This window comes from Papaver somniferum, unplaced genomic scaffold, assembly GCF_003573695.1.
Source record: "Papaver somniferum cultivar HN1 unplaced genomic scaffold, ASM357369v1 unplaced-scaffold_117, whole genome shotgun sequence".
NCBI classification, from domain to species: Eukaryota; Viridiplantae; Streptophyta; class Magnoliopsida; order Ranunculales; family Papaveraceae; genus Papaver; species Papaver somniferum.
In genome coordinates this window covers 4,825,263-4,896,435 of record NW_020620714.1, presented here as the reverse complement: position 1 = coordinate 4,896,435, position 71,173 = coordinate 4,825,263, and the positions used below count along the sequence as shown (strand labels likewise).

Here is a 71,173-nt window from a genome sequence, read left to right as displayed (position 1 = left end):
AATTGCTCATATTAAAGAAAAGGTCGTTAAGGAAAACTTCAAATTATCCAAGGATGGATCCGAGACAAAAGGCCCCACTATTGTACTCAACTACCGCCCAACTCCGACGATTGATGTTGGGAACAACCTCCATCAATAAAAATACCAACTCGAAGTGGGAGAGGAAACGGCTTGTAACAACATAAAGAAGCCGTTGATGATTACATAGATTGGTATTATCATTTTGGTCATCCACATGTGATTAATAATGATCCGGAGACCCATCCACTTATTCAAAAGGCAATAGAAAAAAGGAAGGCTGCCGAGGAGAGCAAAGAGACAAAGGGACTATTTGGTATGACTTGGAAGAAACTATATTTCATGTCGGTACGTAACTTTGTTATCCTTATGATTTGGAATTTAGTTCTAATTTATATTATGTATTATGGAATAATCTCTTAAGACTCTTTTCTATGTGTGAATAGAAAGAGCGAGGAAAAAGGTTGGCTAATAGTATAACTTCATGCATCCGTGCTAATGGTGTGATTGAAGCTCCTCAACAAAGGACCTTACAAGAGAAAATAAAGAACATGAATGATCCAACCAGGAAAGAATTGTACTAGGGGTTGGTCACGGAAGAACGATGCTTAAAGAGGGGCAGAAAATCCATTGGAGGTGCGAGTACTAGCCACAGTAAAACGTCATCTAGAAGCGAAGAGACGCCTTTGGAAGAGGATGTGCATGGTGTGGGTACTATCCAAAGAGGTGGTCACGGTGGTCGTAGTGGCGGTGGTCGTCGTGATGGTCCTCGCACTCGTGGTGGTGGTACCACCAACAAAATAGGTCGTGGTCGTCGTCCTTAATTATGGTTGTGTGACATTTGATAGCAGGACAACTTTTTCTTTCTTAGCTTTGTGTGGTTTGTTTTTAGTTTATGGATATTATCAAGAACTAATGGTTGTGTGGTTAGTTTTTAGCTTATGGATATTATCAAGAACATGTTATAAACTGTTTGGTTAGTTACTGATTGACTGATAAAATTGAGATAACTCTCAAGTCACCAACCGTAACTAGTTTAGCCAACAAAATGTTAGGTTTTAAGGTAGCTACGGTTGGTAATAAAATACACTTATAAACCGTAGACAACTTACGGTTTTTAACGACAATAAAGGCCAAACCGTAGTGAAGTTACGATGTGTATTTTTTTTTGCATTATCATCCGTAAATTATCCTGGAATTTTTGAGATTTGGATAGGTTACACTTACGGTTGGTAAAGAAACAACCTAATTAAACGTAACCCTGGTATAACAAAATTTTGCAGAGTTACGGTTGTAAATGTAACTGAGCAGTGAACCGTATCCCTGACAATTAATTTTTCATCAGAGTTACAGTGTGTATAATTCTAGGACATACCAATAGTAACTTTGATGAAAAGTCAATTTTCAGGGTTACGGTTTTTTACTATATTTTAGTTACCAACTGTAACATATTTATTTCCTGGATATTCATGAGCTTATCTACCGAGTTATCATTGTTTGATTTGAAAATATAGCCGTTGAAACCTTCGACGACTATATTTTCAAAAAATAGATCTGTTACATAATACAAAAAACCAATTTATATATATAGCCATTGTTTGTTATATATATATATGCTTATCCTCCTTACTAGAAGTTACACCTCCACGTGAATCATCTCCTACCTTACCTTAAATTATTATGGCTCCAAACCCTGAATTTACATTGGAATAAGATTTATGTATTTTCCACAACTATGTTCTATGCTGTCCAAAAAGAGGAGAAGAACGACATCGATGTGGTTTTGTGAGTACAAGTTATTTGAGAACTCTTTTTGAAAACTTTTGTTCCGAAACAGGTAACCCTAATCACCGCGGTGGAATTATGTTAATGTTCTATATGGAACTATTCGGGATAACGTTCAAGAATTTATGGCATTAGTTCATATTATGGATCAAATACGATTGAGGGGTGAAACTGACGCTGAAGTTTTAGAGAGATCTATTCAAGAATGGAGGCGATGGAAAAGGTCGAGCTTTCAATACTTACCTCATTTCAACATCCTTAAATACTTATATCGCACTCGTATACCGGGATATTAGTATCATTTTAAGTCGCACGAATGAATGAGTTGTAATATCATTTATATTTGTAATCGATTAATGGTTGTAATGTTTATTTATTAATGAAGATGGTCTAATAGTTTTAAATGGTAGTTATAGTGTGTTTGTGTATCTTGTTACTGAGTGTATCTTCATTATCGTGACCAACCGTAAATGACAAGGGCAGTTATAATTGGTTTGTGGAGGTAGTTACAGTTGGTAACTATATTATCGTTACCAACCGTACTTAACTACGGTTCGTAATTGAACTATTTTACAAACCGTAAATAACCCTGAAACTTGAATTCTACCCAAATTTAATTTAACAAAATACTTGATTCATAACGTGAATCAAATAGATATGATATTGTCACTTTTAATCACATCAAATTTAGTCAAAATACCAAAACACAAAATATAAAATGTTTTTCAACACCCTTCACAACATTTAAGCATCTTCATCGTTGGTCATAACTATGAATTGGGATGGAAAGGAATGTATAATGGCCTTCCATAATTCAATCATAGCCTCAAATAGATTGCACCAAGACTTGGGGAGTTCACCGTTACAATCAAATTCCATCCTCAAAGGAGGTAATGGGCTTCCTTCTTGCAATTGGAGGCCGATATAATGATTTCCATGCACGTGCCCCATGACAACTTTTTTTGTTGTTGAAAAATCTTCGTCAAACGGTATTATTGTTGATGTAAATGTATAACTCATGTATCTAGAGATTAAATGAATGACGCAATCGAATGCATTGGCGAGAAGTTGGCCACATATAGGCGTGTGCATCCAATATTCTCCAGTCAAACATACATTTTCGATTAACCGCCTTTCCCATTCCGCGAATCTCTCATTTAACATCTCATCATTCTCATCTCTTTCAACTCTCGTCATTGGCTTATAGAAGTCGCGGTGACCACGTAGTTCCATTAAGCATTTTGTCCTTACGTAAGTAACTTGGTCACAACCCCACTCTTTCGCGTCTTCAAAGAGTCCAAGTTGATCCATGAAGATGTGGTAACCACAATTCCCATCACCATGAACATCATCCGTGGCCTTGATATAATCATGAATATAGTCGGGGAAAAAAAAAGGTATCTTTCATAGAGAATGTAATAGTTCCAGATATATCGACCATTCTCATCTCTAGGTGGTGGTTTAGGCACTCCTTTTGTACGAAGCGTCTCCTTCTCCTTCTCACCACTTGATGGAATGTTTTCAACCATCAGACTATTTCCATTGTTCCTTGCTGATTTTTTAAGACCAAATTTACCAACAGGTTTTTTTATTGAACTAGCTTGGGAGGAAACCTCGGAAACGACAAAAGAACCTTTACCTTTAAATCCATCATCGTTTTTTGCACTTTCTTTGCAACCATTTCTTTTAACAACAACTTTTCTTCTTTGAAGTTGTTTGGAGCGAAATACCGGACCTTTTCCTTTAACATCAATTTTGCTTGTTGAACTTTATTGAGTAGGAAGCTCGATACATTTTTCTTGTACATTTCGACGGCTTGGTTCCGCACCCCTATTCCGTTTGTTTCTACCTTGAATATCATCCTCTTCCATCTCATCCTCCGCTTCATATTCCTTTCTCAACCATTCATAACCCGAAGGATCTCTTTTCTTTGATTCTTCCGCCAATTCCCTTGCGGTTTTATTTCGTACGTAACTCTTTTTTTTGGTAGGAGGCCTCCCCTTAATCTTCCCCTTTGGTGGTTCCTTGATATCAAACCTAAATTGTGGATATACGAAATCTCTCAAGTTACGTACTCAACCATATTTTTCTTTATCCCCGGCTTAGTGTAGCATATTTCTCGGCTAGATCTCTTCCAATCTCGGTATCTCCAAACGTTCCTCCAAAATATCGATCAATTATTGTTTCATGGAATGATAATTGTTGCCAAAAGGGAGCAAAATCTTGAATCGGGATCACTTTGTCTTGGTATGTGGCTATAACATGCCGACATGGGAGTCCCAAACTTGTCATGTTTGGACAGACACACTCTTCTTCATAATCCCCCAATTCAAAATGGTGTACTTCATACATTATCTTATCAATTGCGTGGTGCGAAACTTGAAATGTAAATCCCTTTATCCACGAATTGTCTAACCATTTGGTGTGTAGTTTACTTTTGATTTTTTCAAAAGACTCTGTAATTCTATCATGATCACGGACAAAATAAGCATTCATGGCTTCGAATAACGTAACTAACCCACCAGTACAACTATGAAGTTTCTTCTTCAACCGGTTGTGAGATGACTCCGCCGTGCTTGTAGCTTAGTTTTCAAAGTGCCTATATTGGTTAGTGAACACCGCTACAAACTTCTCTTTGTGTGGATCCAACCAATTATCCAACAAATACTTCACAACACTTGGATAACTTCTTTTCCAATGAGCCACTAACATACGAGCTCTATCCTCATATTCATCCACGGTGATAGAATGTATCAAGGCTCTCCACTCCATTTTGAAACTATCCCATTTTAGTTCCGCCAACTTTTCATCCTTCTTATGTTTCTCCTTGGATTCCTCTTGTTGATGTAATGGCAGCTTATTTATTCTATTCATTTTGCTTATTTTTGTTGGACGAACAATGCACATGCACTTAGTTTCAATACTATTCCACAAGTGGAACGTGCAAAGAAGGTTATGAGCTTCCGGGAAAACCCTCTTTATTGCATTTAACAAAGCTTGTTCCTTGTCGGTAATAATCACCTTTGGAGTGAATATCTTCATTTGGTTTAATGCCCACACATATCCCTCTTCAAGCTCATTCTTCAAGAAGCAAAAATCAACACTAAAAGGAGCATTTGTAGAAGTTTGCCTGACAATGTTAAACAACGGCATTTATAACTTGCTGGTTTTGTATGTGCAAACCATTAGAAGCACTTGATGAGAGCACCTGCCAACTTTACAAACTCAGGATGAGCCAATAAAAGATGTTTTATTCGTCCTTTCTCATCTTCATCGTGGAAAATCGAGTAATTGTCTGCCTCCCCCAAATGCCTTAATTGTTTTCGTTCCTTTGTTCCCATTTCTTATTCTTCAATTTTGTTCTTGCGTTGTACATGTTAGGAAAAGTAGAAGCATTTTGTGGATTTATTTCCTTTGAGTAAGCGAGGATATCAATGGGTTCATACGAATTTCTGTCAATGACTCTAAGATCTTCTCTTCTTCTTCAGTAAGGCGTCCAGCATAAAAGTGTGTTAGCAAACTATCCGGTATAGGGTGGTTATGACAACCGCATACAACTTTCTCCAAAAACCACTTTTTTCCGCGTTCCTTTTAAATTGAAGCTTGAAGGGGCATCGGGTCTTCTTAGAGAAAGTAGTCATCTTACTCTTTGTCTTTGCTTCGTGTACGACACCTTTTTTTGCGTGACTTCAATGTTTTCCACTATACTCACAAACCATTTGAAAGGCGATGTCACTAGTGGTACCATTACAAACTATGATACACTTTATCAACTTTCCTCGTTCTCTAGCCCACTTCTTTGCATCTTCTTTCTCATCCCATGTCTCCTCGGTTAAATAGTGAAAGTTAGAATCTTCGGTGAGAATTTCATTTGCTAAAGGTTGTTTATCCATTAGGGGAGGTACATCCACGACCTGGACAAAAATATACCAACATTAATATAAACGAGGCAACAAAATGAAAACATATACAAAGGTACGGTTGGTAACGAAAGAGTATAAACAAATCGAAAGAGTGTTACGGTTTGTAACTTTAATATACGGTTGATAATTGTCATATTATAACAAACCGTAATTTCATCAAAAGAAAACTAAAACACACAGTGTAACTTACGGTTGGTCTCGATTTACATCTTATTAACCGTAAATAGTGCAGTAAATACTCCCATGCATATGATGAGTTACGGTTGGTAACTACTGCAGGACATTAGCAACCGTAAGTATCCTACGTTCGTAATGAAACAAATTATACCAACCGTAACTGGTATTATTTTTGGGTTTTCCTCAAAATTCAACCAATTACGGTTGGTATTTGAAACTTTACGTACCATAACATAGAGTTACGGTTGGTCACAAGCTTAATTCCAACAGTCTGTTGTTCTAAAATTTTAAAAAATTTGATCTTTTTACGTACTTTAGAGAATTTTGAGCAACAAAAAGCTAATGGGAACTAGTTTAGAAGTATACTTGGTCAATTCAGTGTTGGGTTGTTCACTTTGTTGGTTAACTTCTTCAATTGGTTGAGATTGACCTTCACTTTGGGTTAAAACATTTACACCATCTAACAAATACTCCATATCAGGATCTCCATCAAGAGGTATGTATTACTTGTTTTCTCTATCATATAGAGATTCACCCACCTCAAATTTTTAACTGGAATTACTCATTTTGGTTGAGTGAATCAAAATCTAGGGTTTCACAAATATCACATAAGTTTTTCTTTTTCTTCTCCTCTGAACTTTTTTTGTTTTTTAACTCTAAAAATCTGATTTTGGTTTTGATTTTGAGTTAATATAAGTGAAACAAATCATTAACACTAAACTTGATTATCATCACTAAACAAGGTTATCAATTATGAGGGCTAATTTGTCATTTCCAGTTTTTTTGATAAGGGACACCTTGAATGATCATGTAATGACCATTTTTGTCCTATTAGAATGCCGCCCCTCTAATAAACCATGCCGCTTCTATAATAAGCTTGAAAAAAATAGCAAGGATGAAACTGGATTCATCTTGGCTTAAACTTAAAAAATAGCAAGGATGGAACTGGATGCATCCTGATGTAAATTAAAAATAAAAAAAAATATTTGAAAATGGGTAGGATGAAACGGTTTACATCTTGGTTATTTTTACATTTTTGTCCATTTAAACAATATCAAAATCTAGATGTCTTTTTCACCCAGGAATTGTTGATTTTGGTCTTTTTAACCAATTTTGTGCATTTTAAATTATGTTCCTGGACCAAATTCTGATTTATTTGTTTCTGGAAATCCAAACTAATTTCTCAGAGAGACTGTACGGAATGTAAATTCGGTGTCGATAGCGAGTCCTTTGAAGAATTTACTTTTTCTCCCTTGCCCTAAAAATATCATGCCTATACATGAATACCAAAACAATCAAAAAAGAAAAACTCACATAATATCTAGTGAAAAGAGAGAAATTATTGTACCCATAAAAGAAAATTGTTACTTCTTCTTTTCAAAGAAATTTATTGAGATCCAAAAATAATTACAGAAATTTTTATAGAGAAGTGAACCGTAAGATGCCTGTAAAATAAAACTATCATAAATTGAGAAATCAGCTGGCGGAGCTAGTCATACTCAGGTTGGGAGCCAACAGCAAAGGTAGACACTTTCTTTTTGTCCTTGAACGCTAGGTGTAGTGGTCGTACAGGGTCCATAGACTGTCCAGTTGCCCGCACCCACACTCTAAACTCAAGTCCAAATACCAAGCATCATTACTGGATGTACTTAGGTCAATATGAGATGATCGAGTCAAATTACCCTTTAACATAAAATACGAAAACACAAATTGATACTTCAAACACTCTTAGTACGTACTATCTGTTTTCAACACTTTCCTCTTTGCAAATCTCTTCCAAAACCAATAATCATGAAGCAATAACAAAAATAATCGCCGGTTAGGGTGTAAAATTTCTGAACTCAATTTCCTATCCGCATAACATGCATATACTAAATGTCCGAGCAGCCTACACATACTAACATACATGAACTGAGAGAAACCACAGTCACGACCAAATTTGGGTACTAAACCCAAATGTGGTCCTAGAGAGTGCCGCAGTGGTGAGGAGTAAACCCAAATTTGGTCCCCAAATTTAGGGTTTGAGACTAAATGTGGCCGTCTGTCCAGACTAAAGAAGATATAGTGGGACGGAAGTATTAGGAGCGTATGAAACCAGGCGTAAGTTTAATCACCGTATGCAATCAGGCGAGCATATAAACACCGTATGAGTCAGGCGCATGTATAAACTCCGCCCCTTCAAACGCATCTAATACATCCGCCCAATATCAGGCGTAGTTTTATTGTGCGTCTGGATGAAACGTAACTTTAAGTTACGTATGAGATGGGCGTTGATTATACGTGCGTCTGGATGAAACGCAACTTTAAGTTACGTATGAGATGGGCAGAAGAATAGTGTGCGCCTGATACCAGTTTTAATTTTCGTTGATTATATGCACCCAGTTAACTTCCTCTTTCACCATGGCTGTGGTTGCTCTAATCAGTTACGCCCCCATCCATATCAACATCATAAACTACCCGCTTTGAGGAGGAAGCAAGAAACGAATGTGCAGTGCTCAAATCATTTACTTATCACGGACATTTTTGATTTTTTTCTTTGGCTACCCAGACGCATCTTCTATGTCCGCCCGAGTCATACACACTTTCTATCTCCGTATGTATCAGACACACATAACATCTACGTCCCAGTAGACGCACTTTCCATCGTCGTCCCATGTTAGGCGTGAACTATACCTGCGCCTCAATCAGGCGCACGTAATGCCTCCGTTTCGTTCAGACGCATATTATAAAGACGCTCGGTCAAGAAACGTGAGTATAAGTTCCGTCTCGCACCAAGCGTTCGTATAAGTTACGCTTCACCAAATTTTGGTCGTCCCCCATTGCGCTTGAACACCCAGAATACCAAATTTTTTTGACTTTTAGTCTGGCTTTTGGTATTTGGTCCGTCTCATGACTGTGATTTCTCTAACTTGTACTTTTATATTCATGACGGGTTTTCTTTCGTGTATATTAACCACTTTTCCATACAATATATTTTGAAATAATGAGAGATTGGATATCCAAACATAGTTATATATGAGTGAAATTAAAATTGGCTATAAAGAAGTTGAGATGGTGGAGTAAACTGTAAATTTTGTTTTACTCCTAAGGAAATCCAAAAGTTCCATTCGCATCTCATTCCGGACTGGACTAGACACATCACTCGTACCTTTGTTTTGTACATACATACACGAGTGGATTAACGAAGTAATGCATAAAAATTTATTTGTAACATATCTATTTTATATGACAATACTACTTTTTATATAAGCATATGACAATTCTATTGATAGTCCTATTACACATCAAAGATTCAGGGAAGCATATTGGTCAGCAGAACTCGGCATATTGTGCATTTAAGACTTTGTTTCACGTCCAAACATTTCCCTGTCTTTTCTTACCTAAATACAAAGGCATATTACGGTATAACTGGAGGTGTAAAACGTGATGGCTAGGCAAAGCCCAATCCACGAAATCATGTGTTTAGCGTGCCGTGTGCTGGGCTGGACTGTGCCAGAGATTCATATGTGCTGGGCCGTACCGTGCTAAATAGCGTGCCGTGATGGGCTGTGCCAGAAAAATAAACGTGTTGTGCCGTGCTAGCACGCATATTTTATGTTTTCCAAAATAAATATTTTTGAGATATTTTAGTTAGTACATGTATTATTACAGAAATAAATTAACATAACGAAAATAAAATGTCAGAAATTGGCTAAAACAAAGATTCTTTTGTGAAATATGCATCAAATGTGATGTATTGTGTAGTATTTTCGCATGACGTGGCGTGCTTTCTTCGCGTGCCGTGTTGTGCCTCGTGCTATGCTGTGCCGCTGTGCTTATTTGTCAGGCACAACACATCACATTAAACAAACATGTTGTTGCTGTGCTAGGCCGTTCACGTGTTGTGCTCGAATTTTAACGTGTTGTGCTGTGCCATAAACGTGTTGGCCCGTCCCAATTTACACTGTATAACAATGATTTATGAACAATTAAAACAACCTCATGTTCCCTCTGGTTACCAATTGAACTGTGCAAAAAGAAGTTTAGATTAAAGAGTCAATTTTTACAAAGCTTATTAATTGATTTTGTACATTACCGAGCAGGGCTGTCAATGGGTACCCATTATCCGGAACCTGACCTGCTAGATTCGGGTCCGGTTTTGGGTCCTAAAATTGGACCCATTAGCAACTTAGGACCCAACGGGTAATTACCTGATTGGACCCGAATGTTAACGGGTCCAAACGGGTGATATCCGTGGATAATCGGTATCCGGTTGGTTAACCATTTTTCATCATTTTAGCAAAATTATAGGTATTTCACTAGTTTCAACTTTGATTTTTTTTTAATTTTTCATTTTTTTCTTACATTTAATCTTTATTTAATACGTTAATAAAGAAATAATAATAAATTTTTATAAAAATAATTTAGATTCAAGTAAAAAGAGAAAGAAATTAAATTTTAAAGATTTTTTACATAATTAATTTTCTTAATACCCAACGGGTACCGGAATCGATGGATACCTGGGACTTTAAATGGGTCCGGTTCTGGATCCACATATCTAGGAACCGGACCCGGAACCGTTAGGAATCGGACCCAACCTTTATAAGTAGGGTCCGGGATCGGATCTAGTGATACCCGGAAAGACCCGGACCTATTGACAGCCCTAACATTACGAATGTAATAGGCGATCACAGTGGAAGAGGATCGAAAATAAATACCCATAAGAATGATTCATTTGTTCCATTGTTTGCCTTCAGAGTTCCCACATGAGAATTGATTTTTTTCTTTTCCTTCTTTAATTCTAAACATAGACAAATAAACTTTGGGGGATGGAAAAACCGCCACACTTGCCCATACTTTGCTTCTCTTTTGCTTGGACTTAACAAGCTTATTCGGATTTAGTTAGGTTAATTTGACATTACAGAGTCAAAATATTCCTTAACATAAACCAAGAAAAACAAACTGATATTTCTACTTCAAACACCATGAGAATATTCTATGATTGGTTTCAACAATTTCCAGGGACGGAGCTTAGTGAGGACTAGGGAGGGCAGTTGTCCTCCCTAGAATTTACAAAATTATTATTTTAGGCTTAGAAATTTAAAGTTTTCCGTAATTGTCCCCCTGTGTTTTACAAAATTGTTATAATATACTTCGTTTGTTTAACTTTTTACATATATTTTAATATTTTCTGTAACAAATTCTAGCACTAGCTATAATGTTCTATGAAATATTGATATTTTGTGGAGTCTTTGAGGCATGTTATGTATTTTTTTGTCCGGAAAGATCCTAAAAAATTTCGGCCTCCGTCCCCTAATAGTGCTACCTTTCGCTATATATATTTGTCCCCCGAGTTGGAAAGTCTGGCTCCACCCCTGGCAATTTCTATACCTCCCCTGCAAATCTCTTCCAAAACCAACCACTTAAATTAAAGTGTTTCATTTGATTTTCATCCTCAAATCTCAAAATTATATATTAGTTGTATGATCAGCGACAGATACATGAACTTAGCTTAACTTTTTGTTTTTCACGACAGTCACGGGATCTCTGAATTATATATAAACCACAAGTTCTATAAACCCGTCCAAATGGACGGGCTAGTTCATTAGCCGAATTAAAAAAAATAGTTAATCAACTGAACAAAAAGAAGAGTACATCTAAATTTTTGAGCGAACCTCACAAAAATTTAATATTTCACGGAACGGTTCTTTCACAGTTGGACTTGCTCAAAACCTATCAACCATGTGCGCTTCCAACTCATCCATTGATTCGTTCCAGTTCCTACCTTATCTACCCTTCCCTATTCAGTTAGTTACAGTAGTTGGGTTAGGTTAGTTTAAATGGGATGAGTTCCAGTTTCTATCGTAGCTTCCCTATAATCCCAATCTCAGTTTCAGTTTCTCAGCTTTAGTTTCTCCTCTTCTCCCTCTTATGTAACTTTGCATAGAATCAGAGACGGATGGATATGAATCCAGACGGTATACATATGTACTTCTATTTAATTTTTCATTTATATAGGATGATTGTAACTGGAATTTTTGTGTGTTTGAAACCTTAATCCTCTTTTTACTGTCAAAAACCTAAATTCCTGTGGTTCTCCTATAAAATTCATTGGGTTCATTATTGGATTAATTTCAACATAGAAGTCATTAACAAGCTGGTTAGGACAAGATTAGGAAATTGATGTAATCCTAAGGGAATTAGAAGTCATCTAGTTCTAAGAAAAGGAAAGACATGTAATAAGGTAATAGGACTAGGAAAAGGAATTCATAGTTCTATATATATATGATCACCAAAGTTGTGGTTGATCATATGAGCAAGATTAGAGCTTGTGTTTAGTTTTGAGAGATTTTCTATACATCAATAAAGAGAGTTGTCTTTATATAAGCTAAGTTTCATCTTGCAGTTGCCATTATTCATATCCTCGTAATAGTTGAAGGTAAAGGAACTGAATTTTATATTGGAGTTGTAGGAAAGCAAACACTAACTCGTGTGTAGAAATACTACTCAAATTCGAAAAGAGCTAGAAGGTTCTGATTTTGCTTAGGAAATCAAAAATCACATACGAGGGGTCATACCAAGATTCTGTAGACTGTAGATGCCAATGCCTTCAGGGTTTGGGATATCAGCTAAAAGTACTCAAGATTGTAGGAAGTTAGACTCTAATGGTATCGCTGTTCTTCATCAGAGTGATATTGATGAGTATTTGAGAATGGAACATGATCTTTGAATTAATTTTAGCGAGGAATCATGTGTATTTCTTGTTTTGGGTTTTGGGGGTTTTGAGAACTGTAATATGGGTTATTAATGGATTATCCTATTTTTCACATTTGAATTGTATTGCCAGTTTCATGTTAACAATGAAGTAAACTTTGAATTTGTGTTTAAATTTGATGATATTTGAGTATTTTCAGTTCATATTTTTTTGTATTATTTCCTTTCAATTTGTTCAGTATGTTCAGTTCTGTGAGCTACTGTGAGCCAAAGAATTGTGTGTCAATAGCTGTATGCCAAAGCAGTAACCGAAGGTATGTATTCTAAACTCCAACTCTAATGTTTTCTGCACATATTTCAGCTCTCAACCCTTTGTCAGATCTAATCTTCTCTTTGGTTTCACTTCACAGGGTTGGATGCTGGTGGAAAGAAGCAAATGGCAAGGCATGGAAAACGTTTTTTTGGATTTTGATTTCGAGGTTATTACTACTAGCTTAATCTTTTCTTTTGATAATCAGGTTATGTTCACTGATTTTTTTATTCTTCGTAAGGTGTTCAACAGGGCCGGCCCTCCCATTAAAGCAAGGAAATCCTTGCTTGGGGCCACAGATACTAATGTGTGTTTGGTTGTTATTTTGTAGGTACCCAGCTAACGTTTTACTATGGTTTTCATTTCACTAATGTTGCTCAGCTATCGACACTCAGACATCGTGCAAAGAGGTAGGTACACAACAATCGATACACTGGCAAACATAGTGGCCCGAAATGCTGTGAGGCCAAACGCTGATCCGAAAGGCTGTGAGCTGAAACCAAAGAATTGTGTAGTGGTGAGCCTAAGGTATGCATATTAAACTCGAACTCTTAAGGTTCACTAAATTTTGCATGGAATCCTTTCTTAGTAGAAACTCCGAATATGTATTTTTTATGCAGGTTTATCTGGTATTCCAAGGATCGACTCCATAACGAGAATGTTTGATGCAGAACATCACTTGAATTGAACAGCCTTCCACTAGGGTAAGTTAGAACTGAAATAACCCTTTTTAAATAGTTGCTAAAGAGATTGTTATGTGAAGCGTCATGCAATTATGCAAGGGAAAATATGTTTCAAATCCAAAGGTACGTACTCTAAACTCTTAACTCTACATTTGTTTTATTTTGCATAAGATCCTTCCTAACTTGAGGGTCGGAGTTTTTTGTTTTTGTTTTGCAAGTACCACCTTATTCCCATGACTGATTCAGTAATAAAAGTTGTTGATACTGAATGCTTGTGCCTTCTTAGTATTTCACATTACTGAGTAACATAAGCGTAGAAGGTACAGCTTTCTTCTTCAAGAGTTGACAAAATGGATCAAATCAGGATACTTTCAGTATGTGGGAGGTGACGAATTTTCCTTTTCTGGTCTTTGATATATATTATTTTAGTTTTCGGTACTAAAGTTTTATAAGTGCTTATGAAATTCTTACCCGTAAAATGTATTGTTCATGTATGTGTTTTAGGTTTATGCTATATGGGTGTCAGTAATACATGATGTATTTTGGCGTGTTTGAGGAGCATGGTCCGCGGTGGTGTTTTTTAACTAGACATGTCATGGAATCGATGGTGTCATTATGGTGAGTATCCTAGCCTTAACATTCAAATTAGTTGTACGATTTGTTTGATTTAAATGAACCTAATCAATGAAAATTTGTTTTTTTACGCATTTTGGAGAATCAATGAAAAATGAAACTATGTTTGATTCAAATGAACCTAGTAAATAACTATGTGTAAAACAAGGGTGAAGTCGTATTATCGTTGAAGGTTTCGATTGATATCTAGATTTGTTTATTAAAACAAGCTTGACCATTGGAAGGTATACTAAACCTTTTCCTCAATTCATATCATTATTTACAGTTTGCTGTGATTTATTGCGAAGAAAAGAGATTGAGATTGTCCAAGCTTGATGGATCTCTTGCTTGCTTTTTTGAAAAGAACTGGAATACTGTTAAAAAGGATATCATTGAGATTGTCCAAGCTTTATTTAATAGTGGTCACATGTTATCTCAATTAAATCAGACTCATATCTCCCTTATCCTCCAAATCCATCATCCTCAGGGCCCAAATGACTACGAACCTATTAGCTTGTGTAACATTGTTTATAAAATTATCTCTAAAGTGATTGCCAATATGATTAAGCCCCTCCTGGATAGACTGATTTCACCCTATCAATATGCTTTTGTCAAGCATTGACTTATCTCAGACAACATTCTTGTTGCTCATGAGATAATTCATGCTATGAGAAAGAAAAGAAAAGGCCTGAAGGATTTTATGGGTCTAAAAATAGACATGTCAAAAGCATTTGATAGGTTAAATGAGAATTCATCATTGTCGTTCTTCGTAAAATGGGTTTCTGTGAATCTTGGTGTTCACTAATATACCAATGTATAAGTACTAGTCATTCCTCCATTCTTGTGAATGGGGTCCCTTGTAAATCTTTTAAACCTACTAGAGGGTTAAGACAAGGAAACCCTCTGTCTCCCTATTTATTCATTTTATGTATGGAATCTTTCTCGAGAACTCTGTCCAATGCTGAACAGAAAGGTCTTATTACGGGTTTCAAGATCAACAAAAACTCTCCTTCTATCAGTCACCTCCTTTTTGCAGATGACTGTCTCATCTTTGCGAAAGCTACCATAAACAATAGTAGAAATATGTTGACTATGTTAGAAGACTATGGGCAAACTTCTGGTCAAATGATTAATTATTTTAAGTCTGGTATTTTCTTTACTCCCCATATACAAAACATCTTAGGCAAAGATATCATAGACATCCTTAAAGTAAAAAAAAATAGATTGAATGATAGATGCTTAGGAGGTCCTCTCTTCACCAATAAATCTAAAATTCAATGCTTTAATAATCTGTCTGAGAATATGGGAAATATACTCAAAGGTTGGAAGTGTGAATCTATGTCACCTCCTGGTAGAGAAGTCATGGCTAAATCTGTGCTAGAATCCCTTCCTGTATACACCATGTCAACTTTCATTCTTCCTAAAACCACCATAAACAGAATCATTAGCACCATAAGTTACTTCTGCTGGGGGAAACCTGGTCCTAAGAAAGGCTTATACCCTAGAGGTTGGAGAGGTCTTTGTAAGAGTAAAGAAAAAGGTGGAAATAGTTTAAAAAAACTTGACTAAATGAATCTTTCTCCGATTGCTAGAAATGGCTGGAGTTTATTCCACCAGCCTAATTCTATTTTACTAAAACCATGAAAGGGAAGTACTTTCCTAATACTAACCCTTTCCATGCTACTTGTAATGATGGTTCTTTTTGGGCATGGAAAGGTGTCCACCAGGGTTTGATGATTCTTAAAGATTATAGTGTCTGGCAGATATATAGGTAATGGTAACTCTGTTCATATTTGGAAGGATAGGTGGATCATAGACAACTCAGGGAAACCTTTACAATTAGAAAATTCTGATAGGGAGAATAACCTTCGTATGGTGAGTGATTTAATGACAAAAACAGGTTGGAATATTGATGTGCTAAATGATCTATTTGATTGGGATATTGTCTGCCAAATTCTTATGATAACTCCTAACAGAGATGCCGAAGACACTCTGAGATGGATTGATACTCCCCAAGGAAACTTTACTAGCAAATCCCTATATGATTTGTTGGATAAGAAAAGTTCTCAGCTGACTAACTAGTTAGCTGGGAAAATTTGGGATCTGAACGCCATCCATAAAGTCAAGTTTTTCATCCGGAAGATGAAAAACAACATTCTGCCTTATAGTGCTCATCAGGCCAAGTATGCCGGACATATTGATCCAATATGTCTGTCATGAGATGTAATTTTTTCAGAGATGTTTGGACCCGCTACAAAACTGAGGGCCATTTATGAGGGGTCATTTTTCCTAGCCGTACGTGATAGGAAGTATTTCCTACGGTTGTTGACCAACCCTCGCAAATATTCCGGCAGAAAACCGAAACCATGTTCAGCCCTATTCTTTTTTCAGATCTATTTTTTCTTTTCTTCTTCTATTCTCTCGCTGAATTTTTTTTTCTACATTGATGTTTTCATACAAACTCACCCATAGATTCTCACCTTACATCTTCCCTTCTCTCGCTGAAGAAAAAATTTCTACATAAATGTTTTCATACAAACTCCCCCATAGATTCTCACCTTACAACAAAGAGAGCAAGACCTTAACCCTAGCCCAAAATCCCTCCTCCTCCACTGATACTGTCTCAATTCTAAAACCTAACCCCTAGATAAAGAGGATCTCACTCGTCGTCTTCTTCGACTTCAATCTAATAAGGTAAAATAAGATTTATTCACCCTTTCGTTTAGGTTGTTTCTTTAGTTATTTCGATATGAAAAAATAGATTATGTTTTGATTGAATTTGTGTATTAAGATTTGATTTCTGTAACAATGAAGTATTTGACTGTGATTTTGGGAAATCAAAAGTTTCTGATGAGTTTTGTGATGATAAGATAATACTGTTGATTAGGTTTTTATATTTCTAGGGTTTTGTTGAATTTGGGAGATTTCAAGTTCAATTAGTTCTGATTTAGGTTTTTATTTACAGGGTTTTGTTTAATTTACAGAAATTTATGTGTTTTATGATTAAAGGTTGGATTTTTAATCACAGTAGTAAGGCTGTATGCAGATATTTGTTGCTTTTCTTTTTTGGATTCCCTTAATATTTCTTAGTTTTGTTCTGTTGCCTTGTCTCGAATTCGCAGGGTACAAATTATGAAATTAGGCTTGTAGCTGCACAATCATCACTTGTATTTCCACATTCTTTCTTGGTTTTTCTCTTCTAATCAGTATTTCAGTTCTCATGTCAGGAGAGTTCCACCGACGAGATGGAGATTGGAAACTTTGACACTGGTATACAGCCAAACAATAACAACCTGCAATGTAGCCTGTCTCCAGGATGTTTGGTATTGTTGTTTGCATACCTTTGGTGAACTTTGCATCTCCTGGTGAGTGTCTTGGTGCTGCTTTGGTTAGGTAAGCTTTCCCTGGTGATTTATGTTCCATGTAACTTCAATTCTAGTGTTTGCAAATAACTTCTTCTTGCTACGATCCTTTGAATTACCTTGTGTGTGCTCTTGTCGTATCATGCAATAATTGCATCTTGTATGCAGGATCTTAGTAGTGTGGAAACCCTTCCAAGGAGAGGATGTGCTGAAACTACATGGATGCAGTTTCATGGTTAGGGAAAAGGGTAAGTAAAACCACCTTCACTATTTGCAACTGAGTATTATTTCAAATATTTTAGTGTATGTTTTCTTATTGAAATTGTGTTTTGCAGGATCAAATGTTCATCATGGGGTTGGGATTCTTCAGTAGTTAGATTTTGTTTCTTCACCTTAATTCAATATTTTGCAGCTGCAGTCGATTTCATAATGATGAGCTTTGAATTTTATAGAAATAGCTTATTTCAATTTACGGTACTGAAGTTTATGTTCCTTTTTCTACATAGGTGACTCTACAGCTAATGAATTATCTGTAATCCCTTTGTAGTGCTAAGACTGGCGATGCCAACCGTGCCACTGAATTGAAAAATGGAGCATTTGTTGGTGGTAAGAAAATTGCAGTAAAACTTGCCTAGTCTCGTGTGCCCCTCGAGCAACGGCGGTTGAAGAAAAATCAAGGTTTCACCTTCTTGTATTGTTAATTGCTATCTTAATAGATTGACAAGCAAAATGTTGGACTTCTTCTCACACTCTTAGTGTTCGTGCTGTATTGTAGTTAATGCAGATGACTCTAAGAAAAAAGATGACCAGGGAACCGGTAAAGCTCTTGTTCCTCTCGATATTATTGCTACCAAAGGGGTACCATCAGAAAAACAGAGGTAATTATTTGCTTTCCATGCCTCTACCGATTTATTTACTTGGAATTTGGAGGCAATAAAGATTGTCATCCAGTTATTAGGCAACTACTTTGTCGATGCACAGATTACTCGAATACAGCTTTTCATTTCTGCCTACCAGTTTTCTAAATGGTAAATGCCTTGAGAGTTTTTATAAACACTTGAGGGTTAAATTTTGTGATTAGCTAGCTTTGTTAACCATGTCGTTCTAGAAATTGAGCTATACATGATTTTGAACCAGTGGTGCCGAGTGGGTAAATCTTTTTGGGTCCAGTACGCTATATTCATTTATGCATAGTACACCACACTATGTGTAAATTTATTTGAATTTAAGCATGCTCGAAACATGACTAGGAAGGGGACTCGGCATGAATTTCACATTATTATTTGCCACTGAATTTAAGCCGTATATGTTTTATTACACAGCGCTCGCTCGGGATGGATGCAAGATGGATGCTGCAGCTGTACTTTACACGGGTGTTGGATCAGCTCGTTCTAAGTTGCATCAACAAGAGATAAAGGGTGCATCTGTTTGGGCACGCCAGTTGGGTGGTGAGGTATAATATTTTTTAAGATGGGGGTGCCTAATTTGAAATGTCTATAACATTTTTATTAGTCTTTACCAGGATGTCATATTTCTGAATGCTGCATATATAGGTCCTTCTAAAACATTTTGAGTACTTGAATTTCTCCTCCATACTTTAGATCATCTACATTTTGTTGCATTTGTCACGATTTAGCTGCGATGTTATGGTTAACTGGGTATATTACAAGGTTGATTATGCATCTGCATCTGCTATGTTCAAAACAAGATAGATTAGATCTCTATATTGCTTCTCGTGGGTAGTCTCTAAGTGCTCTTCTGAATATGTGGTTCTGTTACTATTTGGGCTTATGAAACGAACTTGGAACTTGTAGCTCTTATTGGGAAGTCCTGTGCATCTTTCTCTGACCTGGTGTTTTAGTGAACTAATGAGAAAACAATTCTCGGTGCTTGGTTTCATTGATACTTTAGACATTTATAAGTATATTACAGGTAAGTGAAAGATCTTATACTTTAGTGACGGTTCAAAAACCGTCACAAATAGGAAAAAACCGCCACTAAGAGCCAAAAGACCGTCACAAATACACATTTGGGACGGGCGATTGTCCATCGTTACTACTGGGGTCACAAATGTTATTTGAATCTTGACAACTCAAGCTCTAGTTACAATAGGTTAGCTGACTGGTGCTCTAGCTGGTTCTCTACAGACAATAATAGGACTCAATGGGGAAATTGGGATGACCTCTGTGCTACCATCTGCTGGTTTATTTCGAAAGCCAGGTGTGATATGGTCTTCAAAAACATTGTCCCTTGTCCTAGGCAAACCGGCAACCTAATAATAAGTCACTTAACTGAAACCAAGAGTCTCTTTCAAATTGAAAGAAATAGAAAGAATGTTGGTAGTTCTGAAGCTATTGAACAAACACTAATAGGGAAAGTTTCCTTTGCTTTCTTGTCCTTGTATAATAATATTACAGGTCTAACAGGAATGGGTGTATGTATTCTTGGTCCAACAGGAGAAACCATTGGCAGAAGAGTCAGAGGAACTAGACTGGGCTTCCCAACTACACTGCAAGTCATTCAATCTCTTGGGAAGCAATCAAGCTATCATTAAGACCCTGCAGGGTAGAACTAGAAGCACCAGCTGGAGGACCAATGCTCAAATGGACAAGCTTATTTTGTGTTTAAACAACTTTGAAATAGTATGTTGTAAAACTTTTAAAAAAGGCTCTATGCCTGACCTCCTAAGACTATCTACTATTGGAGGAAGTGCTCAAAGTCCTCAATTGTGGGAGGCACCCTATCTTTCACAACTTTGTCAGTAATCCTTTACTTTTATAATAAGAAAAAAGGTACAATGCATGTGAACCGCATAATCTAGCTACCAATGACCAATTGCAAGGACCTGGTCCTATATGCCCATGCACCCACCCCACCCAGTGAAAATGCAATCATCTGGGATTTGTGGTAAGCAAATGAGAAGTAGTTCCACTGTAAGAAAATCTACCTATTGCTACACCACATATTGCCAAACCTTGAATATAGGTGTTGCAAAATCAAATTTCTAGTCACAATGCTTTTCAGCTGCAGTTAAATGCAAAATGAAGCTTTTGCCACAAAATTGTAGCAACATCATAAAAAGAGTGGCAAAAAAAACATAGTCTCTTGTTGCAACAATAAAGATCGGGTGCAGCAATAGACTTCTTGCTACATATGTTATCACGGCACTAGTAGCGGTTTATGCCATAACCCAGTGGTGGACTTGTATGGGGTCAAGTGGGGTCACTTGACCCCTCCGGATTTTGTTTGCTAGAGTATTTGGTAGTGAAAATTATAGGTGTCGACCCCTCTCCAACTTCTTTAAAAGCTCAACTGGCCCCTTAAATTTCTCTAGAAACTATTAACTTCCGCTGAATTTTTAGAATTTTGTTTGTAAAAGTCATTAGAAGGATTATGCATCAGACTTTGCGACTTATGTACAGTGTATATATTTGGAATTGGTAAAATTTGTAACGGTCCTAAAATTTCTGTTGGCCTTCGGCCGCTACTATGCTATTGCCTCGACCCCATTGAAAAATATTTCTAGGTCCGTCGCTACTATAACCATTGGGTGCCGCAACATATTAAGTTTCTTGTAGTGTTTTGAAGAACATTCTATTGGAGTATCTTGCTTTTTTGGTCGGATAGCTACACTAGCAAGTCAAGTGAGCAAAAAGTACTGCTGCTGGGTTATTAACTCAGTTGAAAAAAGAATGAAAAACGCTAGAAACGGTTGAAAAAAGAATGAAACAAAAAAAGAATTAAAAAGTCGCTAGAAACAGGGATTGAACCTGTGACCTTGTGGTTAACAGCCACACGCTCTAACCAGCTGAGCTATTCCAGCTTTGTTGTTCGGTAGCAAGATTTCTATATGTTTTTACTTTCTAAAGGGTACGTCGCTGTTAGTGCTGTTTTTTTTCCTTCTTCCTAGTGTTAAAGATGAAGTCAGGGATGGCCTCCGCACTTATTAGCCACCACAAAAAACTTATGTAGAAATTTACGATTTTTTTGAGGAAAAGTGGAGTACTACTAATTCTAACTTGAGCACATAGCTACAAAGAAAAATGTTGCATTTTCTGACGTTGACAAGATATTTATTATCTCTATTCATGTCCTTATTTGCGCATATACATTTCGTCACATAATCAAAAGGTTGGTACCGGGGAACTAACTCTGCCCACGGGTAAGCTACCTAATCTTATTTAAGACGAAGTGGTAAGCAGTATATAGTTGCAGCACTTAAGGCATGCATTACAGAAGCAGTATAGGAAGAAGAGAAATAAAATCAGGTACTTCTCTCGATTTTTTATACGTTCAGTTGGATTAGGATGATTTATGTTTAATTTTACTGTCATTGTATTTCTCTTTGTATTTTGAATATCCGTATGTGAAACTTGTTGACAGGAAAAAAATGAGACGAGAATTGTTATTCGGAGTACTGTTGTTGCTTATTGTATCAGTTCAAAATTCGGAATCTGTGTTCAGTGAAGTGAATGGGGAGAAATCTGCCGTCTTCTTGACTCCCAAGTTTGTGTTGGGAGCAGGATCTGTCTGTAATAAGTATTATCACAATGTCGATTTTCCAAGAGGTCATATTGTGCTTAAAGACTTCAATGGTGAGATAGTTGACGAGGATGGGAATTCTGTTCCGTTGTATGAAACTTATATTCATCATTGGGTCATCCTAAGATACTATGCTCCCAAAGACACAGATACGAATGAAGAGAGGGACTCCGGAAAGATGATTATGGTGAGAAACAGTGGTGTTTGTAAGAACCTTGCCCAGTACTTTGGGTTTGGATCTGAAACACGACGAACCATAACACATGTGCCAGATCCTTACGGGATAGAGGTTGGAAATCCTGCAGAAATTCCAGATGGATATGAGGAGAGATGGTTAATTAATTTGCATGCAATTGATTTGCGTGGCGTGGAAGATCAATTTGGATGCACTGAGTGCAAGTGTGATCTGTATAATGTTACGAAGGATGAGTATGGTACACCATTAAGGCTGGGTTACACTGGAGGCTTGAAATGCTGCTACGATAAGACCGAGTGCAGGATAAGAGAAGGTTTCAGAAGCAGCAAAAGAGGTGTCTACCTTAAATATACAGTGAAGTGGGTAGACTGGGAAGAAACTATATTGCCTGTCAAAATTTACGTTTTTGATGTCACCTATACTGCGAAAACAGGGAGTGGTTCGGAATCACCCTGCAAGGTAATACATACACTCTTATTTGTTACTTCAGAACATTTTGGTTATGCGGGTACTAATTGCAATTGTAAAAACAGATTGAATACGACGTCGAGGCATGTGATAAGACTAGTGCAGGTAGAGATACTATTTGTGTGGATAACAAAAGGACAAGTCTCGTTCTGCCAAAAGGTGGTTACGTTATCTATGGTGTTGCTCATCAGCATTCTGCTGGAATCGGATCGGCGCTTTATGGAGAGGTAATTCTGGACATTTAGAACTCCGTTGATTATCGGCCAGTTTCTGCGCCATGCTAACTATGTTGTCTATATGGTGTTGTTCGAGTGACTAACATCATTTTTTCTGTGTACACTTATGATTTGATTAGGATGGACGCCTCATATGCACTTCTTTACCAGTTTATGGAGATGGAAATGGAGCAGGCAATGAAGATGGCAACATAGTAGGGATGTCAACTTGTTATCCCCAGCCTGGCTCTGTCAAGATATCTGATGGAGAGACTTTAGTATTGGAATCTAATTACAGCAGCATTGAAAAACATACTGGAGTGATGGGTTATTTCTACGTCTTGGTTGCAGATCAATTGCCAAATCCATCGCGCAGGCAAATTTATGTATGATTCAAATTGTCCTGAAACAAACAAACTAACCTTTGCTTAGATTAAAAAAAAAATACTCCGTTTGTGACATCATGTGTTTTTGACTTCGTTTGTGCAGAAGCTGGATATCTTGAAGTACACATGGTTCTTGGTTTTGATGGGAGTTGTAGGTGTGACTGGCGCTGTTTTTAGTTTTCTTAGGAAAGAAGAAAAATATGGTGCCTATCAGCTATTAGGCATCTAAGCATGTCTCTCTAATCTTGAAACTCCTCAGGCTTTTTCTGATTAATTGTAATCCTATGTAAAAGATAGCAGGCTAACTAGATATATTGGCGTGGGTTTCCTGCGGCAGGTTGTCTTTAGTGCGATGGGCAATTCACCTTTGGTTGTGTATTACGTTTGAAGCTACCCCCAAAATTTGAAATCTAATGCCACCAAAACTCTGCCTTGTGACACAAAATCTTAACCAAGGAAAAATCGAATTATGATATGAAGTAAATCTCCCGCACTGCTAAATATTTGTACTTCGCAACCAAAAATTTACAACTATGACCCAAAAATTTGGTTAATGGGCTAAAATCATTATAATGTGCCACCATGACCCAAAACATGTGATGTGCCAAAAAAAAAAATCTAAGTAATCCAAAATTTACCACTACAATCAAATATCTAATTCATGATTGCTTAGTTACCTAAAATCAATTTTTCCGTCTAAACTCATAAGGTAAGAGTTTTCTTCTCTACACTGGTTCACTTGGTTATATTCCACTTCAAGCTACAATAGCTTAGGTTCTTAATAGACGTACCGGAAAACAGTTTAAATTTTTCTTTTAGTTTACTTTCAAACATTGAATAAAATTCACATTTCATTTATGTGAAGTGTGAATGACTTAGTACCTGTAAAGAATCACCAACATTAATTCAGAGTGAATACTACTGTGAGACCCAGTTCCCCAGATTTTTCCACAGAGAAATCCACGGGAGCAAAATTTCATGCGCGCCCCCATTTTCAGAAAGAAAATTAATCTAAAACCCATAATTTATAAAACTTCTTCTTCCCAACTGTAAATCTTCATCAAGACCTGAATCAGATCGAGAAGAACGATTATGTGAGGTCGATAGAGTTATAAGAAGAGATTGATGTTGGTTTCCGGGAGATCTTATTTCTTTCAACGGAGAAAAATACATTTTCTTTCCAAAATAAGAATATCGAGAGTTGAAGAAGAGATCTCGAACTAAGAAATCGAGATCGAGATCGAGAACTATATCTATTTTCTTTTCAATTCTCGTTTGGTAAGTTTCTTCTTTTTGTTGCTTTGATTTCAGGGGTTTTATTTGATTACGGCTGAGACTGTGTTGGAAGAGAGATTAGAAATCGGGTTCCTGTTGCTGGATAGGTTACTAATGAGTTAGGCTTTGAGATTGTTTCTGAAATAGAAGAAGAAATTGGTGGAGTTACAAGTTAAAGATGGTGATGGTGCCGAGGGATTGATGTTCGTTTCATTCGGAATGCTTGGTGTTTTATGATTTTTTTTGTCTTGAGATAGTAGGTTAAATTATTTAGTTAAGATAGCAATGTTCGGATCTCCAGTGAAGAGTGCTTGGTTCGGATTTTTGTTTCTTTTTAATGAAAATAACGCAGGTTTGTAGAATCACAGTCGTTTTATGTCTTTTGTTGATTATTGTGTTTGATATAATTGTGTTTATTTTGAATTTTGCAGTATTTTTATGCTCGATTTCTGTAAATTTTTGAGAAATTATCAACTGCATTATAATTGGTAAGAGGAGATCCAGCTCCTAGAGAAGTTTGTCATGAAGAAATTTTGTCCTCTTTTAACACTAAGAGGTAATTTTCTTAGCTCAATCTGGGCATAAATGGGGCTGAGAAGACTAGGATATGAGGGTTGATTTGTTGGATGGGGTCTGGTGATGAAATGGGAGGAAGCCAAACTAGTGGTAGTATTGAGTCTGTAGAAGATGAGAAGGATGTTCTTATGGTGGGTGTAATTTTGGATGTAAAGAATATTAGAGATAAGTAGGAATGATGGTGTTGCTGTTGGTATTTTTGTTTGTTTTTCATGGTGTAACTGAAATAGGAATGGTTTGTATTTGTCTTTGTTGTTGGTATTTGTTGCTGTATTGAAGTAGGTGAAAGCTGGTAGTGGTGGATTGGGAGCTACGGATGGAGGATAATGGTTTGCGTGGGAGTTATTGAAACATGAAAGAAGATGATGATGTGGTTATGACTGCATAACATGTCATGCAGTCGTGAAAACGGATGCATAACCTGTTATGCATCTACAAAATTTGTTGCTGCATAACACGTTATGCAGTAACGTTTTCGTTACTATTGAAACCAACAACAACAAAGACTGCATAACTTTTCATGCACCTACAATAATATATGCATAACATGCTATGCAGTCGTGAAAATGGATGTATAAACTCTTAGGGCCTGTTTGGTACAGTTTTGAAAAACAGTTTTCAAAAATAGTTTTCCACTGTTTTAAAAACATACCCTTTTTTCCTTGTTTTCATTTTCTAAAAATTGTTTGGTAAACTGTTTTTGAAAACAAGGAAGACCAACTAAATCGGATCAAATGTAAAGATTCGTCTAAGAGATAGTGATATTAGCCATGACTCACTTGCAGTCATTCCCCATCTCTTACTTTGTTCTGAAAAGAAGAAAAGAATAAAAAAAAGAAAAAAAGAGAAAACACAGAAAACAATAATTTGTTGTTTTCATTTTTTTGTTTTTAAAAACAGAAAACAGATATAAAACATTTTCTGAAAATGTCCTTACCAAACGCGTTTTCTCTTGTTTTCTGTTTTCTCTGTTTTTAAAAACAGAAAACTGTTTTTGAAAACTATACCAAACAGGACCTTATGCGTCCGAAAATATGGCTAGATAATGCATTATACATCGAGAAAATAGATGCATAACCTGATATGCATCCGTAAATATGGATGCATACTGCATTATGCATCAATTGTTTTTATGTACGCTCTAAAATCAACCAAAACAATGGTTACATAACTTGTTATAGATGCATAACTTTGTTATCCAAATGCATAATTTGTTATGCAATGGAGAAAATGGTTGCATAATTCGTTACGTGTCTGCAGAATGTGTTATGCATCTTTTTTGTTGGCTGCATAATGGTTATGTATCAAGTTTTCGAAAATTTTGCCTAAAATGATGATCACCTCCGATTTTTTTCGTGAAAAACAAAAATTTGATATTCTTGTTTGTACTCACTGCGTAGCTCTCTTAAAAAGATTTCCAATGATATAAAATTTGTAAAATTCCAAGGCGCGTATTTTTAGATATAGTATATCCAAGTTGCATTACCAATTATACCCCTGATGCATAACCTGTCATGCGGATGCATAATCAGTCATGCATACATTTTTAATAATTTCATATAATTATGGGTGTCACGGTCCTAAAATTAATTGTGGGCCTGACAATGAAAATATTATTTTTTTAGGGCCAGCGCCTAATTTTCTCTAACAGAGAAGGAGTTTTGATAGGAGGGAACAGGAATCCAGGACCCATCTTTATTTAGAACCCTGATTTTGGGCATACCAAAATCTTTCGAGGCATACCACATGAAGACAAAAAAGGTTGTGAAATAGCAAAATCAGATTACCCCTTAACCCAAAAAAATTTTAGTGGCAAATTTGCCCTTTACGATTAGTGTTAGTAATATTGATTAGTGATTAAATATTTTGTTTAGTGATTAAGATAATTTTCAGAATTATAAAAGGTTGTTTAGATGATTTTTTGATCATGGTTCGGCGAAAAATGTTGTGTTTCGGCTCACATCTATGAGCCGAATCTACCAATTGATGAATGGTTCGGCTCACATCTATGAGCCGAACAACATCCTGAATAGCCCAGAAAAATAATAATTACTGGTTCGGCTTATATTTCGAAAATCGTATGAGCCGAACATCAATTTGTTATTTTTGGGTTAAAATATTGTTATTGGTTCGGCACATATTGAGAATATCGTAATAGCCGAACCTCATAAATCTGCTAGGTTCGGCACATATTATGATTATCGAATATGCCGAACCCCTATGCATCTCTATCTGTGACTAGGTTCAGCTTGAAATTTCATGAAATTTTAAGCCGAATTGTTCATATACACTTACAGGAAGCTTTTGTGATGAACAATTCGGCTAAAAATGCAACTCAATTTTGAGCCGAACCCAACACTGTAACCGTCATTTAATCGATGAAAAACAACAAATAGGAGATTGGGTTTGTAAAACTTACTTTCTTATCCTTATTTCCGGAGTTGGAGATGTTGTTGGTTCAGTTTCTGGTTCAATTGGTGGTTGATTTTCAGTTTCTACACCTTCATCTTCAATTGTTTCTTCTTCTTCAATTGATGGATTAGAAGACGATTTGGTTTGCCTAGTCCCTAGTTTTCTTTGTACGAGTCATTATGTGGTTGAGTTTAATCGACGATCAAATTTTTACGAATCGAAAATTAATCACGATGATGATTTTTTTTTTCGCAGGAGGGGGAAGAGTTCGGCTAGAGGAGGAAGAAGAAGAAGAGATGTTAAGCGAAACTGATTTTGATTAGAAAACTGATTTTAAATTTTTATATTAAGGGTATATAGGTAATTAAACTACCCATAGGGTACCCCTTATAAGGTCATCCAAGATGGGACTATTGTTTTGTATGCCTTGAAAGATTTTGGTATGCCCAAAATCAGGGTTCTTTATTTACTCAACTGAGGAGAATCCAAAAATACGGGCCCAGTAAATGGTTTTTGGGTTGTTTATTTATGGGCTTTGTTGATTTCCAATGTTCATGGGCCACATTAAACAGAAAATCAACAGCCCCATTTAATTTTCATTCTCATTTTCTCCAAAATGCATGATCAGCTATGCTTTTATTTTTCTTGAAACTCTTTGATATATATACATTACTACTTTTCTTATTAAGAATGCTTAAAAAAAGAACGTTTGTTTTTAATCATATTTTGGAAACATATGCGTAAAAATAAAACCAAGACTGTGAGATATTGGAGTAAATTGCAAATTGTGTTTTAGTTCAGACAAACACTTAAAATTTCGCTAATATGTCATGGTTCAACCAGAGTCCCGAAGGAAAATTTACAATTTATATGATGTGACAAAGTTTGATATTGAATCATCCAAAACATATCTACTTTATACGAACATGTAATTTCATGAAGATGGTCCTACATAAGTTGTGCGAAAGACAAAAATCTGGATACAGTGATGAGATTTCATTTGAATAAGTAAGAAGTGCGAAAGACAAAAACGGGAGCGCGTTGCGACACAAAAACTGACTTAGTGATGCGTAGTGGTATGCTTCAAATACCACTTTTGCCCTTGTTTTTTTTATTCTCTCTTTTGCCCTTTCTTTGGATTGTTTTTGTTTATCTTTGTTATGTGTTTTCAAGCCCTATTTCGACTCTTTCAAGTTTTGTTTTAAGAAACACTAGGTCAAAACCCTTATTTTCCTTTTTTCTTCGATCTTTCTCTTCGAGGGTAGTTGATGTGAGGAGATACTTCAATAAGCTTGTAACTTCCATTTATTTTGGGTAGAATTTCTAAGTAAGAACTTTAATGTTTTTTTCTTCCTTATTCTAAGGATATGAGATACTTAAATTGACAGGTTAGTAATTCTATTTCATAGTGCTTTTGTTTCAGTTTCTACGTTATTATTGTAAGCAGCACTATCACTTTACATTAGTTGGTAAGGATAATTGGAGTTTGGTACTCGAGTTTAGACCAACACTAGGCTTTGGTCTAACATTTGTCCAACGTTAGGGCTTGGGACCTGGACCCGACGTTGACTGTTGTTGACATTGTTTGACCAAACTTTAATTAATTTTATAAAATAACAATACTGAGTTTACTAAGACACCCTCGAAGTATCCTCGGATCCACCAGCATTAATAACAACACTTAGCCTACGGTGCCCCAGTTTCTGCATAAAGAAAACGAAAACAGAAAAAGAAAAAAAAAATACCTAATTTCTCTGCTTCTTCCTCCTCCTCCGTCTCTGCATAAGAAAACCACATGGATGTAACTTAAACATCATGACCTTCACATCATCCTTCTCCACCACTACGATAACCCTATTGATTCCATTAAACTAGTGTTGATCGAACAGTATATGAAGAACGTAAAGTGAACCCTAATTACTCAAAAGATTAAAATTAGGTTCAATTTTGTTAGTAGATCAAAAGGATTTTTTTCTAAATTATCATTTTTGAAAAAATTTGTGTGATTGAGATGAATTTCATTGTTAAAATCCCATTATGAAGAAAATGGCGAAGAACACAAACTTTTTGCTAGGTTTTGTGAAAAAGATGATTTCGAGAAGCGCAGAAGTGGGTGTTTGATTATTTGTCTTGCTATACATTCTCTACATCTTTGATTTCGGTTTCTTCCAATTTTAACAGATTTAAATTTGGTTGAAGGATTGAAATTAAGCATTGTAGGGTGCAATTTTAGATTGAAATTTGTCAATTTTTGGATAAAGATGAAGATATAGCATTGCTCAATTAGGTGCTGGTTGTTTCCGGTGTTGAAATTAAGGTCTTGAATTCGCTCAATATGGAGCTGATTCGATTTGGTGATTTGGGGGTTTTAATTTGAGCATAATATAGAGAGGGTTTAGGGTATTTCAATTAAAATTAAAATAGAGAGGGCTAAGTTCAGTGGTTAAATGACATGATGGTAATATGAATCGTTGCTGTGAAGAATAAGGAAAAGAATGATTCTGGTATGATGAGAATAAGTGGATGCTTGCTAATTGGCTGATTTCAGAAAGGTTTGTGATTGATTTTTTATGGCAATGAGTAAGTATATGGGTTAGATTTGATAGAAGAATTGAATATTGCAGTCCGTTGAATATTGCAGTCCGAAATTGGGTTTGATTTCAGTATGAAATTGGTAGCAAATCAAGAAAATTGGTGAGGGTTACTGTGATGGTAGTAAGGTAAAATGGTGGTTGTGGCGGTGTTGCAGAGGTAGTGACAAGGTAGCAGAAATAGTGATGATACTGGTGGCGGCGATTTGCATAAAGAGGAGGGTCAATATTGAATCTGTAAATATCAATAAAGTGAAGGGTGTATTTGTAAATTCGTTTAATAATTTAATTTAATATCATTTTTTTAATAATTACTAAACAGAAATTCGGACTTATCCTAATCAACAAAGGTCAACGTCGGGTCCAAGTACCAAGCCCTAATGTTGGACAAATGTTAGACCAAAGCCTAGTGTTGGTCTAAACCTGAGTATCAAACTCTAATTATCCCTAGTTGGTATCAAGAGCTTTGGTTAATTTTTGGGGGAAGGTTGTGGCGAAGATATTAATTACTAGAGGATATTACTTCTTTATTTGTCAAGTAATTAGGGTTTTTGAATCTTTTTGCGTAATATTGTCAAATTGGGTTCATTCTCCTTGTGGTTTTATTATGGCTCCAAGAAAAAGAGTTAATCAAGGTGAAACTTCTTTGAAATAAGAATTATAAGTCTTTAAGCATGAAGCATTTGATGAAATGCAACAAAGAATTGATGCAAATTTCGAAGAATATTTTTTAAGACTTGGAAACTCAAATATTCATCAAGATCAATCTATAAATCAACATCATAATTATGAAGAAGATGCATATAACACTTCCGATATTGAGTTTTATGCTATTGTCCAAGCACTCAAACATAGCGGCACTATCTTATTCACGATGAGTTCATCTTATTTTTGGACCACATAGCATTAAAGGGCATCAATTCTCAAGACAAACTTTCCACTAAGCATGGTAAATGGGATTCTTATTTGCAACAATTTACTTTTTCCATCAAGCACAAGTCGGTTGTACAAAACAAGGTAGCGGATACCTTGAGTCGACGAACGTCCTTTCTTTCACAAACGTGGGCTCATATTTTGGGATTCAATGACATTCGAGAACTTTTAAAAGATGATACTTAATTTGATCCTCTTATGATTTATGAAAAGTCTCTCTACAATGGTGATTATGTTATTTTCGATGGGTACCTTTATCGGAAAAATGATCTTTGCATTTCGTAGTCAAGCTTGCGAATGAAAATTATTAAGGAGCTTCATGGTGGGGTAGGGGGGTCGTATATGGAGACTACTCGTACTTGGAACTTGGTTTCAAGCTCATACTTTTGGATGGGAATATGGAAGGAGATTTTCCGGTATGTGAAGAGATGTCATATATGTCAAGTATCCAAAGGAACGACTACTAATACGGGATTATACATGCCACTTCATATTCCTTCTAGTCCATAAAAAGATTTGAGTATGAATTTCATCTTGAGATGACTACGCACTCAAAGAGGTATGAATTCAATCATTGTAGTAGTATATCGAATTTATAAAATGTCTTATTTTATTACTTGTAAAATGACAGCAGATGCGGTCATGATGATCAATTATTTTTAAAGAGATTTATCCTTTGCATTGTATTCCTTCATTAAACGTTCCTGATAGAGATAGTCGTTTTATGGGGCGTTTTTGGCATACCTTATAGAAGTTGGTCAAGACTAGCTATCTTATGTTTTAGCACCTCCTATCAACCTAAAACGGATGGGAAAACCGAAGTAGTAAACCGAAGAGTACTGGTTCAATCCAAGAATACCACTTGACTTTCCTTTAGCACCGGATTTGAAAAAACCAAGTGCTTAGGCGGAAGATTTTGTTTTCCAACTCCAACTTATTCATGAAAGCACCCGTAAGAATTTGGAAGCTTCATCAAGAAAGTAAAGGAACAAAGTCGATCAAGAAACGTGTGGTTGAGTTTAAAGAATGAGATCTTGTTTATGCGGTTCTTACTAAAGAACGTTTTCCCGTAGGTGAACATAAGATTCCACAAATCTTATAACTTCCATTAATTTTGGGTAGAAGTTCTAAATATTATAAAGAAGAACTTTAAATTTTTGTTTATTCCTTATATTAAGGGTAGAAGAAGTTCAAAATGAAAGGTTAGTATTTCTATTTCATAGTATTTATGTTTCATTTCTACATGATGATTGCAAATTGAAATATCACTTTACATTACCTAGTGATCCGAAATCTTCTTTTTATGACATAAAAAAATTCTGGCATTGCTTAGTATTTGTACTTTGCAACCCAAAATTTATAACTATTAATTATGATCCAAAATTTGATTAATGGGATAAAGTCTTTATAATGTGCCACTATGACCATATGACCCCAAAATATGTGATGTTGCCAAATGTATTCTAAGCAATCTAAAATTTACCACTATGATCAAATATCTGCTTCATAATTTCTTAGCTACCAAAAATTAATTTTGTCGACAAAAAAGATTCACTCTAACTAAAAGTATAACAAAATTTATAAGATAAGGCTTATTCTTCTCTATGCTCGGTTCACTAGGTTTTATATAACTTCAATCTATAATAGCTTTGGTTCTTGATACGTTGTCCAAAAAAAAACCTAAAAATTGTCTTTCACTTACTAAACCGAGGAGAATGCAGGCTCAATAAATGTTTTTTTTTCTTCTGGTTTTTTATTTGTGAATTTCCTATGTGCATGAAATGCATATTAAACAAAAACTCAACAGCTTGATTAAATTTTCATTTTCTGATAAATATATGATGAGCTATGCTTTTATTTTTCATGATACGGCCTCTTCACTGTATATATTACCACTTTTCTATTCATCACCAATGCTTTAAAAAGAACTTCTCTACTCAACATATTTTGAAAACATACAAGTGAAACTAAAATTGGATATAACCAATGCGAGATGTTGGAGTAAACTGCAAATGTGGACAACTTAAAATTTTCTTTCCATGGCATGAATCAACAGAAGGTCAATGCTAAATTTGATTTGTTAGCATATATAGGGACAAGTGCTTTCAAATATACGATTCTATGTTTAATGTGTGAAACACTTCAACAAAAATGTAGATACAGTGACGAGAGTGTATACAAATAAGTTCAACTATATTTCTTCGAAAGAAATGGAAGCACACATAAACTGAAGAAAAGCTGAACTCAATTTAATTCAAAGAAGAGGACACCTAGAGATGTCGAGACTCGAAGTTACATACTAGTCTTTGTTGCTTTACATTACCACCTATGAATTATGATTTCGTCATTTTTACATGTTGGTGGAAAGTTATGAATTGTTTAACATGACATTGACTCAGTAACATTTTTCCAGGAAAATTCAACTAGCAAAGAAACGCCGTCAAGCTGATCAACATTCTTGAAGAGACTCGGGCTTTGCAAGCTGATCAACAAGAAGTTAAGTTAGACTGCAACGTAAGCTTAAACTTAAAACTATTGAAAGGTTGGAGGTTAGGAGGTGGCAACTCCCAGCCAAACAAAATGGTTTTAGACGGGGAAACACTAACTCAAGGTATTTTCATAAAATCGCAAGTGCAAGAAGGAAACGGAACACAATTGCTAAGCTTCAGATTGATTTTGTAGATTTCCTATATCAAAATCTAATTAAGGAGAAAATTCCGAACTACTATATCACCCTCTTTTCATCGAAAAATTCTTCATTGGATGATTTGCATTTTCCAGTTGTGGGTGACGAGGATAGAGAATGGATGGAGAGATCTTTTACGGAAGATGAAGTTTGGAATGTAACTAAACACATGGGTTCAAATAAGGCTCCAGGCATGCTTTCACTACAGAAATCTACAAAAAAATGCTGGGACATCATTAAAGTCGATTTCATGAATTCTCTATATAAAAACAAAGTTTTTTCGAGCGACGTGGTTAACCAGATCTTCTGGTTGATTATGTCCCCACCATTTAGAATTTCAGCCAATAAAATTTCAGAAGAATCTTTTGGACCCACAAAATATTATTTGACCAGTCACATTTAAGAAAATAATTTCCTAAAGTTACTAAATTTTATTTAATCTAAGAAACATATCAAAACAAATATAACATTACCAAAAAAAAAAACTATTTTCATGATGATAAAATAATATAAAATAAAATATGCAATGTTCATCGTGATGAAATCGTAAAATTAGATCAATCATATGATTAAAAAAAGATCAATCATTTAAATAAAAAAATAAACCAATGTCCAATGTCCATTTACAGTTTTTGTAATAAAATCTCCCTAATCGCATTTCCAAACTACGGATAACAAAAATACTTACGATTACACTTTCTGTTGGTATTAAATCTATGATTAAATCTTAAAATGAAAATACATAGAGCTGTGGGATGTACGTACCCATAAATCCAAGCAACCTCCATCTTCTAAGGAAAAAAATTAATTTGTAATCCTGTTGAATAGTTGAAATACAAAATCATTGGTATAAAATCATAACTAATTATAGTGATATTAAGCAAAACTTTAGGAACAAAAACAACAAAAAAAAAAAAAAAAAAAAAAAAAACATTATTAACAAGGTGCCATAAACTATAATCAAAACATTTTCGATATTTTTTTCTTAATATTGTTCATACCATAAATAACTTAAGTAGTACGTAGTAATAAAAAATTTATACTGTAATAAGTATATAGTACAGTTCTTGATGAAAATATTCTTATAAAATTTCTATTTTACACGAGGGATCTTTGTTGGTAACCGAGAAACAAGCTGGACACCAACACCTTTTTGAATAGCAATGCCTAATCTATGCAAAATAAAAGTACCAAGACCACTACCAGCATCATTATTAACTAAGCAATATTTGAAAATATATATATTTATCTTATTTAAATTCATAAAAAAGTAAACTTTAAGAAAAAAAATTACTTACGTGCAAGTTCTCTAGGGTGTCAAAAACATTCCTATAAATATTTGAATATTGTCAAAAAAAAAATCGATATTATAGACATTTTAGGAAATGTATCATCCAAAAATAAGAGATTGATTAATATATCATTTCCAAAACAAAAGTTTTTTCTGGATGGAATATATGCGAGTTGGTGTCTGTCTATATAAAGCATCAAGGAAAAGCTAAAACCCCATTGTTTCCACTTTAGGGTTTCTGGTTTTCTTTCTGTTTTTGCGATTTAGGCTTTGTTGTCTCATCTATTTTTATTGTTTGTTTTACAGGTACCCTCAAATTGGCGCTAATGTTGCAACAATGAGAGGCGATGCGTGCTAATTTGATGTGAAACAAGATGAGAACTGTTAAACTTCATGGTAAAATCACACAAGGTATCACCAATTATACCTCATCTATTGTTTATGCGGCAGTATGATCATCTTTTCTGGTTTTTTTAAGATCTTTCGCAACCATCAAAGTTAAAAGACCGAGTAATTTGGTATTTTTGGCATATCATGTGGTTACCGAAATACCTGACGCGTTGTACTTGTTAATGCATGTTATATTTGGCAGGACGATTCAGAACCTAAAGAGCGAGGCTGCAAATCCGAACCTATATTTTACAGGTATGCGAGCAATAATATTATTCAAGAATCTTTGTTTTTTTTCTTGTTCTTTTCGTTTGTCTACTTCCTTAGATATACCATTATTTGAATTTTGTTGGTTATAGCTACTATATATGATTTGGTGGTAACTCTTATGTTTTTGTGGGGGATTCGTTTAGGGTCCGACACTGCATCCCCAGCAAAATTCCAGTAATTCAATCTATTTAATACTGCAGAACATGTTCCGGTTCCCTACGGAAAGGCCTGTTTCCCATCACCTGGACACATCCGCAATGAGGAAGTACCGTTCTTACATAGGTCGATCCCTTATTTTTAGGTGTAATTGTAAAGATGGTGTTGCTATGTTTCCACCTACAATAACTCCATACGTAAAACTATTATGCCTACTGGATCAGTTTTTATCCATTTCGGCTTACAGTATTTTGCAGTGCTTCAGTGACTAGATGGGAAGCGTACAACACCAATCCTATTGCTGAACAGGGTAGTCCCATAGGATCATTAGCTTCAACTTCGTTGTTGCACTTGAGTTTCTATTTGTTGCCAAACCAATTGGACGGAGTCAACCTGAGATTTCTGGCGCTCTTGGTTCTTAAAATGTTGAACCAAAAGGAGTTGATGCTGAAAATCACATTGTTTGATACTTTTGCTTATTTATTGTATATTCAAATTTTTATACTTTTATGCTTTTGAATTCTTGATATCGATAGTTTTTTAGTACTACAAGTGAAAATTAGTTGTAATTATAAAGAACACGTGCATCTTGTCTTTGGCAGTGAAAATTACTACAAGTGAAAATTAGTTGAAAACAGTTCTATTTTAGTGTTATTCTTGATCGAAATTGTTTTTGGAAGTAATGGTAGTTGGTTTTTTCATGTTCATGTCAGTTATATAAAACGTAGAAGGAAGGTTAATGTTTTAATTTTGGGGAGTAGGAAGTTTGGGGAAACTGAAACCAGTAACTGTAGAAAATTTGCAGTATATTATGTGCTCGCTGGCTGTTACAATGCTCAGTTTTATTAACGATACTAAGGGGGTTTTGTCATTGTTGTAGGGTTTATTGGAATTCTATGCTCTTCGTATTCTACGTGATCGCGTTGAAGTTCCGGCAGTAGTAGTCTTTCCTCCTCCTCCTCCTCAGCCCGAACGAGTGATATATGTATTGCAGACATTTCGAGTAAGAGGGTGCTCTAGAACTGATGGAAAATCTGTTTCATTTTTTGTTTCTATTTTGAAGAATGTATGTTTTGGTCTCTCAAGTGGAATTTTTCAATTAGGTGGATGTAAGAAATGTTGCTGATGGGGATTTCTTAACGGTGTATGTGGATGTTGCGGACACAAGGGAAGCGTCCAATGTGCCCAAGGTTGTGCAAATAGCAATATCAGAATGACCGAAAGCACGGGCATTCAAGGATTATGCCAAGGCAGATGCATTATACCAGAAGATTTTGGATGCTGGTTACAGGTAATTGCGCTTCTCAACATCGTGTTTTCAGAGCAATATATATCATTAATTCCCACTTTATGCAGACTCGCCCACTTTATGCAGACTCCTAAGAGGTGCAAACAATGCGGATATTCTTGCAAAAAAATACCGGATTCGATTGAGGTAAAAACAATTTCATGGTTGATTTGGTTAATTTGTTCGTAAACAGGGGTATTGATGCCCCAAAAAAGAAAATGCACTATGGACAAGAGGCTAAGGAAGAACTTACTAACCTGGTTACGGGGAAGTGTTTGACTATCAGTGTTTACGGTGAGGATAAATGTGGTCTTCTTGTAGGAAGCAATGCTCAAGAAAGTACGCATGGCATAATGCATCCTTTGACAACTGTCCTGAACTTACAAAGGTGAGCATGCAAGTTACAAGTCTTGATCTTTATTGTTCCTTTTTATGTCTTAATTATTTGACACACCTCCATGCTTCTAATTAGTGGGAAATGGAGGCTAGAGCTTCTCAGGTCGGATTGTGGGAATTATCAAATCCTGAGAAGCCACTGGAATGGCAAAAAAACAACCCTGAAATGTCATGGGATTGGAGAATACCAATCACCACTAAAAGAACTCTTTAGAGTTGATAATTGAGATACTGCATTCTACACAAACAGCCTGAGGATTCCATGTATATATTTTAGTATCTTAATTAGATGCACTCTTGAGAAAACTTTGATTGTAATGACGGGTTTTGGCAAAATTTGGACAAGAACTTCATTTTGAAGAGGCTCAGAAGTCAAAAATCTTCCAAACTTATCTTGGGATCTTCCTCCCTCCCTCCCTTCCTCAGCTGCCCCCTCTTTCTCTACATCCCATGGAAAAGAACGGGTTTGATGTAGAATTTTAAAGGTGGAATTTATGGGTCCAGGGGATTAGTATTACGTTTTCCTTTGTATGTTTGGTTGTCCGAATCCTTAGAATCACGTTTCCTACGTGATTCAGTTTTCCAGAACATCCTTCATATGGAGTCTGATCCCTCTCCCTAAGATTTGCTGGGAAATTTATCAAGAGATTTATGGACCCATTTTTTTTTTAACTCTAAATCCCATATATGTATATGCAATTTTAAGATTTAAGGATAATGCCAAATGGTATAAAGACTTTAATACGACAAAATTCTATAAATCTTTATTAATTAGTTATTTTTGGTTTATGAGTATGGGATTTGACTTGACTTTTCGGGGTTGTGTTTAGTTAATTTTGAAATAAAATAAACCAATTTTTTTAAGTGGTATCTCGGCTATATTTAATCAAAATGTGGGTTACATTTAGTCACCTCCTAAAATAATATCGTTCAGATAGAGTGGACTTCACTCTAAATTCAAAAACCATATTTCTCATTCATGGTATGGTATCTATATTTTCAAAGCGAAATATAAAAGTACACAACATGAACCATGTGATTGGACATCAAAACACTTTGTTCCTTTGCAAAAACCATAACTTGACAAAAGACCGTCGAAGCTGCCTGATGAATATAGTACAATACCAACAAAATTATATGACAGCATGGATAAGCAAAGTAAAAAAGTTAAGTTGATGAATAAATTTTTTTCTTTTCTTAATAACGACGTATAATAATTGGGTGCAAAAAAAAAAGCAGGGGTAAATAAAAAACGAAAACATGAACTCTGGAAACTCAAAAAAATATGAAAAGAAACTGGAAAATAATAACTCTTTATGAATTTGCGGAACTGGTATAAGTATAGTGAAAAAAGTTTCACGGACATCCCCATGACTTTCTAAATATTACAATATTTTTTACTGCATGGTTTTCAATTAGTTTGCTACTAAGGTCAGAGATTATCAAATTTCTATTAGTGTTTTAAAAGAATAATTATTTTTGATGAAATTATACAATATTAATCCAGTATTTCTAAGAGAGATACAGGCTCGTGCATCGCACGACTGACAAACTAGTATGATTAATGATTTTCATCATTATGGTTCGTTGGATTGGAGGTATAATTGTTCTTTCCTTACTCTTATTCTAAAAAAGGAAGACACTTGCACTCCTAAGGACTTTCGGCCTTTAAGTATTATTGGAAGTGTATAGAAGATTTTATCTAAGGTTCTTGTGGACAGGTTGAAGATTGTCATGCCAAAGCTTATTTCTGACTTTCAAGGTGCGTTTATTCATGAAAAGCAAATTATAGATGGATTTCTAATTGCGAATGAATGTGTTAATAGAAGCCTCAAGTCTAAGATACCAGATATTTTGTGCAAAATCAATATGGAGAAAGATTTTGATTGGCAGTCTCTTTTCTGTATTCTTAAAAAGCATGGATTCGGAGATAAATGGATTGGATAAAATGGTGTGTCTTCTCTTCTTATTTATCGGTCCTTGTTAATGGGTGCTCTTCAGAGAGATTCAAAATATCTAAAGGACTGAGACAAGGTGATTCATTATTCCCTTATCTTTTTCTTTTGGTCGTCGAAATCCTATCTAAATTGATGGATGATGCGGTCGAAAGAGAACAAATTCACGGTTTTAAGGTGAAGGAAACGGGGAGTATGATTTCACACTTGCAATTTGCAGACGATACTCTCATCTTTATTGATGCAAACACGGAGGAAATTATAAGGCTTTTCATAATTTTGTCTATATTTGAAACTCTAACTGGGATGAAATTTAATCTAGACAAGAGTACGATGGTGAATGTTGGTGCTGACGCGTCCATTAATACTTTGGCCAAAGAGTTAGGATGTAAAAGGGAGACGTCGCCAATAAAATATCTTGACATGCTTATTAGAAAATATGGAGCAAAGGCTGGCCACATAGAAAAAGAAATTTTTGAATCAAGCGGGTAGATTGGTACTTATTAAGAGCTGCTTAGCAAGTTTACCAGTTTATTATTTGTCACTTTTACATCTACCTGTTTTTGTCACTTTTACATCCACCTGTTTCTGTAGAGAAAAAGATGATAAAACTAATGCGAAATTTTCTTTGGGGTGTTGTGGAAGGTAAAAGAAAAATGGCGTTAGTTGCTTGGCCAAAGATCTCACTGTCAAAGGAGAAGGGGGGTTAGGAGTTAAAAGCTTTAGAATCACAAATAAATCTTTGCTTGTTAAATGGATTTGGAGGTTCTCAAATCAAAAGACCGCATAGTGGAGAAAGATTATTCAGCATAAGACGAAAGCAAAAATGAAAATGGTTATGCCTGTCGATGATAACACGCCTCAAGGAAGGAGAATATGGAAAAATGTAGTAAAGGTGGTGCCGGAAGCTAATAATCTAATAACTTTTAAGATTAAAAATGGGAAAGGTGTAAGGTTTTGGCTAGACAGGTGGTTGGTTTACAGGTGTTTAAAGGATATGTTCCCTGTAATTTACAAAGCTTGTTCTCGGAAACAAGCTACTCTTGCAGAAATGATAAGAGATGGCAGATGGCATGGAGAATTTAGGCATAGGCTTAATGATAACGAGCGGATGGAGTGGTATTTGTTGAGACGGGATCTTGGAGATGTTCCAAATCTGGTGGAGGGAGAAGATGAAGTCGAGTTTCCAAACAACTTTAGTGTTAGGATGTGTTATGACTCTATGGTGAGCAATGCTCCGGACTGCTCTTTTTCAAAGTTTTTATGGAAAAACTATGTTCCTCCAAAAGTTAGCTTCCTGCTATGGAAAATTTTCCACAACTCTCTACCTACGCGAACTATGCTGCGACATAGAGGGGTAGAATTACAGAGCATCGTATTCCCTTTCTGCAATGTAATTACGGAGACTTCCGAACACATGCTAATACATTGTGTACTCTTTCCAGTGGTGGGATTATTTCATCAAACCATTGCACATTTCTTGGCTTGTTCCCAAGTCCATTCTGCAACTTTTTGAAGCATGGAGTGGGAATGTTCTGAACGGTAGATGCAATAAAATGTGGAATATTCTCCATTATGCAATCATATGGAATGTTTGGAAATAAGAAACAATAGAGTGTTTGGTGGAAGACCTAAAGATGTGGATGAAGTCATGATCCATAATAAGCAGACTTTGGTTCTTTGGAGTTGCGATTCTGACACTTTTAGCTTCATGGATAATAGCCAAATATTGCACAATTGGGAGCTTTCTGTGCATATGTATAACTTGTTAGTATTGCTTGAGGGTCTTTGGTTGGTGCAGTAGCTTCTTAGAGGGTGTTGTTGGTTTCGTTAATCGGATTTTTAGGTCTCATCTGGTGTCGGTGGCTGCTGTTAAGGGAGGCAGTATTTTAAGTGGTGTTGTTGGCTGATGTTCACAGATTTGGCGAGAGATGGCTTAACTAGTGATTGCAGGTGCAGAACCGATGGTTTTCTATACTAGTTTTTGGTATCCTGTCAGTTTGGTGGGGGCCGTGGGGCGCATTTTGGTGAGGTGCAGTCTTGTGGCAATCTTAGTCTGTGGAGATTTGCAATTTGCTCTGTGTTTGTACCATGTTGGTTAGACTAACTCCCCTTTTTCTTTTTTTCCTCTTAATACAATTTTCCCTTTCGAAAAAAGAAAAAACCTAGTTCATGAAAAAAAAAAAAAAAAAAAAGAAAGCTAGGTGGACCCGTGGTACATCATGGACCATGGTAGTAAAATCAGTTGACCCTCTTATCCTTCGGATAAAACCCCGTCTTTTTAGTTTCCATTTGTCTCGAAAACACCACTTTCTCTCTCTCTCTGAAACTCAAAATTCTCAAACCAAAACGAACCCTGAACTCAAACCAAAATTACTCTGAAAAACCCCAAACTGCTTCACTATTTCTCTCTTACAACTTTCACAAAAACCCCAATTTTCATTTTCTCTACTTCTGCCTGTAAAACCCTTATTCTGGATCTTAAGAAACCTCACTTGTTTCTCTTTTATCATTGCAAACCTAAGTGTAAATCATTTCAATGACTGAAATAACACTTCATCTGTCTCTAAAAATCAAAATTTACAATTTTTTACAGAAAGAAACTCTCTCACATTAAAACCCACAAAATAAAATTACTGTAAAAAAGCTCAAATTTCTTCACCATCTCTCTCTTACAACTCTCACAAAAACCCCTATTTTTATTTTCCTTACTTCTGTCTCTAAAGCCCTTATTCTCGATCTTCAAAAACTTCACTTTTTCCTCTTTTATTCACAACTTAGTTTATATCAATTCAATCTGTAACTACTGGAAACCCAGTAGCACACCCACAATGATAGTAACCAAGATATCTATGACATACTAAGTAACACAGAAATCTTTATTGATGAATCATTCAAGGTGACAAAGATACAAGTTCTTGAATACAAGGAAACCCTAATCTCACTCTAGGCTTAGCTCTCCCATTCTCCCCAATCCGATCCCCAATACATTTCCCAAGGACCTCTATTTATAGGTCATCTAACCCTAATGGAACACAACTCATTTTATCTCGTCACGTTCTCGCAGTAGCACTTTACACTTCGCCCAAACCGTTTTCCATAAAGTTTTTCCCCTTTTTTCGTTAACTTCACATGAGCTTGTCGAGAAACCTGTCTCTTTCTTGATCGATAATTTATCTATCTCGTGGCTTGTCTTTTCAGCCAAGTAATCTTACTGCGTCCCTTACGACTTCGTCCTTGATATCTTGTTGGATACTTCAACTTGGTGCGAGTCTCCTCGCTTCTGCGAGCACTTTCTTTGTACTTCGCAAGGGTGATCGACGACTAGATAATTCTGAATTGACAAGTTTCTGACTGGGATCTTTTATTGAGATTTTCTATCCCTATTTCTTCCCTTTATGTCTGACACGTGGCGAACCTATTTCATGTACCTACATTTTGCCTTTTCTTATTATATTCGAGTCATATGAGAATGGAATAAGAACCTCTTCGGATTCCCTAGCCGCCACATTCTCCACATGTCCACGTTCTCAGGATATGGAAAGCTATCGTGCGGGGCTTTTCAGCTTTCCGGTAACGCAATTCGCATCTCCAACGAGTTTAAAATCCGTTCTGATAGTGGTATCTCGCAGGTTCCATCAGTGGCTGAAGAATTCGATTCTCGCGATTTCAACGTGGATTCCTTCGTGGATAACTATTCGGTGAAGTTTACAAACATGAGATATCACCAGGAGTGGTGCATTGAGCTTGTTCGAAAGACTGTTGTGGCTCCGACCAAAACTCTCTTGTTAGACGTGGATTCCCAACTTCGCCTTTCTTGTGACGATGATTGGGCGATGTTTCCTATGGTGGTGGGTGGTCCTTTTGTTTGGGGTTTTGACGAGAAAAGGTTTCCTCGCCAAGGCCCTCTTTCTAAACATTGCTACCTCACTGGTTGCGACCCTTGGAGGCTTCGGTGGTCTGTGCCAGCCGAGGTATGACTTTTTTATTTAAGATCTTCCTTGCTTTGGGATTCGATTAGTTCTCATATTCCTCCTTTCTTTCAGTTCGCAATGCATGCCGCTAGCTTTCTCAGGGCGGGCAAAGAAATGGTTGTAACCACCAAGTCCTCAACTCCCAAACAGGTATCTATATCGCCTATAACTTTCTTCTCGTGATATCTTTAAATCCTAATCCTTTTCTCCTTGCAGACGATATTCCTCTTGTTAAGCAGCCGACCTCGGGGTCGTCAAAGGGGCGAAAAAGACGTGATCACCCTGCTCCGCCTTCTCCTTCTTCTCAGATATTCAACTTCTTCATCATTACTACCTCGCTTGATTCGAAATCTTATCCATTTTCCTGCTAATCGTGTTATTTCGCAGACTAGTGCCCCTCCTTTAGGCGAGCATAAGAGGCAACATAAGGTCCTGGATCTAGCTGCTTTGACCGCAGTTCCAAAATCTGCCATACTTAAAAGCCTCTCTACTCCACCCAAGCCTCAACCTTCTCAGCCTCGTGCGACCGCATTTCCCAAAGTAGTTGATCCTCCTGTTCTTCCCAAGGCTGAGCACCCCAAGAAGCCCACTGAGGATCCTTCTGCCAGCGAGAAGAAGACGCAAGCGGCTTCGTCGGCGATGTCTAACCTCATTTATGATCCTGACATGAAGTTTCTTCGGGAGGTTTATGACAAAGCTCGCCAAGACCCAGCTCTGAGGTCCCGTGCCTTAGAATCCTTGGTGACCTTTAGTTCTGACGATTTTTTTTCCCAAGATCTTCTGTGATGTTGAACGCTTCTATGAACTTGTCTCTCCAGCAACATTCCGCCTTAATGTGCCAGGTGAATCCTTTGTATCTCCTCAGTTCGACCTCCATCTCACTCCGAGGCTTACTTCTAACTTTTGGTTCTTTGATTTACAAGAGGTCAATCGTCATATGTCCAGTCTCGTGGAGATTATACTGGTCCGCGAGAAAGCCAAAAAGGATGAAGCTCAAATCAAAACTTTGGAAAATGAGCTCAAATAGGAGAATGGGCACTCCAACAGGAAAAGTTATAAGATATAGAAGTTTCTAAGTAAGTTCCCTCCCCTCGCAGATTCGTTTTTTGCCTTTGTCTTTACTTCTTGTTATTTTATTATTTCGTATTTCATCAAGCTCGGTGCATCCAACGCCAAACGATTGCCTCCGAAGCATCCGCCTCATTAGAATATCTTCGTGCTGAGAACATGAACCCCATGACCCAAAATGATTGTTATGTGTCCGAGAACACAATTTTAAATGGGAAGGTCGAAAAGCTTTTTTCGCAAGTAGATCGTTTGTCCATTGACTGTTCTCGTAATGAGGAGCTGAATCACCATCTTCATGATGACAATGAGCGCCTCAAGATGGAAGTTCAACGAGTCAACAATTCCCTCCTCACTTCGCAGAATCTTCATTCCTCGTCATTAACTGCCTACAAGAGATTGGAAGAAGATAACGAGCGCGTGATCACTAACAAAAATAAGGTTGTGATTGATCTTCGCAAGTCTCGTAATAAGGTAGATGGTCTAAACGAAGAGATTGACTGTCTGAAAAAGAAAGTGGAACTCCTTCAGTCTCAGCTAGATAAATCCTCTCGCCCGAAGTCCATCAAATCTTCCTCTCAAGCCAAGTCCGCAGATTCTCTCCAAAACAAGGGTGCTCTTATCATTCAATCTGATAAAGATACTTCGAAATCTGGCCATGGTAAAGGTTGGGACAATGCATATCATGAGACGTGTGTCCAACTTCAAGATTCGGATCTAGCGATATCCAGGCTGGATCATTTGTATACCGACGTCCAAGGAACCTTGATAACCACTATTTTGCAGATGGAAGGTAGCTTTAGGTGCAGTGCGAAATATTATTGATGATGTCAAACTTCCAGTTTCTGATGAAGCTTTTTTTTTTTTTTTGCAGAATCTGAAGAACGCCATAAGAACCAAGTCCTTCACCTTTCTCATGAAAGGGATGAATTTCACACAGAGGTTTCTCGTCTCATGAATGAGGTCGATGATTTGAACGTTGATATGGATGAGATGATTGAGACTTCTGCGAAGGTAGCGAAGTGTGCTCGCAAGAATACTCAGAACTATCTGGTCTCTCTTTTCGGCAACTTCTGCGACGAGCAGGGTCTTCCTCATCCTACTTTTCCTCTGGAGGTGTTCTCTGATGACGAGCAACCAAAGGATGATAAGGTCATCTCGAGTTAAGAAGATAGGCTCACTGAAAATGGCGAGGAGCAAAAGATCGATGATACTAAGGTTGAGGAGGAAAAGTCCAAGGGTAACTCCGCTAGTACTGGTGCTGGTCTTGCTGAAACGGGTGATGAAATCCCTGAGAAAACAGTTATTGACGACTTTCTTATTCAGCAACAGTCTTAGTTTTCTTCTTTCATATTTTGGTTTTATGCTTGATTACTTTGGAAACAATTTATCTTTTTGGGTGCTTCCAATCTTGGGGGGCAAAATATTTTAAATTTTTTGGGTAGAAATTTGATTGAATTTTATGTTATCACCATGATTTTCTATTTTTCCAAGTATATACTTACCGTGGGTATACTCAAAGGAATAATGAAATTTAAAGTATATACTTGCCTCTTATTCTTTTATGTGTTTCCGAGGTAGGGTGTATAGTTAATCGATACCTCCCCAGCAGTGCCTCGACCTTTCTAAATCCTTCATGAAGTTTCTCGCTCCATCTTATCTTGTATTTCGTCTACATCTCTCATGTTGTCTTCATCCTCGGCTTTCTTATGTTATTTGCTATTGCCTTTGCCTCTTGCCTTTCTCTTCGGGCGAAACGCTAAGTCTCGCGTGGATAATGTTAAAGAAGAACATAAAATGTAAAAAATATTATTTTCCTCTGGCAGCCTTACCTTTGCTACCTTTTTCCTTTACCTTCCAAGAATTATCTCGCCGCCTTTCGTTCTTATTCACTTTCTGATTGTTATATGTTACTTTATACAAGGTCTTATTTTGCCTCATCATTTTTGAAGGATTTTAATTCGACGAAGTCTCAGGCGCTTATTCCTCTTTCAAATAATAATCCCTCAACCTCGTCTTAACATTTGTTTTGTTCCCATCTCGCGACAATGCGACAGGCCTAGCCATTCCCATGAATGTTAGTCCCATGACATTGCCGTCTTTTTTGGTCACACAGCTCCCTAATCTTAAGGGTGCCATCCCTTTATATTCCCCCTGATTTCCCCTTCAAGGAGGTTAACCCTAACATGCATGTTGGTCTCATCTCATCCAGTTATTACGATAGTTAGTTGTTTTCGTGACTTCTTATCACCTTCGCCGATACGGCTTGGGGTTACGAAGCTACACCTTAAGTGAGGTTTCTTTGGGATCGAGTGCATCGTAGACAAGACTTTCCATACATACATGGCCGGTAATGCTCCATACGTCCCAGGCACCCACAGCTCAACCGAATATGTCGGCGCCTTGGTCCTATTTCTGCACCCCTTACTGAAGGCCGTCATAAAAAAAGGACCCTCGGCGGATATGTCTTATCATTGCCCCTAGCTTATCTCTCTGAGAGTTGTTCACAACATGCGTTAGGTCTTGCCTCTTTCACTTTCATGCGAACTAGGGTGCATGCCGTAGATTTTCAGCCTTCCTAGGCGAAGGTTTTATGTTTCCCTAGAAACTGATTTTTTCATGAATCTTATTTGCCTCCTAATGTGAGGTCTTACCTTGCTCTTATGAAATTCATATTCGTGATAGGATTTATCAAAATTCATAAAATTCATTGCTATCCTTTTGAAATTTGATACATTATCAATTGATAGATTGAATTAAGTACATTCATCTGGTTTATATCACTCTTCCTCGATTATCAGTGTTCTTTTTCCATGCGAATGTGCTGAGAATGATATCTTTTCAATTTCGTCATCTTTACTTCGTTTCCGACCTTAGATAACGTCGTGAATGGTGGCTGCTTTGTTGAAAACGCATAGATGAATGAGCGCACTAAATCTTCCTATTATTTGAGTATTGTTTCCTCTCCTGCTGGCCACCGTCGATTGCTGCACTAGATACTGTTTTGCTCTGAATTCCCTCATGCTATTCTATATGGATCTCTTTAAGTATTCTCGTTCGTTTTGTTCCCCTCGCCCCTTGTTATCTCGCTGATAGTCGCGACATCCTTCAGCTAACCTTTTCGGAGCATATTCTCATCTTTGCGCAGTACTCCCCTATTTCTTCCTTTTTAAATGATTGTTCTTAATTATAAGCTTCTCATTTTGCCTTTCCAACCTTATGTGTTCCCTCACTAAGTCTTCTCTCTTTCGTCTTTCTTGATAGAGTTCTTACTTCAATCGCTTCATTTCTTCTTTCTCGTAAGCCTCTTTCCCTTTACCTAGAGGATCACGCAATTCAAAGCTTTCATCAGCCTCTTGTTTCAACTCCTTTTTATGCTTAGAAGTGTTTATCTTTGCTCTTCCTCGTGGGGCTCGTTTTTCTTTAACAATATGGGTTTCTTTCTCACTTCTCGATGTCTCGCTTCCTTCAGCCGTTTTTCCTTTCTTTCCCTTTACACTTTGCTTTACCTCATCTTGACCTCCATTTTCTGGAGTCATACCGCGTTCCTTAGCACCATCACTCGTCATTTTTTCCTTCACATGTCCCGATTGTTAATACCATCAGTTGAACCGCTCTTCTTTCTTCGCACGCCTTCTTCTTTTGCTCGATTTTCTTTCTTTGTTTCTCCTCATAATTATGAACATCCTTCTTGATGCAATCTTGCGCGTCCAGGAGATCTCCTCTTATTTCTCCAATCGTACTTGGCATGGGAAATCGTATTGCCTGATGATATATATGTAGATGCAATCCCTTTTATCCCGTGTATCCATGGTCTCCCTATGAGAGCATTGTACGGTGAGTCTATGTCTATCACACAGACTGTGACTTTCGTTTCCAGCTCGCCGGCGAAAAGTTTTACAACTAGTTCTCCTTTCGGCTTAGATGCAACTACATTAAACCCATATATGTTGTACGTTGAATGCACGAGATCTGAGTCCTTGTACCCCATGTTTCTAAAGGTATGATAAAAGAGTATATCGACCGAGCTCCCCGTATCTACCAAAATTCTGTCAATCGCCCATATTTTCTTCTTTACGGCTTGATTTTCTTCCCACTTTGAGTACTTCCCAAAATTCAGGGTTAAAACCAAGGGGTTTGTGTGAGAATTTCCTCCTTCGGGTGCATCCTTTGCTGAGAACGTTATTTATCTTTTCTTCCATTCCTCCAATGGTTCTCTTGTGGTAACGCTGAATATTTCGTTTCCTTCAAAGTCCCTCTTATGTACCCTTTTAAGTATGTTGTCATGGAAATTTTGGATGCTCTTCACTGCATGTATTGTCGTATTACAGTTTGGCTTTTGTGCTTCCCGATCTATTTATATTTGGTATATCTACTGATTATCACTAAGTGGTGATGGTGGTGGCACATAGCCTTCTAGAAAATGTGCGAGTTTTCCATGCTCTATCAGACGAAGTATAATTCGTTGAATGTTTCGACAGTCCTTTGTGTCGTGCCCATGAAAACGATGATATTTGCAGAACTCATGACTCCTGGTCCTTGGGGGTGGCTCTCTTCCCAAATTGGGTGGTGGTGGGATCTCCTTTGTGAACACTATTGCCTCCCATACCTTTTCCACAGTCGTGTTAATCCTAGGGAGTTTCAAATCCTAGAAATCTGGTGCATTTGGTCTCCGCTCTCTAAATCTAGGCCCTTGATTATTCCTTTGTTGATACCCTGTATTGTAACTTCGTGGATCGTAATTCCTCCGTCTTGACTCCTCATACCTTTGTTGATCGATCCATTCTTGATCTCCACTTGATACAGCTACAAGCTTCACTGGGACTGGAGTTGAAGGCTCTCCACGACATGCATTGTACTTGGTAATAGCCTTGAAATTCCTTCTTTCGTTGGAATCGGTGCCACTTCGCTAACTTGCCAATGCTTTTCTTCCAAGGCTTCGTACTCCTCTTGGTACTCTCTCAATTCATTCATCGTCAAAGAGTTTCGAATAATGAATATTTGAGTGTATAACAGGTCAGTTGGGGTTAAAGCATTCACGAAATCTAAGATGAAATTTTTCTCGTCATCTCTCCCTGCAAGCTCGCTTCATACCGTTCTCCACCTCGTCACCAATCCTCGCAGGCTTTCTGTAGGTCTCCTTCTCAAATTGAATAGAATTTCAATTCCTGTCCTCAACATGTTGTTAGTTATATAAGTGGTCAGGAATATCCTCTTTAAGTCTTTGAACGATGAAATCGATCTTTCTAGTAGCCCATCAAATCAGGTCAACGCTTCTCCGGCCAAGCTCGCGGGGAAGTATCGACAAAGTACCGCATCATTTCGTCCCCATTGCATCAACGAAAGGGTGTGTTGTTTCAAGTGCTGCACAACACTCTCAGATCCGCTGAATATGCTTGGTAGAGTTGGTAGCACACATTTCTCTGGGATGTCCGCGTATATTATCTCATAGGTAAATGGAGATTTATCGGCCTCTTCTATTTCCTCCGCCATATGCACTCTGCTGCCTCTTCGCGAATTCTGTATTAGTGTTCTCATATCTCGCAACTCATCCAAGACTTCCTGGTTCAGGTTCCCTCCGTTTCTCTCCCAACGGTCTCCTCTCATTACACCGAGCCTTCCTTCACCATGTCTCCTTTCTTCCTCTTCTTTCCGGTTGAATTCGAGATGTCTTTCATCTTCTCTTCTCCTTTCATTTTCCTCATGCTTCTGCTTTTCTTCATATCTTCGCCTTTGATCTTCCCATCTTGACATTTCCAATGCTCTTCTTAGTCTTCTCTCTTCACTGTTTTCTCTTCGTCGCTTCCTTCTTCGCTCTCCTCTATCGTCCTCGCGGGTGTATCTCCTTTGTCGTAACTCTTCTTCTCCTGATGATATCACGTTCACCTCCGAATCTGCGGCGCCATCTACCGCTTCTTCGTTCAGTTGACGATTCTGTAGCATTAACCTGGCATTTTTCCTCGTCAATCGGGCATGCTGCTCCGCTAGATCCCTATCTCGTTCCCTTTCAAGACGGATCGTTTTCCTCAACTGATCCAACGTCATTTCTTCTTCACCGATATTCTCCTCCAATTCCTCACGAGTCGTTTCTTATTCTACGATGTGTCCATGTCAGAAGTGTGTGCAGAACCCTCTCGAAAATGATCTTTGCTGTCCTCCTCAGTCTCCCGCTGGTTCACGCGTTGTCTCTCTCCTGCAGGTGATGTTCTTCCTCTTTCCATTCTTCCTCCTCTTTTAGCCTGCAATCGTTTGCTTCTCCTCGTCGCTATCATGTGTGCCGCTCGATCTGGTGTTCTAGTCATCAACTTATCCTAGTTTCAATATCAGCTATCCTTTAAACCCTAGTCTTAAAAGGGACGTCTCACTAAGATCCCTCTCTCCTACAACTTCAGCGTCTCTCCACTCCTTAGATGATGATGAATCCCCAATCTAAGTTCCTTGTTTCTGGACGCCATAATGTAACTACTGGAAACCCAGTAGCACACACACAATTTAGTAACCAAGATCTATGACATACTAAGTAATATAAACACATAAATATTTATTGATGAATCATTCAAGGTGACAAAGATAAAAGTTCTTGAATACAAGGAAACCCTAATCTCACTCTAGACTTAGCTCTCCCACTCTCCCCAAAATTCGATCCCCAATACATTGCCCAAGGACCTCTATTTATAGGCCATCTAATCCTAATGGAACACAGCTCATTTTATCTCGTCACGTTCTCGCAATAGCGCTTTACACTTCGCCCAAACGGTTTTCCATAAAGTTTTTCCCCTTCTTTCGCTAACTTCACATGGGCTTGTCGGGACACCTGTTTCTTTCTTGCTCCATAATTTAACTATCTCGTGGCTTGTCTTTTCAGCCAAGTAATCTTACTTCGTCCCTTACGACTTCGTCCTTGATATCTTGTTGGATACTTCAACTTGGTGCGAGTCTCCTCGCTTCCGAACGCACTTTCTTTGTACTTCGTAAGGGCGATCGACGACGAGATAATTCTGAATTGACAAGTTTCTGACTGGGATCTTTTAGTGAGATTTTCTATCCCTATTTCTTCCCTTTATGTCCAACACGTGGCGAACCTATTTCGTGTACCTACACAATCAATGGTTGAGAAAACAAAAGTCGGAAGAAAAGGAGCAGCAATTGGAATAGATTTGGGGACAACTTATTCATGTGTTGGAGTATGGCAACATGACCGTGTTGAGATTATTGCAAATGATCAAGGAAATAGGACTACTCCATCTTATGTTGCATTTACTAAAACTGAACGTTTGATTGGAGATGGTGCCACAAATCAAGCTGCTCTTAATCCTATCAACGCCGTTTTTCGTAAAGTATTTCCACTTCTTTAGTTCATTTTTCTCATTTTGATGTCTACTATTGCATAATAGAATCTCATGAATTTGATTGACTATAGTACTTTTGAGTCATTAATCTTTCTTAGAGTTACCATCTAGAGATCATTTTGTGAGTCTATCTTATGTTTTGTAGATGCGAAACGTTCAATGATAAGTTTGTTCAGAGAGATATCAAAGTATGGCCTTTCACAGTTATTGCTGGATTAGATGGCAAACCAATGATTCAAGTCATTTACAAGGGAAAAAATAAATTGTTTTCGGCTGAACAAATCTCTGCCATGGTGCTCGCTAAGATGCGACAAACTGCTGAAGAATACCTTGGGTCAACTGTTAAGGATGCTGTTATCACTGTCCCGGCTTACTTTAGTGATTCTCAGCGTCATGCTACTAAATTGGACAAGAACAATACATATAATGAGAAAACCGATTTAGGAAATCGGATAAGTAGAATATTGATCCCTACTAACAACGATAATGTCATTAACATGGGTGCATGTGCAGTTATAAATTTATATTTATACTAGTTATTACCTCTACAACTGGGTTAAACCTGATGTAACCCGTTTAGCCGGCGTATGGCTATCTTTTAGTAGTCTCAGATTCGGTGTTCAGCAAACACAAAAATATTTCATATGCCCAAACTACACTCGGCAATGTGCCCCACAAATGGGATTCAGCTATTGATTCCTTGAGATTGTAATCTTTGTATAGGTGTAGGCTGTTTTGTAATGCTATATGGCTACCACTACCTTCACCCACCCATTTCTCCATGGGGATCAAAGATGATGAAATTGGACAAGAACAACATTAATGAAATTGTACTCATTGGTGGTTCCTCTAGAATTCCAAAGGTGCAATCTCTATTGCAGGATTTCTTTGATGGGAAAGAACTGTGCAAGAGCATCAACCCTGACGAGGCTGTGGCATATGGTGCTATTTTGAGAGGTGAGGCTAATGAAAAGTTGCAGGACTTGGTTTTGTTAGATGTGACCCCTCTTTCTCTTGGTGTTGAGACAGAAAATGATGATATGGGTTTTGTTATGAGTGTTGTTATCCCAAGGAACACAGCCATTCCCATTAAGATGGAAAGGGAATTTTTTACCCGGTATGACAATCAAATTGCTGTCAGCTTTCCAGTGTATGAAGGTGAGAGTCGTAAAACCTGTGATAATAACTTGTTGGGTAAATTCAAGTTGACAGGAATTCCACCAGCACCTCGTGGTGTTCCTCGGTTCACAGTATGCTTTAACATAGATGCCGATGGTATATTGACTGAGGTCGAGAGATTGGCTCGAGAGGCTGAGAGATACAAGTTAGAGGATGAAGAAACCAAGAAGAAGGCGGAGTTAAGGAACTCATTTGAGGAATACATAAAAGACATGAGGAATACAATCTGTGACAAGCGACCATCGGTTGGTAAATCGAAGATCGATGCTGCGGTCAACAAGGCCTCCCAGTGGTTGGATAGCAATGAATTAGGTGATTTGGACAAGACCCTGCAAAGTAGCTAGAATATGTTTATGATGTACCAGATGTTTTTGTGGAGAAAATCAACTAAACTGGTATTTACTTTTTTGCCTTTTTTTTGAAGCCTTATTAGTCTCATCTGAATGTGATATATTTTGCCAGATGCTTTTAGTAGTTAGACTTGAGGCTTTTGTTTTGTGATATCTTTCATGAAGTTTCTGTATATATAAGAAGTTGATTCTGGTGGTTTCAATATGCTGTGCACAGATGTTGGTTTTTCAATCAAAAAATTCCAGGCTTGAAATATGAGAACCCAGATATTTACAAATTTGTATTTAGATTCAGTAATAAAGTGCGTAGACTGGGAAGAAACTACTGTGCCTGTGAAATTACATTTTTGATGTCAGTTATACCGTGAAAAGACGCAAGGTTTAGAAATCACCATGTAAGGTTATACAAACGCTCTACTTATGTATGGTTTTGGAATCCAACTACAGCAGCAGTAGAAAGAATTGCTAATACTGTAAGGGGCACCTGTTGCATCCACAGTCTCGGGTTTTCAGCATCAGGAGAAACAACAATGGGTCTTAGAAAAAACACAACATCTTTCTCATGTAAAAGAAATAACTGATAAATATAACCTTAAATTGGTCAAAGTAATAAGTAGTGTTTACATTAAACTTGACACTGCTAAAGATAATGCAAGAGAGCAAATGCACATAAATTAGCAGCTACACAAGTCACAAAAGCTTCATTTACTTAAGCCAGGAAACGTCATTGTGCTCCTAAACCCTCGGCTATATCGAAGGTTGAGAGCGAAATGCAAGTTATGTATATCCTTTTGTCTAAAGTTAAATCACTAACAAACACAACCAAGAAAGTAGAAAACCTAATTAAAGACTATTAGCTATAGCCGAACATACTAACCATGTCAAGGGAAAATAAAACCTGATCAGAAGAAACCAAATGACCTCAAGATTTTCGAAATTTTTGATGCAACACTGCCTGATCTTGTTGAAGGACTCAACACCTTATAAATTGCTATCCAACCACTGAATGGCCTTGTTGACTGCATTCTTGATCTTCTTCTTATCCTTTGATGATAGCATTACTCCGCTATCACTGATCATGTTCCTCATCTTGATTGCATATATCTCAAAGATGTTCCTTAATTCTACCTTCTTACTGTGTTTTTCATCATCTGACTTGTATTTCTCAGCCTCCTGAACCATCCTCTTAATCTCAGAGGATGACAACCCCTCTTTGTTGTTTTTAATCGTAATCATATTCTTGCTCCCTGATTCCTTGTTCTCAGCAAACAGTCATTATACCGTCTGCATCAATAACAAAGGTTTCTGTATTCTTAGCAACGTGACGAGGTGCTGGAGGAATTCCATATAACGCGAAGGTACCCAACAAGTTATTGTCCTTAGTTCTAATTCTCTCACCCTCGTACACCCGAATACTCACGTTAGTTTGATAATCCTCGGCGGTAGTGTAGACCTTTTGTTTCTTGGTGGGAATGGCTGTGTTCCTTGGGACCACCACGCTCAAAACACTTCCTATCGTCTCAAGACTCTCAACACCGAGAGAAAGAGGGGTGACATCCATCAACACCAAGTCCTGCACCTTCTCACTAACTTCACCATTCAGAATAGCAGCTTGCACTGCAGCACCATCCGCTACAGCCTCATCAGGGTTGATGTTCTTACAGAGTTTCTTCCCATTAAATAAATCTCGCAGTAGAGACTGAATCTTGGGAATTCGAGTGGACCCACCCACGAGAACAATTTCTTGAATGCTGTTCTTGTCCATCTTAGCATCTGTCAAACACAGCTCAACAGGTTCCATACATTTCTTGAACAGATCCATGTTCAACTCTTCGAATTTAGCACGAGTGACAGATGCATGAAAATCAATTTCTTCTAATTGCTTACATTAGTACAAGCCTTGTTTTTTATCAAACCAAATTAAAAATCGGAATAATCCAGAAATTTCTGCTATCAAGTTAGTAAGAAAAGCTTAAACTAAACCATGATGTTAAATATCAGTTTCGAATATACAGAAACTTGAAATTTAAAGCACTTCTCTTAAATGGATTCAGCCAGAGAAGGGTAAGGAACGTGCATATTAGTCTACAAGGGCATGAGGTGAAAATGTAAGCAATGGGTGGTGGTGGTGGTGCAAACTTCTGTTCATGAGACTGTCTTTCCAGCAAAATTTGCAACAGAGTCCGCTACCTTGTTACTAGTTCTATTAGAGATTGCAATAAAAAGGAAGAAAGGGTAACATTGCTTAACAACTAGCTTTAGTTGTAATTACAGTATTTGATTTTAAGCATCACATTATCAATCCGCTACCATAATATCAGTTACTACCAGTTCTCCATTTCATGTGTACAAAAATTAGAGGAGGTTCAAACGAGATGCAAGATTGTAACGCCAAGTCAAAAAAGCGATAGGCCACTTACACAACAATCTATCACTTAGCAGTTGTAGCAGGGAGGAAAAAAAGGATCTTTTCCATTTTGATAGACACTGAATAACTGAATCGAGTATCTTCTAGCCATCCTCTTGCAGTCAACAACCCCTTTAGAATCAAATATCTCCAGATCTTTCAAGGACTTCTTTAAGTCTCCTTTGCAGTTCTCTTCCGTTAGAAAGTTGGCCAGAGTAATAATCCTGTTAAGAGAAAATATCAGTCTATGCCAAAAGTGTATGAAAACGGAAAACAAAGAAAAGATACTACTGTTGATTCTACTCATTTTTATTTTGTACTTTGCAATAACTGCAAACATTTTTCTGGCTGGCTTTGCTGACTGTGCACTTGCAACCACGAGCAAGAAAAGCTTGCTCCTGTTGTTAACATGACAACTACAGATATGAAATCTAGGGAAGGCAGAAAATCTTTTATCAAACAATCAAGGAAAAGTCGACAACCAAAACATTCTTGTGCTACCCAACTCATCGTTATACAAAATCCACAGTCAGTGAAAATACTGAAATTTCATATTGAGTGAGGTAGTTACGATGCCACTTAAAACTATTCACAGGACCATCTTATATCTCCATCTTATGCCAATAGAAAGGAGTAAATGTATGACATGATCATTCCTCCTAACACATTTCGGTTCTTACGAACAAAGATAAACTTTCAGATGTTGTGATATGCAAAGTAATAATGCTCAAAGTACCACCAAAGTGAAAGGATACTTTTCTAAGGTAAATCCAAATATTAGAAAAATTGCATCATTCATATTAAATGGCTATTAGATATGCTAATAAAACAACCTTATGAATTCCGACACAGATTATGAAAAGAGTCCATTCAATAAATTAAGCAATTGAACATAGACAGTATATAAATGTAAACCAACAAGCTTTCAAATTCTTGCAACATTGTATTGTAACTACACAAACAGTAATTTGATGCAGTTTTTAAGTATAATGGAAATGGAAGAAAAGTGTAGAGAATTCTTAATATACCTGAGCACATCAGGGTAATAGAACAACCCCTTTTCTGATATTTTGTCTTCGGATATCTGCTGTCGATGGATTGCACAAACAGCTCTCATACAGAGCAAGGGATCCTCTTCAAATGAGGAAAGCATATCAGCCTCAGATTTCCATTTCATTTGTTTGTCGTCGCTCCTATTCCTCCTATATTTCATTGCCAGTATGTTATTAAGGTCACCAAGAGAATTTTTCGAATCAAACGAACTATCAGTATCTTCAGATTCCCCAAGACTTTTACCACCGTCATCTGAGACCAAGTTGGCGAACAGCTTCTTACTCATGTCCAATTGATCTTGAAATGACGATCCATGTTGAGATGGTCTCACATCCGAACAGCCCCTACCATTCCATTCTTCAACGTTTTCACCCCCAACTGATAATTGTAGACATCCAGAAGAAATGTTCATTGCAGAGTTTTTTGGAAATTCCAACTCTGAATCATGATGCTTATTGACGCCAAGGTCATACACACTCAGCACCTTCTCTTTGGTTTTCCACTCATACATATGAGAATCCTTTCTCCCTCTACTGCTGGTTTCAGCATCAGGTTTGCTCCTCTTGTTTTTATCTCTTTGCTTTTCACCATTTCCAGTAACGCCATTTAGCAGAACCAACACTTCGGACTCTATGTTTTCAGGATTACGTGGTGCTACACATCTCTGGATTAGGCTCTCCAAATTGGAAATGCGAGAATCTAAACATCCCATTGTTGAATTTTTATTTTCCATCCTCAGGACTAGGCTCTGCAACTTTGAAATGTGAGACTCTACACATCCCGCCATTGTTGAATATTTACTTTCCGTCTTCAGGAATAGGCTCTCCAAAGTAGAAATGCGAGACTCTACAGATCCCATTGCTGAATTTCCGTTTTCCTTCCTCTGGAGTCGACTCTCCAAATAGGAAAACATCTTCTCCCAACTTGCAGTGGCATCCGTGGGTGTCCATTCAGTCTCAGTCTCAGGCTCAGCAGTCCTTCTAGTTTCTTCCACTTTCTTCCTCTCAAGCTCCAAAGACAATTCAAAACACTTGGTCTTATAGTGTTCCAGATTCTCCAACCCAACCACACCTTCCTTGGCGCTTGCGAGTGACTCTAGTTCTCCAGACCTTTTTGTTCTTTCGACATTTTTCCTCTTCCTCCGAATATTGGCAGAACCACATTTTATAATTGTATCAGCTGGATAAAAAGTTCCCAATTAGTTACAATAGAATAATTCTTATTGTTCCTATGAAATTCCTCAATTACCACAAATTTAAACATGTAAGCAAACGAACAACAACAACAAAAATCACTGCAATGAAAATACATTGAAGCAGATAGAAGTGTAAGTAAGAGTTAATCACAGTCACAGTTATCATTAGTAGCTGGTTGATTACTTGTTTCATCAACGAACAAAGATCCGCTGATAAAGGGAGAAATGCGTGTAAGAATTACTCACCTGTATCATCATCACAAGTAATTTGTTGATTACTTGTTTCATCAACAAGCCGGTCACCTTCCGTTATCATCATCCTCAGTTTCGAGGCCCTAGTTTCAACCACAGGTTTTGTCAGTAATTTTAGCTTTCCAGACCTTTCAGTTCTTTCCACATTTTTCTTCTTGTCCCCAAATTTGACAGAACCACCTTCTACAATTGCATCAGCTGAATAGAAAAATTCCCAATTAGTTAAACAACACAGTGATTCTGACTCCTTTTGGAGACTTTAATTAACAGATGAAACTATGAAATTTCTCAATTGATTATCATAATTTAAAGCAAACTAACATAAAAAAATCAGCAAAATGAAGATCCAGGAGAAATGTGGACAAGAATTACTCACCTGTATCATCATCACATGTAATTTGTTGAATTCCTCGTGTTTCATCTTCCTCTTTTACCTTCTTTCCCCTTTTGGAAGCCCTAGTTTCACCATTTCCACTTCTCTTCTTATACTTTTCATAATAGTAATAATGCTTTTCGCAAAGCCTACTCTTAAAAACACTATCATCAGCAGCAGCAGAAGCACCATGATTCATCCTGAAATTCTTGCATCTCCATGCTTTTCCAATTCCACCAGTTTGAGAACAACGATGTTCATCTGGAGGAATCTCATCCTTCTCCATCTTAATAACAATATCATCATCATCACCATACTTCTTCTGAGTCCTCTCCATTACAACAACAAGAAGAAGAAAATTATAATTTTGACCTAGAAATGAATTTGAAATCAGATCAACAACACTGTTCTAGCAAGTGAAGATCTAAAACATTTATGAAGCTTCTCTAAAGTACCTAGCTGGTAGGTGGTTGTTTTTGACAATTATACCCTTACAATAATTGAATATCTTTCTAGGGGCTTTTTTGTCATAAATGTTTTTTATTACCGACTTTATGTTGTGTACAAGTACAAGGCTACAAGCTGTAAAAAATTTTGCTTCTACTGCAGTAATAAGCTCAAAAGAATATAGAGCCCCTGTTACAAGGGTCTGTTTGGCCTGCTTAAATTGGACGTAATTCCAGAGTGTACTGCAGTTAGTCAAAGGGTGTAATTCCAGCCCTGAGATTTTACAACATGTCCAAGCTAACTAGTGTTCTTATTTCTACAAAACGTAGAATCCCAGAAGATAAAAATAAAAAACCTACTTGCGTAAATTGCATTATTAGAACTTAAAAATGAAAGACATAATTGAATGGATGGAATTACTGATAGCTATGATTATTCTCCCGCAGAAGCACCTTAGGACCAATTGCATAAACAATGTAGCATTTCAGGAACCATTGCCAAAACAATGTATGCTGCCATTCTAATAGCTCAATCAATTCTTATTGCTAATCCCCTCTTAACCACTCTCATAGTTCTGTCAACATAACCTTAAATTAGTCTAAGTTCCAAAATAAGTAGTGTTTACATTAAACTTAACACTGCTGAAGATAATGCAAGAGTAAATCAGCAGCTAAACAAGTCGCAGAAACTTCATTTACTTACGCCAGGAAACGTCATTGTGCTCTTAAACCCTCATCTATATCAAAGGTTGAGAGCAAACAACGCAAGCTATGTATATCCTTTTGTCTAAGTTAAATCACTGACAAACACAACCATGAAAGTAGAAAACTTAATTAAAGACTATTAGCTATAGCCAAACATACTAACCATGTCAAGGGATAATAAAACCTGATCAGAAGAAACCAAATGACCTCAAGATTTTCGAAATTTTTGATGCAACACTGCCTGATCTTGTTGAAGGACTCAACACCTTATCCATTGCTATCCAACCACTGAATGGCCTTGTTGACTGCATTCTTGATCTTCTTCTTATCCTTTGATGATAGCATTACTCCGCTATTACTGATCATGTTCCTCATCTTGATTGCATATATCTCAAAGATGTTCCTTAATTCTACCTTCTTACTGTGTTTTTCATCATCTGACTTGTATTTCTCAGCCTCCTGAACCATCCTCTTAATCTCATCAGAAGACAACATTCCCTTATTATTTTTGATAGTAATCATATTTTTACTACCTAATTTCATGTCCTCGGCAACCACCGTCAATATACCGTCTGCATCAACATCAAAGTATGCTGTAAGCTTTGCAGTATGACGAGGCTCGGGTGCAATTCCAGATAACACGAAGGTACCCAACAAGTTGTTGTCACTGGCTCTAATTCTCTCACCCTCATATATCGAAAACTTCGCATTAATTTGATTGTCCAAAGTGGTAGTATAAGGTTTTTGTTTCTTGGTGGGAATGGCTGTGTTCCTTGGGACCACCACGCTCATAACACCTCCTATCGTCTCAACACTGAGAGAAAGAGGGGTGGCATCCATCAACACCAAGTCCTGCACCTTCTCACTAGCTTCACCATTCAGAATAGCAGCTTGCACTGCAGCACCATACGCTACAGCCTCATCAGGGTTGATGTTGGGAATTCGCAGTAGAGACTGAATCTTGGGAATTCGAGTGGACCCACCCACGAGAACAATTTCTTGAATGCTGTTCTTGTCCATCTTAGCATCAGTCAAACACAGCTCAACAGGTTCCATACATTTCTTGAACAGATCCATGTTCAACTCTTCGAATTTAGCACGAGTGACAGATGCATGAAAATCAATTCCTTCATACAAAGCATCAATCTCAATTGCTGTCCGAGTAGTATGATAGACGTATTTATGTGTCTAATATATCTCAATTGTATAGATCGTTAGTGCTCGATTTTGTACTTATTTGGTTATTTTATGTTTTTGTAGGTGTTTTTGGAAATATAAGCTTTTGCGGCGAAATCGGCTCGATATGTGGCATTTGAACCTCCGCAAATAACGTATCAGAAGCACCACGGAAATGTGTTGGAGACACCCCAGAAACACCCCGGAGGAACCCCGAAAAATTACTGTTTATGCCCAAAAATTACTATTTCCACCCTAATTGCTAAAGGGACCCCCGAACTGGATAAGGGGGAGGTCACCTTCTTCCCAAAATTCAAAACAGAAATTTTGGCGGGAAAGAACTTTGCTGACGGAACAGATTTGGAACTCGATTGTTGGACGTTCTTTGGAGAGATGCAACAGCCAAACTAAGTTGGGCTGGACTCGAATGGAGTAAACAGGGTTTGTACATGTGTTTTGATCGATTAACTTGGGCTGGATAATCCGAAATATCGACTAACAGGGAAGAAAAATACTCGGTTCAAACAGAGAAAGAAAGTCGGGTCCTGTTTGGTTTGTTGCCAGAAATATAGCGTGACTAGAATGCAGATATATCTTCCCACAGATTCTAATATATCTTATAAAAGCTTTGGAAAGTATACGGCTCAAAAGGAAGACGCGTAAAGAGAGTTTGGCAGAGAAAAAAACCCGTAACTTGCTGTGTAGATAAACGAAAATATTGGGGAAGATTTAGTCGATCTATTGTGTATAAAAAGGTTGTTACGAGTCCAAGATAAGTTGTCGAGAGTTTGGTGTCGATTGGGAGACCACGGGGAGGTTGCAGAGGCGAAGAGAAGAACTGCAGGAAATTTTCCTGCTGCTGTTGAAGAAGAAGGAGAAGACGAAGAACAGACGTCCCAGAACCGTCGTTCTTCAACAGTGTCAACAGCAGCAGCTAAGTATCGTTGTTTTACAGCAGTACACTTCTATCGTTGATTTCTGGACGCCTTTTGTGGGTCGCAGATTCACTGTTTTATACTTTTTCACTCTTTTAATCAAATTTTGAGCATCAATTATGTATTTTGAGAACATGATTAATATGACGAGTTAAACCCCAAGCACTGGGACGACGGAGGAGGCCGTGTTTCATCCATGTGGTAATTTAAATTAATTCTTTATTTACTTTTTGCACCAATTTTAATTGAATTAAGATTTTAATTAATTATTTGTGATTCTATTTGATGGAGCATGCTTAGTCTTAGGGATTCTTGATGCGCCATGCTCATAAAATACAAGTAATATTTTATAGAATCTACTTTGGCAAAGAATAAAGTTAATATTTGTTTTGTTTTGAACTATAATCTCCTAGAATTAAATTCTGAACCACTTGAAAATGAAAAATGGCCGAATCTTTAGTCCCAGTTTCTCGCACCAGTGTTAATATTTTTATTGTATATATATTTTTTTTATTAAGTTTAAAAAATTATCCTTCACAAGTCCGAGAGTTTGAACCTCATTACTACAAACCCACGAAAAATCATTAATCATTTTGGCGCCGCCGACGCGGATTTGTTCTTAGGTAGAATTTTTAGGTTTTTATTATTTTTTATTATTCCATTTGTTCTTTTTACGTCTCTTTGGTTGTGTCTTTGTATTACAGGTTTGAAGTTGGATACTAAAGACCTTGGAATCAAAGCTTAAAGCTAAATGAGAAGAAAAAAAAGACAAAGCAAAAAAAAAAAAAGAGAGAGAGAATTATTTTTTTTTATTTTTTTTAGAGACTTTCCATTTTTTTTATTTTTGTAATTATTATTATTATTTTTTGTATTTCTTTTCATTGGACTGGACTTTGGACAATTTATTTTAATTTTAAACCCTACGGAAGGGTTATATAAAACAAAAATAAAAAATAAAAAATTATATATAAACTGTGTGCAGGGAAGGACGACGATTACTATATCGTCTCGTCCCCTCGGATTAGTACATGACATAGGAGTCGTGGCCCGAGTCGACTTCAACGGTTCATCCCCCGTCTGGTACGGGAGGTAAGTCCATCGAAACACTCGCGAATCTCATGTAAGCGAGTTACTGTATCCTTAAGGTGATTCATTGTTTAAGGACAAATTAGGACTGTTTTTAAATTCCTAGTAAAGGGCAAGGTCTGGCCAATACAAGATAAGGGTTCGGATTTCATCACCGCTCCCTTCTTGCCCGCCTTAGGAAAACGAAACCTAACGTGAACCCAAGCTTTAAAATTTGGAATAGAACGAGACCGATAGGGTAACGAGCTTAATAGGAAACTCGTTCGAAAAATATTGGTTGCTCTTTAAGCACACTTCAAAGTTCATGATGGTTTCTGTGAGTTGAATGCGTGACTGCGCCGCATTCTAATGCGGTGAGGCCTTGGGTATCAAAGCTCTACTAAGCTTCCCTCGCCTCGATTCAACTTACATTAGCTCGGGTTGATTCCAGAGGGGTGTGCTCAAATTGTAACGAATTCCTTTTCGAAGGAATAGAAGCTGGTCTAGAAAACAATCTAAGTGGATCCATCATGCTTTTTGTTTGCTAGATTCTATAGGTTTGATTTGGTCGAGTCAGCCTTGTTTGTGATTGTGTAGAATTCCTTGCAATTAAGAATGTCGAACTGGTATGACATAAGCCAATACAATGAGTATCGATATGAATTTGAATATGGACATCATCATTTTTATGACCATGGTGGGAATATTAGTTGGGAACGCCAACCTTTTCAAGGTTATGGTTCATACCATGGTAAGCTCAATTACTATCCACACGCCAATTGGTCTTACGAGAAAGAAAATCAGGAACACTGTAGTACTGGTTACTCGTTTTTGGAAACTATTCCTGATTATGATATTTCTGAACCTGTTCCATCTCTAGAAGAGACCCAACAACGGATTGAAAGGACGTATAAACGTTTAGTTTCAATGAATAGTTCAAAAGAAGAGTGTACACAATATTCTGAGATGATAAACGAGAGTGGTGAATGTATAAGTGTTATGCTCAGTGAAATTCAGGCACGTCTAGAGGCAGAAAATGAACAGTTGGCTAATGCTGCTCGAAATAATCTAAATTTCCAAAATAGGGTTTCTAATTCTACCCTTGATATTAATAGTGAATATTTGCCTAATTTAGAGGACGAGGCTAGAATAAAAGACACTACTTATTTGGATAAGGTTCAATCATCTTTGTACTATTATGATGATGAGGATAGTAGTAATGAAGAATCTGAAATATGTAGGCATAGTGATCAGGAATCTATTAATCCAATTGAGATTTATAATGATTATATTATTTCTAGTTCAAATCCAAATAATTTTTATGATTATTCACCTATTCAAAAGGACGAGGATTTGATTAGGGATACCACCGTTTAAGACGATGTAGTTTTTCCTTTTGATTACGAAGCCGATAGTGGTTTAGAGGAACGGGTTTATTCCGAAAATGCTGTTTTAGAGTCTAGCGACTTAGAAACAATAGTATTAGATGAAGAAGATATACCCGTAGAGATGAGTAAAGATTCACTACCTGATAATAAATTAGAAGAATCAATTGACCATTTTCAAGAATCTGATGATCTAGAAATTAGGGACATTGTGACTAGTCTATCTAGAGACACTGAAAACTCTAAGTTTGGGGGTGATTATCACTTTCCTAGTGCTTTAACTTTAACTCTCAGAAAGTCCCCTCACATAGGACTTGATATCCATGCCTTAACCATCTTACAAGATTATCTTCATACTAGGTTCCCCGAACCTAATGATGTCCTGAAAAAAGTTCAGTCGTTAGAAACCCATCCTCTGGTGATGTGGTTTGCCCAGGCTATGATACCCAGATTGACTTTGTTTTCCCACCAAATAGTTTTCTTCCAATTGTGGGAACGTATAGATTACAAATGTGTCACTTATTAAGTTCTGAGACTAAGCCTAAGTACTTTAGGAAATTAGAATCGACATATTTGCTTAAGAATGACCATTACTCTGATTGTGGTCAACTATGTAAGTCATACCTAATTGACTTAGAGGATCCTAAATTATTTAGGTTATTTTGTGATTCCAGGTTCTTATCTGAGTTTTTCCAGACTCTAGGACCTAATAATTTGGATCCTACCTATGAGGAAATGCATCCGAGGAAAATAGTCTATTTAGACCCCTTCATAGAACCTGAATCTGAACCGCAATTAGCGATAGTTATCCAGAAACTAGGTAAGGGCATGCTAGTCTTGTACATTTTCTTGGTTCACTGCAGTTTCCTTTTGTCAGCTCTTTTTGGTTTTAAAGACCCACAGTTATTCCGGCTACTGTTATACGGTTCGAGTTGACTAAACCTTTTCTATGTCTGGCTGAAGACTTTAAACTTAGCACTTCTTGGGAGGTAACCCAATCTCATGCAACACGGTAATATCCTTCCTTAACTCTTTTGCTTCAAATAGTAACCGTTTCTCCTTGTTCATGCTTTTAATTTCATCTTTAGAACATTGAGGACAATGTTAGATTTAAGTTTGGGGGTATGGGAGAAACTTTTTAGTTGCATTATAAATAAACTCCAGAGCCTAGAAATTTATGCATATTAAGGATAGCACTAACCAATCTAAGTGGATGGAAGCATTTTGGTTTTAGGAGTTGAGGAACCAATCTGATTAGATGGAAACATCTAAAGAGTCTATTCATAAAAGCACGGAGCTCAGGTGTTAGAAATAACATGATAGTTTCACCATATCTTGTTGAGTCCTTTTCACTTCTATTTTTATTTTATTTTGTTTTTAAACTATGTTTCTCTAGGTGATAGGTGGGGCCCACGATTCAAGTTGTTACCAATGCTAGGGTGAATTAGAGTGATTGAGATACAAAAAAAAAAGGTTGAAACAGTTGAAAATAAAAATAAAAATTGAGACCAGACCATTTAACCAAAAGGAATAAATTCAATAAAGTCGACCACTGGTACCCTTGTATATGTCAGTTGTGTTGACCTAGAGTTAGGTTATCGACCACTGGTTCCCTTGTATATGCCAGTGTGTTGATATTAGTCAGACTAGTACCTCAATCCATTAGGATAGGTTCATTTTGGCGGAGGCCTTCAGACAGATATGGGAAACGCCGTTCACTTAGTAAACATCAAAACCATCTATGTTTTTCTATATCCATCTTCTTGATCTATCCATGTGATTAGTTTTGACTCCGGATATTGATGTCCATAGTGCAACTATTTGAGTAGAGCCCTGTCACTTTATATGAATTTTAGTATGCTTGAGTGCAAACTCGTGTACCTCAATTGGAATTTCGCATCAGGGTACCTCCTCTTGTAGTCAATAAGTATGCCAACTAAGGAGATTCTTTAGTGCCTTCCAAGGTTCGTTGTAGATAGCTAGGGTCTGGAGTATTAAGGTTTTTTGGGTATATCTCTAGTAAGCCCTCCCGAGACTATAACTCGGCCACTAGGGACACCTAGGGTTTAAAGGCTTATTGCATACGCTAAATGCAATCGACGATGCCTGCGACAGTGAGTTAGGATTTTATTTTCTATTTGATTTGCTCGAGGACTAGCAAATAATAAGTTTGGGTGTATTTGATAGACGCATTTATGTGTCTAATATATATATCAATTGTATAGATTGTTAGTGCTCGATTTTGTACTTATTTGGTTATTTTATGTTTTTGTAGGTGTTTTTGGAAAAATAAGCTTTTGCGGCGAAATCGGCTCGATATGTGGCATTTGAACCTCCGCAAATAACGTATCAGAAGCACCACAGAAGTGTGTTGGAGACACCCCAGAAACACCCCGGAGGAACCCCGAAAAATTACTGTTTATGCCCAAAAATTACTATTTCCACCCCAATTGCTAAAGGGACCCCCGAACTGGATAAGGGGGAGGTCACCTTCTTCCCAAAATTCAAAACAGAAATTTTGGCGGGAAAGAACTTTGCTGACGGAACAGATTTGGAACTCGATTGTTGGACGTGCTTTGGAGAGATGCAACCGCCAAACTAAGTTGGGCTGGACTCGAATGGAGTAAACAGGGTTTGTACATGTGTTTTGATCGATTAACTTGGGATGGATAATCTGAAATATCGACTAACAGGGAAGAAAAATACTCGGTTCAAACAGAGAAAGAAAGTCGGGTCATGTTTGGTTTATTGCCAGAAATATAGCGTGACTAGAATGCAGATATATCTTCCCACAGATTCTAATATATCTTATAAAAGCTTTGGAAAGTATACGGCTCAAAAGGAAGACGCGTAAAGAGAGTTTGGCAGAGAAAAAAACCCGTAACTTGCTGTATAGATAAACGAAAATATTGGGGAAGATTTAGTCGATCTATTGTGTATAAAAAGGTTGTTACGAGTCCAAGATAAGTTGTCGAGAGTTTGGTGTCTATTGGGAGACCACGGGGAGGTTGTAGAGGCGAAGAGAAGAACTGCAGGAAAGTTTCCTGCTGCTGTTGAAGAAGAAGGAGAAGACGAAGAACAGACGTCCCAGAACCGTCGTTCTTCAACAGTGTCAACAGCAGCAGCTAAGTATCGTTGTTTTACAGCAGTACACCTCTGTCGTTGATTTCTGGACGCCTTTTGTGGGTCGTAGATTTACTGTTTTATACTTTTCCACTATTTTAATCAAATTTTGAGCATCAATTATGTATTTTGAGAACATGATTAATATGACGAGTTAAACCCCAAGCACTGGGATGACGGAGGAGGCCGTGTTTCATCCATGTGGTAATTTAAATTAATTATTTATTTACTTTTTGCACCAATTTTAATTGAATTAAGATTTTAATTAATTATTTGTGATTCTATTTGATGGAGCATGCTTAGTCTTAGGGATTCTTGATGCGCCATGCTCATAAAATACAAGTAATATTTTATAAAATCTACTTTGGCAAAGAATAGAGTTAATATTTGTTTTGTTTTGAACTATAATCGCCTAGAATTATATTCTGAACCACTTGAAAATGAAAAATGGCCGAATCTTTAGTCCCAGTTTCTCGCACCAGTGTTAATATTTTTATTATATATATTTATTTTTTTTATTAAATTTAAAAAATTATCCCGAGAGTTTGAACCTCATTACCACAAACCCACGAAAAATCATTAATCATAGTAGATGACAGAGTTCTCTTTGCCCTTTCGCAAGATGTCCTCAGCCTCCTGAGTGCCTTTGGATGTTTACTGATGTCCTTGTTGTGCTTCTTCTTGAACTCTTGAACAAGGTGATTAACCATTCTGCTATTGAAATCCTCTCCTCCAAGATGGGTATCTCCATCTGTAGCCTTGACTTCGTAGACACTCTCTTTGATGTTGAGTATTGAAACATCAAATGTACCACCACCAAGATCAAAGATAAGAACATTCTCTGCAACAGAATTAGTCGCCTTGTCCTTTTCAGTGGTTACATTGGACGCCTTCTTATCTAGACCGTAAGCAATTCCTGCCGCTGTTGGTTCATTGATGATTCGAAGTACATTAAGACCAGCATCTTTAGTAGCTTGGCGTTGTGAATCATTAAAGTAAGCAGGGACTGTGATAACAGCATCCGTAACAGTTGTACCTAGGTGAGCTTCGGCTGTTTCTCGCATCTTAGTGAGAACCATGGATGAGATTTCCTCAGCTGATAACATTTTAACCTGTCCCATGTAATTGACTTGAATAATTGGTCTCTTATCTTTTCCAGCAATGACTTTGAAAGGCCAAAGCTTCATATCACTCTGAACAGAGGTATCGTTGAATTTCCTACCAATTAAACGTTTCGCATCTACAAAACAGAATTCAAACTCAGAAAATGGTATTGAGATGCTTACTCTAAAATTGTTGGAACATGTAATTTGTAGTAGTGAAAATTAAGAAAAGGATTAATACAAGCCTCAAGAGGTCAGAACTCAAATGAACTAAACTCTATATATTTATATCATATATAAAACAAACAAAATCATGAAAATCCAGATAGAAATTCCGAAGAACTTTAAAATGTATTGTACAAAATAACAAACACGATGATGAAATTTCAGATAATGAATCAAAATTGGAATTCTGGAAAGTAGTCTAGTCTTACCAAAAACAGTGTTAATAGGGTTCATAGCAACTTGATTCAAAGCAGCATCACCGATGAAACGCTGATAATCAGTAAAAGCAACACAAGAAGGAGTAATACGATTTCCTTGATCATTAGCAACAATCTCAACTCTTCCATTTTCCCATACACCAACACATGAATATGTTGTTCCCAAATCGATCCCAATTGATGCTCCTACTGCAACCATTGTTAAACAAATTGACTTAAAATCTTGATGAAATTTGTAAACCCTAACTAATTTCTGGATCTGGAGAGTGAATAAATGAAATTTGTAAATCCTAGAGAGAGACAGAAAAGTAGTGGAGTGAAGGGGTGTTTTGTAGAGAAGAGAGATAGTGGAGTGGTGCTCTCTGCATTTGGGAAAAGAAAACAAACGGATTCCAAATTGTTTCTTAGATTTTAGTTTGGATTTCATTTTACGTCCGTAAAGTGGTTTTGGGACTTTCGTGGAAGCAACCTCCAAGCAGTGCAAAAAAGTAAAAAGTGGCAAGAGCAGGTATTCTTGCATTTATGATAAAGCTACAGGTACAGGTGGAGCGATCTTACTATGGGTGAGCAAATGGTACAGATGGCAATGAGGTGGTTGTGGGACAGGACCTTGTGTTGCATCACCTGATGCAGTGGCGCAACTGGACATTGGATAAGGGGAGGGCTTGATCCTTTTTCTGGGCTGGCTTAAACTTAAAATTGACGCACATAATATGATCCAACTCAAAATAGGCTATAAAATAAATGGGTGTTTTTGGCTTGTTAGGGCTGGCTTAAGCTAGCCCTAGTCATCATGTAGTTACGTCCTTGACCTGATGGTTCACATTCCTTCACGAATTCATCCATTAATCATGTTACTTTTCTACCATTTGAGCGGCTAATGGGAAAGGGGCACGTCAATTCTACCAACAATACAGCATATTCGTTTCAAGTAATTGGATTTCTTGGGAATGCACACGATTCCTTGAACCGAACGATGCAAATGAATTTTTTGTAATTAAGGATATTGATTTTTAGGAATCCAATTCCCTCCAAAATGGTAGAATTCCATTGCATTGGTCCAATAGTACAATGGAATTGGATTCCGGAGTAAAAAAAAATACAATTGAATTACCTCAACCGAACATGAATTTTTATGATTTGAATTGCATTCCTTGGAATCCAATTCTTTACACCATAATTGAATTCTTAGGTTTTCAATTCTTCAAACCAAACGGACTATAAGAGCATCTCCAATAAGACATTGAAAATATCCAAGAAAATATAAGGCCACATACAATTTTCAATGATTTAACAAAATATGGTTTCCAATGAGAATGTGAAGGATGAAAGTAAAAATGATGTGTCTGGTGGTTATTTAAACATCGTAAAAGCTATCATCTAGTTTTAGAGGTTGTCTTAGAGGATGTGAACATCCTACTCATCATTATCTACTGTTCTTAATTGATGTATAATTTGGATTGATGGTTTAAAACCAAAGATATACATTTTGTGGTCGGAGATCTCTTTCTTTCATTTCGTCAAATCAAGGAAAACTTAATCTTTACATAAGAAAACAACTTCCATAAAAAATGTACACCAATTTAGCATTGGAGTGCTCTAAAGTCAGGCAATCATTGATATGGCAGGCTACTAGCCTGTAATATAGTTTTGTGGCCCAGTGGGATAATCGTAGAAATCAATATGATTCCCAGGAAAATAATATTGTTGGACCACCGAGCTTGGAGCTACCCACTCCCTTAACTCTTATTTCCCTGATCGTTAGGAATGACTTCAGCCCGTCCATTCCACTGTACACCAACGCATGAATATGTTGTTCCCAAATCAATCCTAATTGTTTTTTATCCTCCACCCATTTTTTGGTAAAATAGGAGAAAATTGAACTTAAATCTTAAACTTGTAAAACCTTATATCTAGATCTAGGGAATGAGATATGAGAAAGATGGTGAAGAAAGAAATTAAATGATTTCTAGACAGAAAAGTAGTGGAGGAACACATGAAAAGAG

The 71,173-nt window shown here is 37.0% G+C and overlaps 5 protein-coding genes, 1 long non-coding RNA gene, 1 other non-coding gene and 2 pseudogenes across 10 annotated transcripts; 5 read left to right on the top strand and 4 right to left on the bottom strand.

Annotated features, from left to right (window-relative positions):
- The first annotated feature begins 13,915 nt into the window (after positions 1-13,915).
- On the top strand, positions 13,916-14,572 carry LOC113330034. The gene is made up of 3 exons (XR_003350076.1): positions 13,916-13,974; positions 14,094-14,207; positions 14,488-14,572. It is a non-coding gene; the product is annotated as an uncharacterized LOC113330034 (long non-coding RNA).
- A 1,988-nt stretch (positions 14,573-16,560) lies between these two features.
- On the top strand, positions 16,561-20,371 carry LOC113329567. Of its 4 annotated transcripts, XR_003349939.1 has the most exons (8): positions 16,561-16,895; positions 17,417-17,594; positions 17,732-17,811; positions 17,899-17,918; positions 18,111-18,241; positions 18,339-18,441; positions 18,886-19,016; positions 20,020-20,371. XR_003349939.1 is itself a non-coding variant. In XM_026576428.1 (7 exons), exons 5-7 carry the CDS (start codon positions 18,342-18,344, stop codon positions 20,326-20,328), a joined length of 540 nt encoding a protein of 179 aa, XP_026432213.1. In that variant the 5' UTR covers positions 16,561-16,895; positions 17,417-17,594; positions 17,732-17,811; positions 18,111-18,241; positions 18,339-18,341; the 3' UTR covers positions 20,329-20,371. The 4 variants fall into 4 exon arrangements, 1 of the variants encoding a protein (XP_026432213.1); XR_003349938.1 differs by having other exon boundaries at positions 17,429-17,594; positions 17,899-18,241; XR_003349937.1 differs by having other exon boundaries at positions 17,899-18,241.
- A 941-nt stretch (positions 20,372-21,312) lies between these two features.
- TRNAN-GUU lies at positions 21,313-21,386 on the bottom strand. Its single transcript has one exon. It is a non-coding gene; the product is annotated as a tRNA-Asn (tRNA).
- Positions 21,387-21,795: 409 nt separating this feature from the next.
- On the top strand, positions 21,796-23,856 carry LOC113329416. Its single transcript, XM_026576291.1, has 5 exons — positions 21,796-21,831; positions 21,947-22,760; positions 22,835-22,996; positions 23,125-23,370; positions 23,474-23,856. Exons 2-5 carry the CDS (start codon positions 21,954-21,956, stop codon positions 23,597-23,599), a joined length of 1,341 nt encoding a protein of 446 aa, XP_026432076.1. The 5' UTR covers positions 21,796-21,831; positions 21,947-21,953; the 3' UTR covers positions 23,600-23,856.
- A 1,415-nt stretch (positions 23,857-25,271) lies between these two features.
- LOC113329675 lies at positions 25,272-37,848 on the top strand (annotated as a pseudogene).
- A 5,829-nt stretch (positions 37,849-43,677) lies between these two features.
- On the top strand, positions 43,678-53,500 carry LOC113329674 (annotated as a pseudogene).
- A 1,101-nt stretch (positions 53,501-54,601) lies between these two features.
- Positions 54,602-55,348, bottom strand: LOC113329403 (probable mediator of RNA polymerase II transcription subunit 37c). Its single transcript, XM_026576283.1, has one exon. The coding sequence runs from the start codon at positions 55,326-55,328 to the stop codon at positions 54,768-54,770; it is 561 nt and encodes a 186-aa protein (XP_026432068.1). The 5' UTR covers positions 55,329-55,348; the 3' UTR covers positions 54,602-54,767.
- Positions 55,349-55,725: 377 nt separating this feature from the next.
- LOC113329400 lies at positions 55,726-59,209 on the bottom strand. The gene is made up of 4 exons (XM_026576281.1): positions 58,790-59,209; positions 58,408-58,611; positions 56,942-58,145; positions 55,726-56,137 (listed from the first exon to the last, which is right to left on the bottom strand). The coding sequence occupies exons 1-4, from the start codon at positions 59,121-59,123 to the stop codon at positions 55,942-55,944; spliced, it is 1,938 nt and encodes a 645-aa protein (XP_026432066.1). The 5' UTR covers positions 59,124-59,209; the 3' UTR covers positions 55,726-55,941.
- A 995-nt stretch (positions 59,210-60,204) lies between these two features.
- LOC113329673 (heat shock cognate 70 kDa protein-like) lies at positions 60,205-69,543 on the bottom strand. Its single transcript, XM_026576523.1, has 3 exons — positions 69,159-69,543; positions 68,213-68,861; positions 60,205-61,105 (listed from the first exon to the last, which is right to left on the bottom strand). The coding sequence occupies exons 1-3, from the start codon at positions 69,364-69,366 to the stop codon at positions 60,205-60,207; spliced, it is 1,758 nt and encodes a 585-aa protein (XP_026432308.1). The 5' UTR covers positions 69,367-69,543.
- Positions 69,544-71,173: the final 1,630 nt, after the last annotated feature.

Excerpts from the sequence above, each read along its gene's own strand:
- LOC113329567 (XM_026576428.1), top strand. The coding sequence starts at position 18,342 with ATGCAGATGACTCTAAGAAAAAAGATGACCAGGGAACCGGTAAAGCTC. Across the intron at positions 18,442-18,885 it reads GTACCATCAGAAAAACAGAG|CGCTCGCTCGGGATGGATGC; the intron begins GTAATTATTTGC and ends TTTATTACACAG. Across the intron at positions 19,017-20,019 it reads CACGCCAGTTGGGTGGTGAG|GAGAAACCATTGGCAGAAGA; the intron begins GTATAATATTTT and ends TTGGTCCAACAG.
- LOC113329416 (XM_026576291.1), top strand. The coding sequence starts at position 21,954 with ATGAGACGAGAATTGTTATTCGGAGTACTGTTGTTGCTTATTGTATCA. Across the intron at positions 22,997-23,124 it reads GATCGGCGCTTTATGGAGAG|GATGGACGCCTCATATGCAC; the intron begins GTAATTCTGGAC and ends TGATTTGATTAG. Across the intron at positions 23,371-23,473 it reads CATCGCGCAGGCAAATTTAT|AAGCTGGATATCTTGAAGTA; the intron begins GTATGATTCAAA and ends TCGTTTGTGCAG.
- LOC113329403 (XM_026576283.1), bottom strand. The coding sequence starts at position 55,328 with ATGGATCTGTTCAAGAAATGTATGGAACCTGTTGAGCTGTGTTTGACA.
- LOC113329400 (XM_026576281.1), bottom strand. The coding sequence starts at position 59,123 with ATGGAGAGGACTCAGAAGAAGTATGGTGATGATGATGATATTGTTATT. Across the intron at positions 58,612-58,789 it reads TACATGTGATGATGATACAG|CTGATGCAATTGTAGAAGGT; the intron begins GTGAGTAATTCT and ends TTTTCTATTCAG. Across the intron at positions 58,146-58,407 it reads TACTTGTGATGATGATACAG|CTGATACAATTATAAAATGT; the intron begins GTGAGTAATTCT and ends CTTTTTATCCAG.
- LOC113329673 (XM_026576523.1), bottom strand. The coding sequence starts at position 69,366 with ATGGTTGCAGTAGGAGCATCAATTGGGATCGATTTGGGAACAACATAT. Across the intron at positions 68,862-69,158 it reads CCCTATTAACACTGTTTTTG|ATGCGAAACGTTTAATTGGT; the intron begins GTAAGACTAGAC and ends TCTGTTTTGTAG. Across the intron at positions 61,106-68,212 it reads GCAAAGAGAACTCTGTCATC|TACTACTCGGACAGCAATTG; the intron begins TACTATGATTAA and ends ATACGTCTATCA.